At 47.8% G+C, this 72,089-nt stretch overlaps 1 protein-coding gene and 2 long non-coding RNA genes across 19 annotated transcripts; 2 read left to right on the forward strand and 1 right to left on the reverse strand.

The window, feature by feature from the left end:
• The first annotated feature begins 27,573 nt into the window (after positions 1–27,573).
• LOC109767636 (uncharacterized) lies at positions 27,574–31,817 on the forward strand. 13 transcript variants are annotated; one of them, XR_012201727.1, is made up of 6 exons: positions 27,574–28,880; positions 29,082–29,184; positions 29,557–29,629; positions 30,320–30,413; positions 30,919–31,114; positions 31,244–31,817. It is a non-coding gene; the product is annotated as an uncharacterized lncRNA (long non-coding RNA). The 13 variants fall into 13 exon arrangements; XR_012201728.1 differs by having other exon boundaries at positions 27,574–28,853; XR_012201725.1 differs by having other exon boundaries at positions 29,557–30,413.
• A 2,896-nt stretch (positions 31,818–34,713) lies between these two features.
• On the reverse strand, positions 34,714–36,831 carry LOC109767635 (uncharacterized). Its single transcript, XM_020326373.4, has one exon. It carries the CDS (start codon positions 36,482–36,484, stop codon positions 35,009–35,011), a length of 1,476 nt encoding a protein of 491 aa, XP_020181962.1. The 5' UTR covers positions 36,485–36,831; the 3' UTR covers positions 34,714–35,008.
• Positions 36,832–66,959: 30,128 nt separating this feature from the next.
• On the forward strand, positions 66,960–70,000 carry LOC109767633 (uncharacterized). 5 transcript variants are annotated; one of them, XR_012201723.1, is made up of 6 exons: positions 66,960–67,601; positions 67,697–68,092; positions 68,183–68,271; positions 68,365–68,605; positions 69,067–69,191; positions 69,299–70,000. It is a non-coding gene; the product is annotated as an uncharacterized lncRNA (long non-coding RNA). The 5 variants fall into 5 exon arrangements; XR_002233874.4 differs by having other exon boundaries at positions 67,694–68,271; XR_002233875.4 differs by having other exon boundaries at positions 67,697–68,271.
• Positions 70,001–72,089: the final 2,089 nt, after the last annotated feature.

The raw sequence follows: 72,089 nt of genomic DNA on the forward strand, positions 1-72,089 counted from the left end.
CGCCTCCAACCACCGCGCCAACCGCGTGAAGCTGTTCGGCGCAACGGAGCCAGGCCAGAGGGCTGCCATCATCGCCGCGCGAGCCTCGGAGAGTCGCCCCATTTGCTCGCTCAAGACTCGCAGACGAGCTTTGCAGGCAGTCACGATCTCCGAGAAGTTTCAAGCAACCTGCGGATCGGTCCCGGAGCCAACGACTCCCTGCGGGCCTCACTGAAAGCGGACGGCCTCCTCCGCCAGCTGGCGCGTCTCCGGGAAGTGCCCTATCAAAAAGAAGAGCAAGACAAATCAATAACCAAGAGAAGGAAAGCTGGCTTCCCAACCCGGCAAAACCCAAAGGAAGCACTTACTAGAGAAGGACTCTTCCAGGTGCTGCGCTTCAAGCAACATACCACGCCGCTCCCTGACAATGGTACGGTCATGCTCCTGAAGCGTCTTCTCCAAGTCAGCAACCTTGGCAAGAGCCGCCTTCAGCTCGGCGTCCTTGGCCTCGGCCGCCTTCTCGTACTCCTGGCAGCGCTGGAGTTTCGCTTGGTGGGCCTTCCCCATCGTGGTCCCCAACGCCTTCAGGCGTTCCACCTCGGCCTGAAGCTGGCCCTTGTCGTCGGCCAGCTTGTCACGTTGCTGGCCGACCTCGGCAAGGGCCCGCTGGGCCTCCTCGACCTTGGCCGCCTCCTCCTTGAGGCGGTCCACCTCGGCCTCGAGCCGGCTCTTGTCGCCCGCCAGCTGCTCCTGCAGCCGGCCGGCTTCGTCAAGCGCCCACCGGGTCCCTGCCGCTTCTTCCTTCGCCCCCGCCACCTCGGCCCGAAGCCGGCCTACGTCAGCAACGACCCAGTCATACTGATAACCGGCTCGTATCAGCCGGGTTCGCCAGGACGACACCTCGGCTGCAGCAGCGGCACAACGAAGATTCAGAAACAAAGGATTACTTTAAGATTCGACCCAACTACTATGTAGTTGGCCCGAACCTCGGGGGCTACACTCAGTGGGTGCGCTAGCGCACCCCCACTAAAAATAGCACGCAAGAAAGATACCTGTGGCGTCGCGGAGGGCCTCGTCCTTGGCGGCGAGCTGCTCCTTGGGCTGCCGGTGCTTCCCCAAGAGCCGGTTGAAGACGCCGACCCGGTAGGAGTCTAGTTGCTACAAGGAGCAATGATCAGCACAAGACAGCGGTTTAAGATTCGACCCAACTGCTACGCAGTCGGCCTGAATCTCGGGGGCTACACCCAGTGGGTGCGCTAGCGCGCCCCCACTAAAAGATAGAAGACGAAGGAAGCACTTACGAACACGACACGCTCCAGCTCCCGCGTCCGCTCCAACACGGCCTAGGCGAAGGCCTGGATCCCGTCCGCGCGCCCTCGAAGGCGCTGGCTCACGGCGCCCATCACCGCCTCCTCCTGGGTCATAGGCCCGAAGAAGACCTCGCTGGGCCTAGCTCGAGCCGGCTGCGACCCAACGGCTCCCCGCCCTGGGCACCAGGGCGTACTCGCCGCTGACCGCCTCCTCCATGACCGGCGCCCTCTCCGGCGCCCGCTCCAGCGTTCTCTTCGGCACGGCGACCGGAGTCGCCTACGGCGCCCCACCCGTCGGCACCCGAGGCACTTCCTCCGGCGCCGCCTGCGGCGCCTCCTCCAAGACGGCGTCGCCGCCGCCTCCCTCGACCCCCGCTCGCTCGACCGCGTCGGCCCACGGCGGGGTGTCGTCCTCAACCACCACGGCCTCCCGGTCGAGGTCCACCACGTCCGCACGGCCGCTCTGGTCGCGCTCTCCCTCTGATGATGGCATGTAGACCGTCGCCGCCGACTTCATCCCTGCCGGCATCTCGGGCCATGCCGCCTCCGTGCCGGCCAGTGCCCACGCCGCCGCGCACTGACCCAAGCCTGGGCCGACGCTGCCTCCAGCTCCTCCTCCGCCCTGTTCTGGTCCCGCCAGGCCAGGCCCTCGGTGTCGGCCGGGTCCAGGCCGAGGTCCGGATCGACCATCTCCTCGTCCCGGTTGATGGGGCTGGTCCGGGTCTTCCGGAACATGGCGCCCCCGCTGGGCACGGCATCCGCCGCTGCCAGCGCCAATGAGATCGGCGACCTGAAGCCCAACGGAGTAAACAAGAAAGAACTAAAGGAAGCCACTCGGCAACTCGAATCCAACAGAAAGAGAACTCATCCAGGCACCACCGGGACGGCGGGTCTCGCCGGCGTCGACTGCGGAGCACGTCGCCTCCTCTTGGCGGGCGGTTTCGCCCCAGCCGCCGGGTCCGCCGCGCGCTTCGCGGCCGGGCCTCGGGGTGCCACGTTGTCCTTCTCGTGCGGACCGCTCGCCGCCGCCGTCCCCCAAGACGACCCGGCTCCAACCGCGTCGCCACCTCCTCCACTCGGCGCCACTGCACCAGCGACTCGCGTCAAAAATTCCCGCGCCGCCTCGCGACCGGCACCTCAAGAAATGTAAAACACCGAAAATTACCTGCGCGGCGCCCTGCGCCGGCATCGGCGTCCGCCTCCTCCGCCTCCTCTCCATGGGCCACGGGCTCCTCTGAGCCGGCCCGCACCACCTGCGTCGGCACCCGGTCATATGGGTGCCGAATGGCATTCAGAAGCACCTGCCGTGTCGCATCGGGACGAACAAGAAGATGGGCGGCGGCAAAATACAGAGAGCAAGGACTCACCGCCGGTGCCGGGTTCGCCTGGCTGTATGGGGGTTTCCCGAACCCCCAATCCTTCTTCAGTTGGCCTTGGAGATGTCGTTGACCCGACGGGTGACCTGGTCCGCTCCCAGGCGCAGGTTCAACATCCGGTTGGGGTCCTGGAGACCAGTCATCAGGTCGATGATGTGGGTACGCTGCTGAAGCAGTAGCATCCGGCGCGTGACGAAGGTGGCGATAAGGTCGGTGCCGGTGATCCCCTCCCGCTCCTTCATCTCCATCACACGCTGGCACAAGTTGAGCACCTTCTGCGATGGATTCCGAGGGATGTAGCTCCAGTTCTGTTTTCCCTGCGGCGTCGCATCGACGAAGGGCGGCAAGTTGATGCGGTCCACGCCAAGGTTGCAGACGTAGAAGAAGGAGTTCTGCCACTTCTTGGTAGAATCCTCCAGCGGCATCTTGGGGCATCCCCCGCTCGTTCGCTTGTAGAAGACGGCGGCCCCGCAGGAGGACATCTCCCCGGCCTTCGGGCCCTGCTGCTTCAAGGCGAAGAAGCGCACCCAAAGGTCGATTGAGGGCTCGACCCCCAGGTACCCCTCGCACAGGGTGACGAAGCCGGAGAGCTGCAAGATGGCGTTCGCACCGAGATGATGGGGCTGGAGCCCGAAAAACTCCAGGGAGGTGCGGTAGAAGTGGCTCGCAGGGAGGCTAAACCCGCGCTTGAAGTGCGAGTAGAAGACCAGGCGCTCCGTCCCCTCCGGCCGCGGCTCCTACTCGTCCCCCGGCGGGCGCACAGCGACCTCCGTCTCCCTCGGCAAGCGCCTGGTGCCGCGGAGGTATGCGATGTCCTCCACAGTGATGGAAGAGCCCATCCACGAGCCCGAGGGGAGCGCCATCGGCAAGACGAAGCGAAGAAAGAGAAGAGAAGAGTGGCGGTGAAGCCCTGCTCGAAGCGGCGGGCGTCGCAGCATGCGGCGTTCGCAAGAAGCAGAGGGAGGACGAAGAGACAAGGGAGTGTGAGCGAGAATGATTTCCGCCCCTCCTCCCAATTTATAAGCCCCAGTTCAAAACATGGGGAAGTGGGATCGGTTGCGCTCGCCCCTCCCACTTCCCCGCAATAAGTGCGCACGTACGCACGCAATAACTGCCTCGAGAATGGCAACCGACTCGCGGACGCCACAATAAATCCGCGCGCGTGGGCCGAGGGCATGCAGTGGCAGGCCCCAGCCGATCACCCTGTCCCATCGCGCGCGTGGCCTGTTAGGCCCCTTCGGCTCCCGAGCGCCATGTGGCGCCCGCGCAAAGCCCAAAAGATTGCCTCAAGATTCGACGGACTCCTCGGTTTCCCGCCCGCGTCGGGATGCCGCGATCCGGCTTCCGGAAGCCGGCACACGGTGGGTGTTGCCAGACTCGGCGGTCGCAAACTTCGCCTCCTCACGGGGGGAACTGCGAAGGCCCTCCTACTCGAAGACGGCGGACCTTCACAGCTTAGGGGACTACTGTCGGGGGGATGAACCCCGGGCAGGCAACGGAACCCAGGTCCTTATCAAACACATCGGGGCCAGCAACGCCCCTCAATCCAGCTCGCGCTTGGCCAGGTTGCTCAACCCGGCCAAGTCCCTCGACCCGGCCAAACTCCTCAACCCGGCCCCAATGGATGGCACGAGACGGCCGAACCCGACACGACCAAAACTTCTCCAACAAGCTAGTTCTCCCTTGGCGTGTTCCTCAACCCAGCCACGAGTCAGCTCCCGTCCCATCCCAACCGTACGATGGGACGAGTCTCCACCAAGGGTGAGCATGGCAACAGTGCCCCACCAACTCCTCTGGTCAGCCGAGGCGTGGCAACAGTGCCCCACCTACCCTGCTGACCAGGGCCGGCGTGGCTACAGTGCACCCGACGTCACTGCTAACGCCGGCAAGCGGCGACCTAACGGTGCGCCACTCTAGCGGACTCGACCTGGCCACTCTGTGACGATCGACAAGACGGCTAACAGTGCCCCCTGGCACATGGTGTAGGAGATATGCCCTAGAGGCAATAATAAATGATATTATTTATCTCCGAGTTCATATTATGTTTATGTTCCATGCTATAACTGCAATGATTCTCGAGTCTGCAATATCCACGAGGCTCGGAGGAAGACTCATATGCACGTGTGGAATAATAAACGGTAAGAAGTATTCCTAGTCTGGCCTCTAAGACTAGCTCAAGTGTTGCATGATGGTTCTGTTTTCCTGATCATGGGCATGTCTATGCCAGCAACTTTGAGGGCACAATGTTAAGAGAACATTTGTGTTGAATCGACCCGGATTGATGTTATGCTATGAGATACATTCGTCACAAGTTAATGGTTTATAACACAAAGATAGTTAATGTTTGCATAATTCCTTAGACCATGAGAGTATCGAGTTTCTTCATGCTTGCTTCATGAACTTTGGGGTTTGTTAAACGTCATCCGTAACTGGATGGCTATTATGGCGGCTTACGGGTTCATGGGAAGGTATGTTAAGTAACTTGATAGCTCGAGATTGGGATTTGCTCCTCCGACGATGGAGAGATATACTCGGGCCCTCTCAGTGTTACGGTGTCCATCATCGTCTAGCCAGACACTTTGTGATTTGATCACGGGGATGCCGGAACACGAAACGAGAAAAGAGAACAAAACCGGTAACGAGGTAACTTGCATAGTGGACAAGCCCACGGGGATGCAATAAATCTCACCTCAGGTATTTGTGATATATTGTGAAGCAACAGGAATAGCTCACCTCAACTAGAGGTTCACTCGAATATTCATTCGTGTGGGTATAGGGGTCAATATGGGTGTCCATGGCTCCGATGTTGATCATTGATCGGAAGGGGTTCCAGGTCATGTCTATACTTCACCGAACCTATAGGGTCAGATGCTTAAGGGTCATCTATCTACTGAATACTAGACAGGGAGTCTGAGAGAAAATCACCGAAAAAGTTTCGCACACCGAAAAGTTTCGGACAGCGGAATCATACCGCAGAGAGAGGTCACCGGATGAGTTTCGGTGAAACCGAAAAAGTTGTTTCGGGGTATGCCATTAAGTCAAGATGGTTTCGGCACATGCCTGATAATTCTTGGAGAGTGCCAGAATCATTCTGGAAACTTTTTGGAATTTTCAGAAATAAAAACCGAAAATGTTTCGGAGCTGCCGGTACCGCTTTGGCTGTTTTTCGCAGATGAAATTCACTAATCTGAAATTGTTTCAGAACGAATCCAAAATCATTTTAGTGGGTACTGGAATTATTCTAAAACCCACAGAAATATTTTCGGATTTAGTGGACGCGAAAAATTGTCTTCATGAATAGTGAAAACGCATTCTTGTTTGCTTTTCGTAGATGAAAATCACTAAACCGAAATTGTTTCAGAACGCGTTGAAAATTATTTTAGTGGGTACTGGAAATGTTCTGAGCCCACATAAATATTTTCAGTTCGAACGGACGCTGAAAAATGTCATCATGAATAGTGAAAGTGCTTTTTGCTTGGCTTCTTGGAGAAGCCACCTTGAGGGCCTTTTTGGTATTTCCCCCCTTGGCTTCTTGGAGAAGCCACCCTTGGGTTTGGCCTATAAATAGGGGTGGAGGGGGCTGCCTAAAGGATCATCCCTTCTCACATACAAGTGCCATGCATGATCTGGCTTCTCTCTCCCTCCCAGCGAAATAGTTTCGTAGAGCCGAAAGGCTGTCTGGGTTCCGGTGGGAACTAGTTCTGGACGGCGAAGCCCTGCCGGATAGATGACACCGTATGTGTGCAACTCTGTAGAGAGATCGTAGTTTCGGTCTTAGTTCGTGAGTGCCTCCCGAAGGGCTGTCCGTGTGACCGTCCGAGTTTCGAAGGTCCTCCCGAAGGGCTGTCCGAGTGACCGTTCGAGTTTCGAAGGTCCTCCCGAAGGGCTGTCCGCGACACCGTCCGGGGGGCTGTTCGACCGCCTCCCGGAGGGCTGTCTGAGGAGCAGATGAGGGTATACATCCTCGCGGTTGGGAGGTTGTAAATCCTAGCTGCGGGGATCTGCACCGCCGATCGTCATCGACTCTACTTCCCGCTATGCTACGAGTCGGTAATGAAAAAGATGAAACCTTGTATGCAGTCTCCATAGTGGTCCTGGGCTGGTGCGTAGGTCGGAATATTTTTGTTTTCTGCTGCGTTACCCTACAGTGGCATCAAGAGCCGTGCTATGCATAGATGCAGGTTTCGATCTAGAATACATGGAGATGTATGGGTATTGCATAATATAATTAGGTAGTAGATGAGATCTATTGCTGAAAATTATTTATGCGGGTGACAGATGAAATCTGTTACCCGACGTTCTTGTTGCTTCCCTAGAATTTGCGTTTGCTCAATCTCGAGACAGCATGGTGGAATTTGACAAAGTTCTGGCAATCCGTGATCCTGATTGATCATGGAAGTGCTATCAGTTCTTTGGGTTCTGCCGTAGTCAAAGAAAGATGAAATTCGTAGATGAAAGGGCATTGCAGATATTATCTGCATGGGGGTCATGCGTATGACGAAGTTTAGTATGGGGCTCGAGATTTAATTATCTCGTGTTTCATACACCCCGAGATGTTAATGTAGCAACTTGAATAATCATACTTGATGATAAAACGTTGGTAGCTGCGGTTTAAGTCAAAACCTTAGAAGCCACGTAAAATAAAATTTTGCATAAACCTATTAGAGGCGTCTAACTTGGTTTTGCAGGATGTGCATGTGATGTGGTATAGCAGTGCTCATACTAATTCGATTATGTATGAGATGACTATATGATGTAATTTGATTAACATGACCTGCGTGTCATGATTCGGCATGATGGCTGGAGCCATATGATTGCACTTTAATGACCTGCGTGTCAACCTTGTTGTAATGCATTATTTTGTTAGCTATAGAGATAGCAATATTATCTGGTGCATCAACAAGGTGGTGGCAATCTTCGCGAAGGTGAACACCGACGCGAATGCCGAAGACGAAGAAATGAAATACTTCTCCGTCAGAAAGGGCTATACCATATCATGCTATTATGAATTGCCTGAGATGTTTATCCCTTATGATGCACCCTTCTTGATTGCGCGGTAGTCGCTTTTATTAGGGTGATCTCTCACTTAAAATATCAAGTAGTTAGTGTTCTCCCAAGTGTAGCACCGTCACGGCACCTATCTTTTCGGGGTGCGCCATGGATGCATGGGTACGAACGATTAGAGAAGTGTGAGGCGGGTGAGGTCAGACCTCGCAGCAAGATCACTTGGTTGTCTTGACGTTCATGGCAGGATCGTCCTGAGCTCGGAACACACGCATCAAAAGATGAGCAAGAGTCACATAGAGATGTGATCGGCAAGTTGGCCTACCGATTAAAATTCCCGTTATGAGATGATGATTCTATGGCGATGAATTGAAGTCTGGATCTTGTATCACTCAAATTAATTGTGAGAGATATTGATTTGAGTGGGAGCGCACTGTTGAATTAACATGTTTAATTCTCAGTGCAATTAATTATGAACACTGTCTAAGTGTTTCTTGCATAATAGTTGTAGAATAATGGCTCGCATTTCCACCTTCCCTATTAAAATTGAATAGCTGTTAAATATCTGGTTAAAACTTTATGATTGGTAACGTAATATGAGGATTGTCCTCAAAAGTGCCGAGAAGGACTTTGTCCTATCGCATGCTTTCCGTATCCTCCCGCTAATGCTATGGATCATGTGACTCTCGTCCTTCGATCCAAAAGCTAGAATTCTGTTATGGTCAAGTGGAATATGTTTGCTTCCATGAAACCCAAACTTCGAAAGTTGGGATAGTTATATGATATTCATGGAACTGAAAATTATTTTCAGATACAAACAAAGCAATGTTTGTTTGCAAGTATTAGTAAAAGTGTTTACTACGCATTTGACTATTGGGAAAGGGATCCAGAAGAACGCCTGTCATATAATGAAAGGTGAATAAAACAACAACTTAAAGAGAAAGGAAGTGTCCAAAGGGTGTTAGTATGACTTACACGCCTAGGAAGTCCGGGGCTAATGCCACTCTTAAGTTGGGTCCTTCTTTTGCGAGTAGGAGAAATACTAAAAGTTAAACTGTTAGAAGTATAAAGGCAGAAAGAAACATGACTGGAATATCCAGCTCATGTATGAATGTCATACAAGTTTTTGATGTATAGTAGGCTGGTCAAAGATATAGTTCTTGGGAATTATGGTTAAACATGTTAATCACTAATTCTTGGGTATTGTGAGTTAATCACAAAGATACCCGCTCGATTGCATTCTGTTGCGAATCAATGTAAGAGCTACTATGGCCTAAAAAGACTAGCCAGAAATGAGGTTAAGGTATACACAGGGAACATAGTAAATGTTACTATACCTTCCATCGGTGTATTGACGTTTGTATCTATTTTCATAATTCATTTAGAGTTTTACAAACTCTAGCCCATTGCATAAGGTATCTTGCAAGAAGGTTGTTCATAAGAGAACTTTTTATGTTTGATGTTATGAATAACACAAGGGCCATACTTTCATTATGAATGAGATGTATGTTATGAATATTGATAATAATACAATACCTCTTGGTTTACTTTCATAATTCATTTTAGAGTTTCATACACTCTAGCCCATTGCACAATGTTTGTTGCAAAAGAGTTGTTCATAAAAACAACAATTGTTGTTAAGTATTATGAATAACATAAGGGCCATACTTCCATCATCGATGGGACGTATGTTATGAATATTGAGGGTAATATGATACCTCCATAACACTGACGCTAAATGTCGCAAGACTAAAAGAATACCACACAAGTGTGGCACTACATTTGGTCACATTGGAGAAACCCGCATGGAAAATTCCATTATGATGGATTTTGAAGTCTTTTTGATTTTGAATCATCTGACACTTGCAACTTTCCTCCAAAAAGTGAAGTGACTAAAATACCATTCACAGGCCATAAGGAACGAACAACAAACTTATTAGTGATCATACATTTGATGTGTGTAGTCCGATAAGTGTTGTTAGTGGTGGATTTATTTATCTTCAGAAATGACTGAAGTAGATATATGGATATTTACTTGATGAGACGTAAGTCTGGATCTTTTGAAATCATTCGAAAGGTTCTCAAAAATGAAGTAGAAGTTATTGTAACAAGAAAATTATGTTTCTGCAATTTGATTGCACAAAGGAATATTTGAGTTACATGTTTAGCGAATGTCTGATGAGTTGTGAAAGGGGTTTCATAACTTGCACCTCCCGGAACACCACTGCAAGTGGAAAGTCCGTGGAGATGTAATCAAACCATTTATGACATGGTAAGGTCAAAGATGACATAAATAAATTTGCCATTATCCCTTTTAAAGTGATGCTTTAGAGACTGCGGCTTTTACACTGAAAAGAGTTACATCGGGTCTGTTGAAATGAAGCCATGGTATGGTACGCCCAACCATGTTATATCTTTTCTTAACATTTGGAATATGGGGCTTGTGTAAAAGGTTACAAACCTATTCCAAATCAGACAAGTGCTACTTTGTAGGTTATACCAAAATGTTGGGTATTCCTCCCTCACTATACCAAGGCAAATAGTTTTGCCGCGAAACTGTGTGCTTTTAAAGAGAATGGTTCTTTCAAAAAGGTGAGTGGGAGAATAGTGCAACTCGACGAGATAAACAGTATCTACGTCATCAGATCAAGGAAAGAGACCTTGGAAGTAATTCCAGAGTTTCCTACTGCGACTGATATGGAAGTCTCTACAATAAAATGTATGAACTTCGGTCGAACTTGCAGCTGAACCACGTAGGCAAGGCTCGTGCAAACCTCTCAGGTGCGCAAATGAGATATTGTTGTTAGACAACATTATACCTACGATACACAAGGAAGCGTTGATGGGCCCTGACTCCGGAATTGGCTAAATGCCAATACAACCCGAGTTAGTTTCCATATAAGTGATTCAAGATTAAAACCTTGATACACCTTTCGGAAGACTTAGAGTCTAATGAATATTTATGGAACATAAAACTGATACGGATAAAAATGTTTTATCCATAAAGCTTGACTTGTTGAAATAACAAGTTCAAGAGTTGACTACGATGAGGTTGTTTTCATCGTAGCGATGCTTAAAGTCAGTTCGGGTTGAACTAGCAATTAATACATATTTCAATCATGAGATATGAAACATGGATGACAATAGGATTTCCATCTGATGGAAATGAAAGCTAGGACTTGTATATGATACAGTCCAAAGTAATTTGTCGATCCAGAGGATGCTAGTAGGTATGCAAACTTCAGAGTTCCAGCAATGGACAGAAGAGAGCAAAATGGAGTTGGAATCATCGTGTTTTGATGAAATGGTCAAAGGGGTTTTGACTTCATCAATGGGTAACGAAGATGCTTGTAATTCAAGAAAGTAAGTGGGAGCATAATAATATTTCTAAAAACTTTGTGTGCTTGACACATTGTTAATTGGAAATAAATTTCTTGACACGAATTAGGACTTCATTTGAAAATAGTTTTTTGATGAAGTGCTTAGGCTAAATAGCCTCAATATTAGGCATAATGATCTATGGAGATAGATTTACCTAATAGGGCTAAGCAATGAATACATATTGACAAGGTGCTAAAACCTTTTAGCATTTAAAACCGCCAGGGAGTGATTCTTGCCGGAGTAACATGGAAGAGTTTTTTGCAAGACTCGGTGTCCCAAAACACTGATGAGCAAAATACATGATGCAGATTCCACACACTTTTGTGTTTGGATTAATCATGTATTCCATGGTATGTAAAACAACCAGATACGTCTGATACTCCCAAGGTGTTGCGAGTATGGATACTAATGTGATCAAAGTACTGATCATGGGACGACAGTGAAAGATGTCATTGAGTACTAGAGTAAGTACTGATGATATATTTTCTCGCAAGCGGAGATCATGAAGAGTTCATTGTAAAATGTTACATCGATATAGTCTTCATCTTTTCTCCATGCGATTTTCGATTTAAGTTAAGGGTTTTGTGTAATACACAATATGGTGGCACGTTAGTTGGAAATTGTTCCAAACAAGTTACTGTGGCGAATTCTATAACAGAGGCGAAGTATGTGGCCGCTTTAGAAGGGACAAAGACAAAGATGTTGAATCATATAGTTCATTCATGAACTTAGTATGGTTCCAAGAAGGCTTTGGTCAATGGGACACTATTGCAGATAGTTGCTCCATAACTCAGTCTGAGGAATCAGGTTTCGACCAATGATTCACATATATACAAAGCCAAGTCCACACAAAATATGAATTTTGTGAAAGCATGAAAATGTGAGGATATGCAGAGATACACATGGAGCTGAAGTTGTCAGATCCGATGGACATCAGGCTATACCACATGCGAAGCATTTTTTACACCAGTATGCCATAGGTGTAAAGTGCATTAGCATTAACTAGATTATTGACTCTAGTGCAAGTGGGAGTCTGTAGGAGATATTCCCTAGAGGCAATAATAAATGATATTATTTATCTCCGAGTTCATATTATGTTTATGTTCCATGCTATAACTGCAATGATTCTCGAGTCTGCAATATCCACGAGGCTCGGAGGAAGACTCATATGCACGTGTGGAATAATAAACGGTAAGAAGTATTCCTAGTCTGGCCTCTAAGACTAGCTCAAGTGTTGCATGATGGTTCTGTTTTCCTGATCATGGGCATGTCTATGCCAGCAACTTTGAGGGCACAATGTTAAGAGAACATTTGTGTTGAATCGACCCGGATTGATGTTATGCTATGAGATACATTCGTCACAAGTTAATGGTTTATAACACAGAGATAGTTAATGTTTGCATAATTCCTTAGACCATGAGAGTATCGAGTTTCTTCATGCTTGCTTCATGAACTTTGGGGTTTGTTAAACGTCATCCGTAACTGGATGGCTATTACGGCGGCTTACGGGTTCATGGGAAAGTATGTTAAGTAACTTGATAGCTCGAGATTGGGATTTGCTCCTCCGATGATGGAGAGATATACTCGGGCCCTCTTGGTGTTACGGTGTCCATCATCGTCTGGCCAGACACTTTGTGATTTGATCACGGGGATGCCGGAACACGAAACGAGAAAAGAGAACAAAACCGGTAACGAGGTAACTTGCATAGTGGACAAAGTGTTGGCCCACGGGGATGCAATAAATCTCACCTCAGGTGTTTGTGATATATCGTGAAGCAACAGGAATAGCTCACCTCAACTAGAGGTTCACTCAAATATTCATTCGTGTGGGTATAGGGGTCAATATGGGTGTCCACGGCTCCGATGTTGATCATTGATCGGAAGGGGTTCCAGGTCATGTCTATACTTCACCGAACCTATAGGGTCACACGCTTAAGGGTCATCTATCTGCTGAATACTAGACAGGGAGTCTGAGAGAAAATCACCGAAAAAGTTTCGGACAGCGGAATCGTACCGCAGAGAGAGGTCACCGGATGAGTTTCGGTGAAACCGAAAAAGTTGTTTCGGGGTATGCCATTAAGTCAAGATGGTTTCGGCACATGCCTGATAATTCTTGGAGAGTGCCAGAATCATTCTGGAAACTTTTTGGAATTTTCAGAAATAAAAACCGAAAATGTTTCGGAGCTGCCGGTACCGCTTTGGCTGTTTTTCGCAGATGAAATTCACTAATCTGAAATTGTTTCAGAACGAATCCAAAATCATTTTAGTGGGTATTGGAATTATTCTAAAACCCACAGAAATATTTTCGGATTTAGTGGACGCGAAAAATTGTCTTCATGAATAGTGAAAACGCATTCTTGTTTGCTTTTCGCAGATGAAAATCACTAAACCGAAACTGTTTCGGAACGCGTTGAAAATTATTTTAGTGGGTACTGGAAATGTTTTGAGCCCACATAAATATTTTCAGTTCGAACAGACGCTGAAAAATGTCGTCATGAATAGTGAAAGTGCTTTTTGCTTGGCTTCTTGGAGAAGCCACCTTGAGGGCCTTTTTGGTATTTCCCCCCTTGGCTTCTTGGAGAAGCCACCCTTGGGCTTGGCCTATAAATAGGGGTGGAGGGGGCTGCCTAAAGGATCATCCCTTCTCACATACAAGTGCCATGCATGATCTGGCTTCTCTCTCCCTCCCAGTGAAATAGTTTCGTAGAGCCGAAAGGCTGTCTGGGTTCCGGTGGGAACTAGTTCTGGACAGCGAAGCCCTGCCGGATAGATGACACCGTATGTGTGCAACTCTGTAGAGAGATCGTAGTTTTGGTCTTAGTTCGTGAGTGCCTCCCGAAGGGCTTTCCGTGTGACCGTCCGAGTTTCGAAGGTCCTCCCGAAGGGCTGTCCGATGATCGTTCGAGTTTCGAAGGTCCTCCCGAAGGGCTGTCCGCGACACCGTCCGGGGGGCTGTTCGACCGCCTCCCGGAGGGCTGTCTGAGGAGCAGATGAGGGTATACATCCTCGCAGTTGGGAGGTTGTAAATCCTAGCTGCGGGGATCTGCACCGCCGATCGTCATCGACTCTACTTCCCGCTGCGCTACGAGTCGGTAACGAAAAAGATCAAACCTTGTATGCAGTCTCCATAGTGGTCCTGGGCTGGTGCGTAGGTCGGATTTTTTTTTGTTTTATGCTGCGTTACCCTACACATGGGGCCCATGCCCGGAGAACCCGGCGAGCCCTGACACCCGACAGGTCCTAGCACCGGCTTCCCGGACAATGACAACCCGGCCCCACGGCCTTGAAACATTACCATTGTATTCCTAGGGGGTTGACCTATAAAACCCCCCAGGTGCCCTCATGCATACGGGCGGACAAGAGATCAACTAGACTAGCCACACACTAGGAGAGGGAGCGGCCTAAGCCTTGGCCTGCCTTCCTTCTTCCTCCTTACAGCTCTAGGAGCAACTGTGTACCGTTACATATAAACCACACTCGGCAGGACTAGGGGTGTTATCTCTCCGGAGAGCCCCGAACCTGGGTGAAAGTGCAACTATCCCTGGGTGGTTTTGGTAATTCCTAACAACATATAGCTCATTGAGCTAATGCTATTTCAAGATAAATATTTCAGGAAAGCTCAATGTTTGGCATGCATGGATGAGAAACGTGGACCCCTCAAAATGCTAAGGACAAAAGGATTGGCTCAAGCTCAAAGCACAAGACTCTACATTTTTTCATTCTAGTGATCCAAGATCACATTGAGTCCATAGGAAAAGCCAATACTATCAAGAGGGGGTGAGGTGTTGCTTAATGAGTTTCTTGCTCAAAGTGCTTAGTGATATGCTCCAAAAACCCTCAACTACTTTCTCACATCCACATATGTCCCAAACCAAAAATCAAACTCGGCCCCACCGAGTTCATTTGACATAGCCACTGCCAGAAACCCTAGTCTTTTCGGTCTTACCGATAGGGATCTCGGTCTCACCGAGATGGGATTGTAATCTCTCTCTTTCCCTTCGTAAAGTTTCGGTCAAACCGAGATGAGCGATAGGTCCCACTGAGATTGCAATGCAAACTCTCTGTTTCCCTTTCGTAACGTTTCGGTCCAACCGAGATGAGCGAATCGGTCCCATCGAGCTTGCCTGACCAACTCTCTGTTTGTCTATTACCAAAATCGGTCTCACCAAGTTTGTGTAATCGGTCTCACCGAGATTACATTATGCCCTATCCCAAACGATATCGGTCCCACCAAGTTGACATGTCGGTCCCACCGAAATGCCTAACGGTCACATTATGAACTAAATCGGTCTGACCGAGTTTTCTGATTCGGTCCCACCGAGTTTGGTAAATTGTGGGTAACGGTTAGATTTTGTGTGGAGGCTATATACCCTCCACCCACTCTTCATTCGTGGTGAGAGAGCCATCAGAACATGCCTACACTTCCAACATACATTTTCTGAGAGAGAACCACCAACACTTGTGTTGAGGTCAAGATATTCCATTCCAACCACATAAATCTTGATCTCTAGCCTTCCCCAAGTTGCTTTCCACTCAAATCTTCTTTCCGCCAAATCCAAATCCTGTGAGAGAGAGTTGAGTGTTGGGGAGACTATCATTTGAAGCACAAGAGCAAGGAGTTCATCATCAACACACCATTTATTACCTTTTGGAGAGTGGTGTCTCCTAGATTGGTTAGGTGTCACTTGGGAGCCTCCGTCAAGATTGTGGAGTTGAACCAAGGAGTTTGTAAGGGCAAGGAGATCGCCTACTTCGTGAAGATCTACCCGAGTGAGGAAAGTCCTTCATGGGCGACGGCCATGGTGGGATAGACAAGGTTGCTTCTTCGTGGACCCTTCGTGGGTGGAGCTCTCCGTGGACTCATGCAACCGTTACCCTTCGTGGGTTGAAGTCTCTATCAACGTGGATGTACGATAGCACCACCTATCGGAACCACGGATAAAAAATCTTTGTGTCAACATTGCGTTTACTTCCTCAAACTCCTCCCTTTACCTTCATATGCAATTGTTTTACATTCCGCTGCTATACTCTTAGAATTGCATGTGTAGGTTGATTGCTTGACTTGTGCTAAGTTGCTAAAATCTGCCAAGAACTAAAATTGGGAAAAGGCTAGATTTTATTTGGTCAAGTAGTCTAATCACCCCCCCCCCTCTAGACATACTTTCGATCCTACAAGTGGTATCAGAGCTTTGATCTCCATTTGCTTTGATTTCCATAGATTTTGGTGGTCATAGCCTTGGTTTCACAACCTAGGAGAGTATGGCGTCTAGCAAGGGAAATTACCACCGTAGAGGTCCTTACTTTGATGGTACAAATTTTGCTAGTTGGAAGCATAAGATGTAAATGCATATTCTTGGACATAACCCCGCCGTTTGGGCTATTGTGTGTATTGGCTTGCAAGGTGAATTCTTTGATGGGAGAGAACCGAACCGTGAAGCTACCACGGAAGAGTTGAAGATGCTGCAATACAATGCTCAAGCTTGTGATATTCTCTTCAACGGATTGTGCCCCGAAGAATTCAACAAAATCAGCCGTCTTGAGAATGCGAAGGAAATTTGGGATACTTTGATTGATATGCACGAAGGTACCGACTCCGTCAAGGAATCCAAATTGGATGTGCTTCAAAGTCAACTTGACAAGTTCAAAATGAAGGATGGTGAAGGCATCGCTAAAATGTACTCTAGGCTTGCTCTCATCACAAATGAGATTGCCGGCTTAGGAAGTGAAGAGATGACCAATAAATTCATCAGAAGATCCTAAGAGCCTTGGATGGAAAATATGATACCGTGTGCACATTGATCCAAATGATGCCCAATTACAAAGATCTCAAGCCAACGGAAGTCATTGGAAGAATTGTTGCTCATGAGATGTCACTCAAGGATAAGGAAGAGCTCCACAACAAGTCAAGTGGTGCTTATGAAGCCTCATGTGAAGCTCCCACATCATCAAGTGAGAAACAAACCTTCAATGAAGAATTGAGCCTAATGGTGAAGAACTTCAACAAGTTCTACAAGAGTAGAAGCAAGGAAAGAAGTTCTAGTCAAGGTCCTACAATGACAAAAGATCTTCTAGTCGTGAGCGTAATTGCTACAATTGTGGAAGACCCGGACACTATTCCAACGAGTGTACGGCTCCCTACAAAAGAAGAGAAGATTCTCCAAAAAGAAGGAGTAGAAGAGAAGAATCACCATCAAGAGAAACAAGGAGTAGAGATGATCGTTATGAACGAAGACCCTCTCGGAGAAGAAAGGATTCGGAAAGAAATGATAAGTCATCAAGGAGCTACACAAAAAGAATACATCAAGCTCATGTTGGTGAATGGGTATCCGGCTCCGACTCCGATAATCACTCCGAAAGAAGTTATCACTCGGACTCCGAATATACTCAAGATGAAGGTGTTGCCGGACTAGCACTTGTGACAACCAACTCCTACGACATATTTGACTCACCAAATGAAGGAATAGGGAGATGCCTCATGGCTAAAGGTCCAAAGGTAACACACCCCGAGTATGTTGATTTTAATAGTGATGAAGATGATTTGCTAGGAGATGATGATTTACTTGTTGACAACTCTAGTTATGAAAACTATGATGAATTTGCTATTAGTCATGCTAATCAAGATAAAACGAATGACGATGATAAGAAGGAGATTGAGCGTTTAACTAAAGAACTAAACACTCTTAAGTTAGCTCATGAAACTACCTTGGAAGATCATCAAGAACTTTTAAAGACACATGAGAAGCTACGCTTTGAAAAGCTCAACCTTGAGCAAGAGCATGAGTTTTTAAAGGCAATCAATGATGATCTTCGCAAAAAAAGTTCTTCTTATATTGCCAAGCGTTTACTCTTGTCTACTTACATGCCACAAGTTAAATCTAACAACAAGAACAAGAAAGATTCTTCATCTAGTAGTAACAACAATCATGCAAAATCCAATGTTGTTGCTTCTAGTAGTTCTCTTGATTCCACTAATGATTCTCTTAGCCAAGTTACACTTGAGCAAGAAAGTAGCTTATTGAAGGGAATTATAGAGAAAGGTGTTTACAAGAGCCTTGCCGGAAGTAAGCAATTCGAGGAGATTGTACGCAAGCAAGGAAGGCACCGGAAGAATCAAGGTGTTGGTTTTGAACGAAAGTTCAATGCCAATGGAGTTGAGTGGGAAGAAGATCAATACCCCAAGACGAAGTTTGTTCCTCAACAAGAGAAGTACGATCCTACTTCTTTCAAAGGAACACAAGCTCAAGATGATCTTCCACCACAAGACCACAAGCAAAAAGGCAAGAACAAGCTTCAAGAGGAGATTGATGCATTTGAAGAAGCTCCTAAGGCCTTGGTCAAGTGGGTTCCCAAGACTACATCAAGTTCTACTTCATCAAGTACGACTACAACTCCAAGGATTCCCATCAAGATGGTGTGGATCCCTAAGAAGAAGAACTAGAGAGTTCTTGAGGGTGACTCCGCCAACATACTTCACTCTTATCATTTTGGCAAGGACAAGTGCAAACAACTTCCACATCTTGCACTAGTTCAAGGAGTCACAAACCCTCTTATTGGTAAGACAAGGGACAAGGTAACCTAATGCTTTCATGGACATCATCTTGTGTATGCATCACTCTATGTCTATGGATATCTTTGCTTGTTCCTTGTGGGACTAACCCGTGTAGGTATTGAAAGTGCAACTCACTCCAATGGATTGCTCCGAATGATCTACATCAACATTGAGCATCCACATCTTCAACACCTACATGAAGTCATTTTCGACAAAACCCAAGGTTAGTTCATCCCTCTTAGGGGGGATATCACATCTAGGGGGAGCTTTACTCTAAGAATTGAGCTAAAGCAACTCTAATGGTGTGAGCACAACAATGCTTTATGTAAAAGTGGTAACCCCACTTGTGCTTAAATGATGAGTATGACCTATGATCAAATGTTATCATTTGACTCCTAAGTCAATATACTCATATATAGATGACCTAGTCATCGCCAATTGCTTGATAGATGCTAGAGTGTTTATGCATGCTTTGTCACATATTTCATTTGTCATTTTATTGTGTGAGCATGTTGGATGCATATTTTACTCATCCGAAGACATCCATTTGTTGCTTTGATTGTTTGGCTTTTTCTCTTTTGCCAAATGGATGGACAAGAATGCCTAAGAACTCCCTCTAGCTATCTATGCTTTCCTCGTCTCAAACTCTATTCATGCTACATCACAAAGTTTGATAAGGTCAGATTCGAACCACTCTGTGTGAGGAGCACTCGGAGTCCCCGATTCGTCATAGACTTAAACTTCCAAAACCTCTTTGTGTATTTCGGTTTGACCGATTCATCCTTTTCGGTCACACCGAGATCACTAAGTTGATCTAGGTTTTCAATCTCGGTGCAACCGATTAGAACCTTTCGGTCACACCGAGTTGCAGTAATTGCCTGCAGTTTTGCATCTCGGTGCCACCGAGTTGTTTCACTCGGTCACACCGACACGGTCAGGTTATACTGACGGGTCAAAATTTTGGAAATTTTTCCGAAACCCTTCACCCGCGCGTAACCTGCTCTGCCTCTTCGGGTCTCCGGATCATCTTCTCGTCGCCAGCGACCTCCCGCCGCTGGTCTCCGCCGCCGTCAACGGCAATTTGCTCCGACGTTGCCGCCGTAGCGAACACTCGCCGCTCTAGGGTAAGTGTTCGACCCCTTGTGCTGTCTTTTTCACTCCGATTCCTAGCACAAGGAAAATGCCATGTTTGTTGCCACGATTGAGATTGATCAATCCTGTTAAAACTTCCTTAGGTCTAGATTGATTCGAAAATTTTAGGGTTAGCTCTCCGCAGAACTCATCTCGGACCGACCGAACTATAGAAATCGGTCTCACCGATTCAGCCTTGGCCATTGCACATGCGCTTTTCGGTCTGACCAAAACGTGCAAATCGGTGTGACGGAGTTCAGGATTCTCTGAAACCCTAGCAATCTCGGTGCCACCGAACTGTGACTCGGCCCAACCGAGTTCACTAGCTTAGGTTCCAAGTGTTGCTTCGGTATCACCGAGTTTGTCAATTCGGTAGCTCCTAGATCACTTCTGTAGAGAACTAAAACTAAGCTTTTTGACTCAATTGTTTTGCAAAACCTCTGCACTTTGTGATGCTCATCTACTCTACCTCATCTACAACCTATTCACAGGGTCTGCTGACAGTTTTCCTGAAGATGTCTGATCAAAGTGACAATCAGAACAAGTCAGAGGAACAGGTTCAGTTGAGTGAGGGCACTAGTCCCTCCAGCAGCTATGATGAGGGCAGCAGGAGCACATCTAGTAACTTGCCAAAAGCAGCCACCAGTACAAGGAAGAAGAGAACCTCAGATTCTGAGCATGAGGATTATGTGACTGTTGAGGATGAGGCCACTTCAAGGAAAAAGGTGATGAAAAAGGAGTATGGCACAACTGCTGCAAGTAAGCCTGGACTGAAAACAAAGGCTCCAGCAAGAAGAGTTCCAATGTCAAAAGTCAGAGCCTCAACTATTGAAGCCTCAAAGTCAACAATGGAGTTCACCCTTGAACCCAAGGAAACTGGAGATGGCAAGGAAAGAAAGGAAAGGGTCAAGAAGACCATTGCCAGAGGAACACCAGAAGTATTCCAGCTGAGGAGAAGAACAAGGCCCCAGTGCCTGAAGCTGAAGAAAAAGAAGATGATTCACTTGTTTTGAGAAAGTTGAAGCCCAAGATCCCTGACCACAATGATGCAGATCCTGTTGCAGAAAATATGAAGATCAGGATGGATTCAGGACTGAGATTGTGGAGACAGTCTGATCCATATGCTGTCAGGAGGAGAACTGCTGTTGAATATAGGTTTCACACTAAGGAACAACAAGACTTTTATGAGACAATTTTGCTTGACAAGAAGCCTATTGTCTGTGACATGAGATGGGTTGACTGGGAGTACATCAAGGAGAATGAAGATCACTATCCAGGTGTATATGACAGCTTCAAAGCATGTGGAGTTGATACATTTGTTGCCCAGAAGCTCCACAAGTGGAATGATGAGCTGATCATGCAGTTTTACTCCACTGCCCACTTCTACCCAGATGGGAAGATCATCTAGATTTAGAAGGTACTAGGTACCAATCCTCTGTGGATGAATGGGCTCAGTTGATCAATGCCCCAGAAGAAAATGAAGATGACTTGGATGTTTATGCTGAGAAGAAGAAAGATCATAACACTATGGCACACATGTACAGAGAGATCCCAGATGATGCTTTGGAGACTCATAAGTTTGGATCTATCCACTTCTTGTTGTCTGGTTTACCTACCATCAACTGGATCCTAAGGCAAACATTGCTACCCAAGTCAGGTGATCACAAGATGATCAAAGGACATGCTATCAATTTGCTACATTTGTTTGATCTGCCTCGAAAGTTTAAAGTCATGAGTCTGATTGTGGAGACAATCAAAAGGACAGCAGCTGATCAGAAAAGATCTTGTGGGTATGCCCCACAAATTTAGGAGCTCATCAACTCCAAGATGGGCCCAGGCAAATATCTATTGGATAAGGAGCACCTGCCCATCTACCCTAAATTTGAAGACAACACTGTTGTCATGAATGAGAATGAACCATCATCAGCTCAAGCACATGAGAAGAGAGAGAAGGCAAGGGCAGAGAAACCTGCAAAGATGCCAACTGCTGAAGAGGCATCCCAAGTGTTCTTGAAGAGTAAGCAAGACCAGCTTGCATATCTGATCCAATCCACTTTGAGGATTGAGAAGGACTTGGCCACCCTGACTCAAAACCAAGAGAGCTTGGAGAGGATTATTGAGCAGAAATTCTATGATCTTGATGTCAAGGTAACTGAGATCCAAACTGCAGTTGAGCAGCTTCAGGAGGAACTGGAGGAGAAGAAGGGCAAGTCTTCTACAGATGCTTTCACTAGAGTGCCCAGGAGTCAGAGATCTGCTGCAGTGCCTGTCCCAGACACAAGAGCTACTACATCTGCACCAGCAGCCACTCCACCAACTCTAGCTACATCAACAGATGCCTTCGTCCTTGGAGTTCTCTCTACACCACCTCCCGAAGACCAAGCCTGAGAGTCGTTTAGCACTATGCTTTTTTGAACTTTTTGGTAACTTGTTGACAAAGGGGGAGAAAATGTATAGATCATAGGCTTCGAGAGAGAGTGTTGCTTTTTATCTCTCTTGTTTTTGGTTGAACTTCTTGATTGTGTGCTTGTGTGAGATACTTTATGTCCTTGTGAGATAATTGTTCGATCATGTGTTTGATCATATGCTACCCTTAATGCTTGTTGGATGATATTATCTCTTATATCCTTATATGATCATTCACTTGCTTGGTGATGAGTGCAATCTTTTAACTTCTATCATTTTGAGCGCTCCACCAAGATGTATGTGACATGAAAGAGTAACCCATGATCCTAATCGATTGTGCATTTGCATTCAAAAGCGAATTTTAAATAATGCACAAATTTAGGGGGAGCTCTTGCTTATCACATACTTCTCAAAACGACGATGTTTTTCAATCTTATTATCATTTGTCGAAGCTTTGATCTATATGTTGTCATCAGTTACCAAAAAGGGGGAGATTGAAAGTGCAACTATCCCTGGGTGGTTTTGGTAATTCCTAACAACATATAGCTCATTGAGCTAATGCTATTTCAAGATAAATATTTCAGGAAAGCTCAATGTTTGGCATGGCATGGATGAGAAACGTGGACCCCTCAAAATGCTAAGGACAAAAGGATTGGCTCAAGCTCAAAGCACAAGACTCTACATTTTTTCATTCTAGTGATCCAAGATCACATTGAGTCCATAGGAAAAGCCAATACTATCAAGAGGGGGTGAGGTGTTGCTTAATGAGTTTCTTGCTCAAAGTGCTTATGATATGCTCCAAAAACCCTCAACTACTTTCTCACATCCACATATGTCCCAAACCAAAAATCAAACTCGGCCCCACCGGAACTTTCTATCCGGCGCCACCGAGTTCATTTGACATAGCCACTACCAGAAACCCTAGTCTTTTCGGTCTTACCGATAGGGATCTCGGTCTCACCGAGATGGGATTGTAATCTCTCTGTTTCCCTTCGTAACGTTTCGGTCAAACCGAGATGAGCGATTGGTCCCACCGAGATTGCAATGCAAACTCTCTGTTTCCCTTTCGTAACGTTTCGGTCCAACCGAGATGAGCGAATCGGTCCCACCGAGCTTGCCTGACCAACTCTTTGTTTGTCTATTACCAAAATCGGTCTCACCGAGTTTGTGTAATCGGTCTCACCGAGATTACGTTATGCCCTAACCCTAACGATATCGGTCCCACCGAGTTGACATGTCGGTCCCACCGAAATGCCTAACGGTCACATTATGAACTAAATCGGTCTGACCGAGTTTTCTGATTCGGTCCCACCGAGTTTGGTAAATTGTGTGTAACGGTTAGATTTTGTGTGGAGGCTATATATACCCCTCCACCCACTCTTCATTCGTGGTGAGAGAGCCATCAGAACATGCCTACACTTCCAACATACATTTTCTAAGAGAGAACCACCTACACTTGTGTTGAGGTCAAGATATTCCATTCCAACCACATAAATCTTGATCTCTAGCCTTCGCCAAGTTGCTTTCCACTCAAATCTTCTTTCCGCCAAATCCAAATCCCGTGAGAGAGAGTTGAGTGTTGGGGAGACTATTGTTTGAAGCACAAGAGCAAGGAGTTCATCATCAACACACCATTTATTACCTTTTGGAGAGTGGTGTCTCCTAGATTGGTTAGGTGTCACTTGGGAGCCTCCGTCAAGATTGTGGGGTTGAACCAAGGAGTTTGTAAGGGCAAGGAGATCGCCTACTTTGTGAAGATCTACCCGAGTGAGGCAAGTCCTTCGTGGGTGACGGCCATGGTGGGATAGACAATGTTGCTTCTTCGTGGACCCTTCGTGGGTGGAGCCCTCCGTGGACTCGCGCAACCGTTACCCTTCGTGGGTTGAAGTCTCTATCAACGTGGATGTACGATAGCACCACCTATCGGAACCACGGATAAAAAAATCTCCGTGTCAACATTGCGTTTGCTTCCTCAAACTCCTCCCTTTACCTTCATATGCAATTGTTTTACATTCCGCTGCTATACTCTTAGAATTGCATGTGTAGGTTGATTGCTTGACTTGTGCTAAGTTGCTAAAATCTGCCAAGAACTAAAATTAGGAAAAGGCTAGATTTTATTTGGTCAAGTAGTCTAATCACTCCCCCTCTAGACATACTTTCGATCTTACACTGGGCATGTCTGCTTATGCCGACCTCGCCTCTAGAGCCCACCGGTGCCCTCGAGCCTCCTCCTCTCTTTAGTCATCCCTTGGCATCTGCCATGCGCCCACCACGACATCTCTTTCTCTGTGCTTGGTCGAACAACAAGTTTTCGTATATCTATCCGACGCTACTACATATATACAATATAACATCTATGACATCATCAAGCGCCAAACTCCCATTGAACGTCCGTATGGTATTCTCCGTGTTCAGGTATGACGTGATCAAGAAAGAATCCCGCCAATTCCTCTTGAATTGCTCGTATGCGATCATGGGGTAGGAGTTCTTCCCGCTTCTCCCACATCTAATTTAAAGAAGGGGGTCAATACATATATATGAATGAAACTCAACACAATTGATGGTAATAAAATAAAATTGTGAATATTGTTTACGTACTTCGAATTGTTTGTCAGACAAGAAGCCCCGCTCAGAGGTCGAGTGGCGAATGAACTTGCAAACATAGTATCCACATAAATTATTCCCGGGTGCCTGGTACAAGCACTTTACGAGAATAGAGTCCAATCAAACTGATAAGCAAGCATGATAATGGTATTGATGAAACTAGAATAAATGAGAGATGCGCGGAACTAGCTAGTACTACTTACTTTGGGGTGTGTAAATCGCAGCTCCTTCTTCAGACCCGGAACCATTCCAGTGAACTTTTTCCAAACCCTGCCATGCAAAGAAAATGATTACTTGATATCAGGAAATGAATGAAAGTTGTCGATATGGTGCGATAATGATTGAACTTACTTCTGGAGCATTGCAGTCATGTCCGCATAATCCTTGGGATCTTTACGTCTTGAGTCTAAGACAGTTACAACTCCCCCATCAAGCACAATGGATAGCAGAATAAAGTGGAAGTTGCGCACGCATAACTCATCAATTACATTACTTAACCTCGAGTAAGCGAAACCGAATATGCACAAGATAGTAACACTCACTTGAAGTTGTAAGGAAAGAGTATTTCCCTTTTGTTTTGATGTTGAAGGAATGCTTGTAGCAAGTTTTCCTTAGTATCTTTGACTCTTTTTTTTACCGTACATTCATTTACGGTATTTGGGCTAATGAACCCAATGTCATAGATTTGTCCTATTTTGCATTCGACGATCTTTAATCTGCATAATATAGAGAGGATAACTATATATACATGCAATGAACAAGCTGAGTTAGAGACTTAATTACAGAAATAATACTTACAAACATTAGCAAGTCATGAGTTGTTTGTCGAGGGCCTCTTGATTGAATAACTGAAATAACTCCACAAATTCAACAGGCATCAGGTCGACTCCAATGAGGTCGTGCTCTTCTTTAGTTCTGACCATCAAACTATCGGCCCCATTCTTCCAGCATCTTTCCAAGTACCAGTCATGCAATCTTCGCATCATCGTTGTTAGAGGAGGATGATCAGGTTTGACGAGAGGCTTCCCGTGCTCGTATTTGAAGATCTCTACTACCTCAGCCGTTTCAAACTGTACATCATCGCTCATGTAATCACCAAGATTGGTACCGGGCAGTAGCCCCGGATGATTAGCGACAATATCGCTAGACACCTTGAGCGGGGGGCACGATTGCTTCTCCTGTTCGCCGAGCTGGGGAATTGTTTTCCCACTTCTTCATTTTGCTTCTCTTGCAGCACTGGAAGTACTTCCCGACCGTCGCGCTTCATCATACGTCTTTGTAATACAGCGGTCATAGTTGGATTGCGGCGGAGGCGGTAGTGGCCGCTTAAGGGCATCCAGAGTGCGCTTCACTTTCACCGGATCTACCGTTTCCTTCGGAGGTGGAGGTTTCCGTTCAAAATGGGCATTCACTTCGGCTTCCACGATGTCATCGGTTTCCTTGTCGGTCCTCTCATATTGTAACTTTGGAAGAGGCTTGAGGCTTGGACCAAATTTTAATTTCTTCCTGCCTCTTGTACTGCTAGCCGCCGGAGCGGCGGCGTCTCTCTTCCGCCGTTGCCGAGGCGACAGAGTCTGCTGACGTGCCAGAGGAGGCGGAGGAGGAGGCGGAGTGCGCTGACGCGCCGGAGGAGGCGGAGGAGGAGGAGGCGGAGTCCGCTGACGCGCCGGAGACAGCTGAGGCGAAAGAGGACTCTGCTAAGGGGCCTCATCCGGCTGAGTCTGCTGAGGGGCCTCAACCAGCTGAGCTGGACTGTGAGGAGTCTGCTGCAGGGCCTCAACCGGCTAAGTCTGCTGAGGGGCCTCAACCGGCTGAGTCTGCTGAGGCGTCCAGTTTAGAAGCTTGATGTACTCCTTTCTCCATAGACAGACACTCCCTAAAGCATTTTTCAGATGAATCTCCCCTTCACCTGTAGGGTAGTCAAGCTCCAGCTCCTCAAATCCCTCCATTATTTCATCTACCATCACAATAGCATAGCCATGTGGAATCGGACGGCAATGGAAAGTTCCCTTAGCTCGAGGAGGTACAACAAAGCCGAGCGCCGCCATCAAGGTCAGGTTCTGGCAGTTCGTCATTAGCACGCAATGTTCAGCCTCTGTGATACTATCCACGGGGTGGCGAGGAGCCGTGAAATCAGGCTGAACGAGCTCCATGGAAGCCACGCTGCTTCTCCGTTGAGATGGTGGGGTAGCTTCTAGGGCAGTGTCGAAGGAAGGATCTTCGTGCGGCTGAGATTAGGGGTGGGCATTTTAACCGAAGACCGAATTACCGAACCGAGAAAACCGGGACCGAAGGCGAATGAGCCGAAACCGAAAAAAAGGTACTAAATTCGGTCAGCAACTCTGTAAAACCGAAATTACATCGGTCGCTTCAGTTTTAACCATCGAGTACCCGAAGTAACCGAGAAAAATTAGTAACAGGCCAACTCCATGCATTAGGCCCATAGCCCACTCTCGTACATGTGTCCGTTTAAGCCTTCACGAGGGTGCCTTCAGCTTCAGCGTGCCCTCACCACTAAAAATGGGCTGCCCTCACCGCACCTTATCCACATCTAAGACACCGCAAGATCTGAGCCGCCAACCAGCCGATGCTCCACCGCTCCTGTTGATCTCGCTGGCTGGCGCCGGGCTGCCGGCGCCGCAGCATCTCTTCCCTCCTCCTCGTATTTCTCTCCAACAGCGACCACACCTCCCAAGTCCCAACTCAAATTCCACAAGCGCTCCTACAGGCTAACTGAACATGTCTGCCGAGCTGCTCCTACAGGCTACAGCTGCATCTCCTCTCCCGTTTCTTGTCATAATGTATTTTTTGATTATTTTTTTGGTTCATTCCATTGACGACCACTGCTTGAGTTCTTCCCTATGGTGTTTGACTTTTTCTTTGGTCTCTTCGGTCTGAAACTGACGACCGAACCGAAGTATCGGTCCACCGAATTCTCGGTTAGCAGAATTTTATAAGACCGATCGGTCATCAATTTCCCAAAACCGAAATCTCTCCCTAATAACGTGGCCTTTTCTAGAAAACCCCTTTTGCTTTTCAGTATTTGAACCCGCAATCCCTCTTTTACTGGATGTCAAAAAACGTTTCGTGTTTTACAAAAAGACCCCTGCCTCTTATCCACATCCGCTTCCTTTTTCCAGCTGCGGCGGAGCGGCAGAAGAGGGGCGGGCCGAGCAGGAGAAGTTGAGGGGTGGCGCCCTTGCCGGCGGACGGCTACAGTCGCGGCGGGGAGGCGGGGCCGTATGCTTCAGATGCGCGCGCGCGGACGCAGCGGCCGTCCATGGCGGCTCGTCTCGATCAGGAGGACGAGGGGAAGGGCTCGCGAGGGCCGGCACCGGGAATGGAGCGGAGGCGGGTGGATCTGGCGATTCCGAAGGAGCTGCGGCGGCGAGCGGCTCCGTGGGCGGCGACCTGCGAGGTTCAAGCGGCGGCTGCCATGAAGGTTGAGCGGCACCTCTGCCTCACCACGGTTCCTGCCCAGCCGAGCCCACATAGCACGCGGCGGAGGAGAAGTTGAGGGGCGGGCGGAGCAGGAGAAGTTGAGGGGCGGCGCGTTGACGGCGGCGACAGCTTCGGGTGGGCTCGTGGGCGAGCGTGCTGCAGGAAAAATCAGGTCCCCGCCGGCGACGAGCTTGCTGGAGCCGATGAAGGGACCCGCGCGCGTTGGCCGGCCTTGCTCTGGCGGCGGAGCTCGAGGGCGTGCCGGCTGCTGCACGTGGCGGAGCTGCTGCTCCTGCTTTTTCACTGCGTCGGCCGGCCTTCAGTGGCGGCGGCGCCGGCCTTGCTCTGGCGACGGAGCTCGAGGGCGTGCCGGCTGCTGCACGTGGCGGAGCTGCTGCTCCTGCTGTTCCGGCGCCGTCGGCCGGCCTTCAGTGGCGGCGGCTCGAGCTCCTGGGCATGGCCAGCGGCTGCTCCAGTTGCTGGGCGCGGCGGCCGGAGCAGCACGCACCAGTTCTTCCTGCAGCCGCGTCGCCCACGTTCCCGAAAACCACCGTCCGCCATGGCCGATGAACCCAGTGCTCTCGAGCCCCTCGGCTTGCTCCCGCGGCACCAACATGCTCGAAGAATTGCCGACGCGTCCAGGGTGGGACTGCTCTCCAATACGGACTCCAGGTCATTCTTGGACTGAAAGGATTCCAGGTGTTTATTTAGCTGAACTGAATCCCGAGATTTGGACATGCTGTTTTAAGTGATGCTATTAGAAACGGCTAGAAAAAGATAAATTAGTAGTAACTGGAAAAATGAATACCTGCGGAAGGTCTACAATAGCTGATTGTATTCATTGTAGAAAAAGCATTTAACCTCTTTAATTTATTAATTGACCCTGGAGCTATGGTGCAGATAGTGGCCATGGTGGATGGATGATATGAGGTGATCTGGGTGCTGCATTTGATGGCCATGATCTGTTTGCTGCAGGCCAACTCCCTGCTTGTGGCCTCTGAAGGTTGGGAAACTATAATTGAAATGTATCTGAAGACATGGTCAGCACGTTTAGGCACTTATGAATTCGAAAATGTTAATTGTTTGTTGTGCACTGAAGTTTTTGTGTTCATAGTACTTCACGCCGATAGCTGATAAGGCATTGATTTTTTGCCAATGTATACATAGAAAAGACATGTAACTGTAGATTTTTTTTTAAGAGAGCTAGCTACTTGGATTACGCATCGGCAAGTACTCCCACAGATACAATTAGAACTGGGTTTGCTCTTAATTAAGCAGCTCGCTAGATAACTTTTAAGGATTTTCCCCAAATCAAAATAATAACCTTGAAGTTCAGATCTTCTACTGAAAGTCCTTTTCTATCTATGAACATCAGGAGACAACTTCCAGTTCCAGTAGACCTATCCGATAGAATTCTCGAAGCTATTAGCTTGCAAGCTCTCAATCAGGTATTGTATTCGCAACTTAGCGTATTTTTTACTGAAGTTTGGTGCCTAACTCCCAAACATCTTTTGTCAATGGTAAGAATGTAGATGTTGACAACTTGACATGAATTTTATGCTTTCTGCAAGAAGAGTGGTATCAATATTAATAGAGAAGTAGACATTGTTCGAATTATTCCCGATTATTTGTGTTATGTTAATAGCTGCCTGCTCCTCCTTGGTCCCCTGTCAACTGTACAAAAGGTAATTTATCAGAATCTTACAGCCTTTTAGCTGCACCTGAGCCTATGAGGTTCCTTAGTTTCACCACTGAACATGAAGCTACTCAAGTCTGAAGTCTGAAACGATTGTCGGCGATCGCATTATGAATTCAGAATTGAGAAAATGATGCACTATCAATAAAATCATTACAACCAGTGTCGATTTGAACCGATGAATGTGCTTACTTCCATGGTGCTACAGTATATACAATCCCAATGATTTGTATTCCTTGTGCCATAAAAATTTCTGCCGATGCAACTGTGAGCTCAGGGGCAATTTGTTTTATATTTTTATATAGTTGCAATAAAATGCTACGGTTGCGCGTTGGCTTTGCATGTCTGATTAGCTGGCTGATGAATATTGTTACTCAATTAAAATGATCTGGGATTTTTTCATGCCAATAAATACTCTCTGAATTGTTAGTGTTTTGCACAGACTTCATGTAGCAAGAAATGTGATGTCTGAAGGGATGCACATGTCTCCTTGGCAAAAAAAGAGACCGCAATTAACACAAATCCAATGCATCAAGGTCAGCAGTTCCATATTTTTATGACCGGGAGTGTACCACTTCATGCATGCACTTTCTTTTATTGTCGATAACACGCCCGATGCTTCGCGAAATGTCTGAATGAGAAAGAAAGAAAGAAAGAAAGAAAGAAAGAAAGATAGATAGATAGATAGATAGATAGATAGGTAGATAGATAGGTAGATAGATAGATAGATAGATAGATAGATAGATAGATAGATAGATAGATAGAGATAGAGAGTATGTAAGTGATGGAGCATCATGTGGCCTTGACGCACGGGCATTCGTATCTACTCCTACTTACTTATATCTTCTATTCCCAGTTAATTAGAATTTTTTTATTTGTGGTCATCTCCTAAGTAAGCAAATTATTTTTTGTGTTAAAGAGGAGTACGTTCTGTTTTTATTTGTGACCTGAAGGTCAGCAACGTAAAGCTTGCATGCATCTGAAGGCATGTTCCATCCTTGAATATATACTAATATAAAGGCATGTTACAATTGTGGGCAGGTAGAAAATTCATCATTTTATACAAGGACTATGGAGTTAAATTTTGGTTGGTTGCTTTCGACTTTCACCATTTGGCCAGCTCTATCTCTTTCACACCTCTTCCTCTGTGACAAAGGGATGAAGCTATTGGTTTTGAAATTTGAAATAGAGGCCTGAAGTTGGCACCAATGCTCCAATGCAAATTTGATACATCAAGGTTAGCTTTTACATAGCTTTTGTTACTGAAAATATATCAGAGAAGCACTTCCGAATCAATTATCGGTGTTTAAAATATATTTTTAGATATCATGGACCATACATAATCCCGGCATCAACTTTTGTGTAGCGCTTGATATATGTTTATAATCATCTGCAAGACTGCGTTAAGAAAATGATGTGAAATATTTAGATTGGTACGCTGCGAGGAGTGGGCTGGAATGACATGTTTCCTCTCTCTATATTGTCATAGTGGTGGAGGTACATGCAGATCTGACGCCATTTTTACATATTTGCATATATCAATGGTCAATATTTTTTTTGTGTTTTCCTACTGACATTTACATACTACTTTGCGTTTTAAAAGCTACAAACAGTTTTCTCTGTGCAGACCATGAAGAGATGCATCTCAGAGGACAAGCAATGCCATGTTTTCATTGTACTGAAAATACTTAGTTTCCTGCCAATTTTGTTAGTAATCTATATATAACTATATTTCTTATTGATTTTCTCTGTGCAGACCATAAAGGGATGCCTCCCGGGACAAGCATCGTCGTATTTTCATTGTACTAAAAAACATAATTTCCTGGTCATTTTTGTTATTAATCCGTACATAACTATATTTATTATCATGAGGTGAAAATATTCTGAGGATGCTTTCAGGTACATAAATAAAGATATATAATGTATTCAGCTTCTGCTTACACTTTAGTTCAATGTGTTCATTACCTCATACCACCAGCAGTGCCAGTTTTGCTTACTTCCATTAATAGCCATGTAGGGATTAATCCTGCCCTGTTATGTCCTGTCCAATTACATATTTATGCCTTCTCTTTGGATTTAGATTAATTAGATATTGTATTATGAGATATTGTATTATGAGACTAGAGACATGTTATTGGTAATTTGAGCATTTGCTTTCATCGTTGTTAGTTACCAGTCATGCATCGAGTCTACCAGCGCCAATCAGCTACTCATGGAAAAAGGGTCCAATTATATTTCCTTTTTACAATTTCATGTAGCTAGGATGGATAAGAAAAAGCTTGAATGATGCGGTTGATTAGAATGTGGAATGCATATTTGCTTTAATTAAATATACGCCATTTTTTGTCTCCCGTTGCAACGCACGGGCATCTTTGCTAGTTCTTATTAAACCAAAGAACCGAACCGATCGGTTCGGGTTAACCGAATGCCCAGGCCTAGCTGAGATGGTTGGTCGGTAGCTCGCTGGCTCTCAAGTTCCTCTAGTTTTGCTAATCTTGCACTGAGCTTCTGCATTTCGCTTGCTTCCTGTTTCCCCTTTCTCTCTCGGCTTCTATAACCACCGTTGTCGGGAAACCCATGCACCCACGGAACGGAGCCTGATGTGCCTCGTGTTCGTCCAGGGTGTTCAGTATTCCCGAGGGCCTCTGTCAGCTCGTCCTTCTCTCTGTCGGGAATGAACGTCCCTTCCTACGCTGCCTTAAGCTTCCGGATGCGTATTGCAAGTTGCTCGTCCGTCCAAACACACTCCGCTGTTTCTGGGTCCAAAGTTCCCCCAACCCCGAAGAACAAAGTCCTTGAACGATCTGCCCAGTGCAATGTCGCTGGTTGGACCCCTTTAGCAAGCAGGTCTTGCTCAGCTTTGTCCCACAACGGCCCGGCTTTGTAATAGCCACCTGGCCCTGTGTGATGGTGATACTTCTTCTTTGCAACATTTTGTTTGTTTGTCAATGACCTTTGCTTACCCTTCTCCGAATTCTGGTAGGCCACAAATGCGGGCCAGTGATCTCTTAGCTTCTCATATTGACCGATGAATTCTGGAGTCTCGTCTTTCTCGACAAACTTTTTGTTCAAATCTTTCTTCTAGTTCCTGAATAGTTCTGCCATCTTCCCATTTATTTATGAATTGGTTACCCATATGTCTTCCAGTCTAAATCTTGAAGGAGAAACTTTTGTGGTGGCGTATCTCTTTAGCTGGGTCGTAAATGCTTTCTTTGCAAAGACCATTTTAGCTAATAGGTATTATAGGAGAATGGCGTTTTGGACCTGGAGGCCGAATTTTTGAAAAATTCAAAATTCAGAATTTTCAGTTTCAAAAACATCTAAAAAAGTTTGTACAAGTAAACAAGGATGTGAGGTGTATGTGTGTAAAATTTCAGGATGAAATACGTTGACAGGCTGTACAGAAAAGATAAATTCATGGCCTAGGAGGATGAATAGTTCATGTGTTAAAAAGCCTCAGATTTTTTTTTGCACAGTCCTCATTTCAACGTATTTCATCCTAAAAATTTACACACTTTACATTATGCCTTTTCTATATCTTATTTTTTTCAGAATTTTTTGAAATGTAAAAATATGGATTTTCATGAGTTTTGAATTTTGCATTTGGAGGCCTCCACAGAGCTCGGCCTCCAAAAGAAAATTCCGGTACTATAGCAACTAACATCTATTTTTTTTTTGTGGCTGTTTACTTCCTGTTCCCAGCACAACTTGGTATATCCTCTCGAAGTCATCTCTGCACAGAAAATTGCAAGCACCTAGATAATTCGATCATCATTGGTGTAAAAAAAACAGTTTTTTAATCAGTTTACCATTTTTCTTTCAATTTACTGTTCACCCAGGAGCAGATGAGCTCTGCCTCAGTTAAGAATTATCGCAATACAAAGCGCAAACAAATATGCATATTTTAAAGATAATGGAAACAAATCCCCCACACGCTTTTATAAACCTACAACCACAAGTAAATCCATGTGAAAAATAAAAAGAGTAAACACATCATGCATGCGTGTGTCCTGAAGCAATCCAGACAGAAAGCAACGAATCATACAGAAATAGTGTGCAGCCCCAGGCATCCAGATGCTGCGCTGGCCATGTGCACCATCCACCCAGCCACCAGGCCACCACCCACAAACAGGCACAGCACATTCCAGGGCCAAAAGGACGCGTACTATCTTTGGCAAGAAAAAGGAAATAAAACCACCCCAGTGGCAGCGACGAACAAATAAGGCCAGACATACCAGTATCTTCCACCAAGTTAGAAACATCCCCCAGAATCAAACGCACATGCGGCTGCAGCGCACAAATTTGGCATACCCTCAGTTGAAGTAAAGACCAAAACCTGGATATACGTGTGCAGTGCAGGAGAATAGATGCTTGGATGATTACAGCGCCGGCACACACGCATGTCTGCACCAACATAGCAAAACTGAAAATACTTGAACCTGATATTCTGATCAGATCAGTCAACTTGGTAAATTAGCCGATTACTGCAATTACAGTAGCCCATTCTGTAGCTAAACAGAGGTAATGCAGGCTCGAGCAAATAGATGCTTGGCTTGGAGAACAGAGCAACATGACTGAATATAGAAATTCAGGTTCCGCGGATGCCAGGCGCCAGGAGGTCATGGTTTGTTGAGAGTCATGGCAGAAAAAAGGCACCACAGAATCCACAACCGCCTTTTCGGTTTTCTTCACCCATTCAGTATACAGTCTGGCACACCATAAAATTCTGAAACAATTTGACTGCTACAGCAAAACAAATGTGATGAACATAGCGCAATGAAACAAATGGAGTTGCAAGAACTACCTGACAAAAAATCACAGGGGAAGTGAACATGGTTTCGGTAATTCGAATGAATCTAAATTGATTTAATTCCTTTGCTCAATAACAGTAACAATCGCAATCCGCAGAAATTTTACTGGGAATGCAGTTAAACGCTACCTTTCATTTCCTCAAATCTTTTTAATTACAAGATCTAACTAACAAACAGAGAATAAACCGAATCCCTTAATCCCTATCTTCACAATGAAACTAATATACTTTGGAAATCAAACATGTACTGGAAGTATGAAACCCTTTTGTCCTCTGTAGTCGAACTCTATCTGCAGCTATTCTGAATGTGTATGGCAGCAATCAAAACCACTGATGCACAAGAACGCCGCTCTCCCGGAGCGAGCTGAAGAGCTCGAGGCACTCCTCGTATGTGTTCTGATACTTAGGCGACCGCTCGCCAGGGCAGCACCTTTGCCACCGGTTGTAATGGCACTCGAGGAACACCTCGTCGACCAAGCAGATCGCGCCCGTGTCGAAGAGCCTCGGGATCAAGTCAAACTCAGTCCCCTCCACATCCATCTTCATCACCACGTAGTCCTGCTCCGACACCGTCTGCTTCAGCCACTCGGCGAAATCAAACGCCTGCACACTGCGCACCTTGCCGGACATCTTCTTACCGGCCGTGGGGCGGATGCGCCCCATGCCATGGCCACTGGCCTTGGCCTCGTCCTCCTTTCCGGGGTCGCCATTGATCTCGAAGCTGAGCGTGTCATTCTTGACCCAGGCGGCGTACGGGAGCAATGTGACCCCCTTCCTTGTGGCGTAATCAGGGTGGAACGTCGGGTCGGCCTCGATGGCGAACACCTCGAAGGTGTGGTTCTGCTTTGGGTACTGCTTCCGGAACCAGCTGCCGATGCTGGATCCGTAGCTGCGCGAGCCGAGATCAACGTACACATACCGGCGCTTGAAGCTGATGTCGGCAAGCTCTGGAAGGTACTTGATGTTCTGGATGTTTCGCTTCAGCGTCAGCCATGGCTTCAGCGGCTCTTCCTCGATCAGCGGCTCGGCGTGCGTCAGGAGCTGCATCTTGTGATCCCCAATTGTGCAGTTGCTCGCTGAATTTTCAGTGGAGGTGGACGCCGTAGTAGGCTGAAGCTTCTGGAAGACCAGTTCCCGGAGGGTGGACGCGTCGGGGCTGTTGATCTCGCGAGATCGGAGCAACCGCAGCGACGGCAAGAGCGCCTGAAGCGAGCGGAGGCTGTAGGCGTCGCCGGCGCTGGAGGTGAGCACGACGAGATGGCCCTCCGGCCTCAAGATCCGCGCGGCCTCGCCGGCGAGGTCGGCCGGGCGCCTGGACGAGTCGAGGGCGCGGCCGGCGAAGACGAAGTCCACGGAGGAGGACTCGAACGGGAGCCGGCGGTCGTCACCGGCGACGGCGAGCGGCGGGGAGCGCCTCCTCGCGACGGCGACGGCGCCGGCCACGCCGAGCTCCCGCAGCGCGAGCGCCTGCTGGGCCCCGCCGAGGCACACGGCGCGGGAGGACGGCCCGACGAGGCCGTCGGCGAGGTGCCGCCCGAGCACCCCGGCGTGGAACTCCACCGCCTCGCGCCACCCGTGGCTGCGCCACGCCTCCGGCGACCCCGAGGCCGCCGCGGCCTGCGCGTGGGTCCTCCTCCCGACCACCGCGGTGGACGGCACGGCCGGGTCGGGCGCCCACCCGCCGCCCACGGTCACGAACGCCCCGTACAGCAGGCGGAGCGCGAGCGCGGCGACGCCGAGGAGCAGCGCCCGCGTCAGGAGCCCCTTCCCGTGCCACTTCCTCGCCGCCGGCTCCATGCCGACCTCAACCAACTAGCGCCCGCGAATCTAGCAGCGGGGCCGGCCGGCCAGTCAGAATCTGACGGACGGTGTCGCGGCGAACAGGATTCCGGCGTGCGTGGGGGCTACCGGGCGCAGAAGCGGGCGGAGGTGTGGTTGGCGCCGACGAGGGGGAGGCCGGGGGGCGTGGGCTGGAAGAAGCGGGGCGCGGGGGGCGGGTAATTGGGGACGGTGGGAGGCTCCATGGTTGGTTATTCGTGGTGCGCGGCCGCCGCTCCCATCGGAAATTCCGGGGCGAGCGGCGACGGCGAAGGGAGGAGGTGGAAGGTATAGGAGTTGGATTGAGCGTGTCGCTTTTCACGGCGGGTATGGTGGGCCCGGATTTGCGCCGCGGAGTTAGGAGGGCCGGGGTTGCCCGGAATTACCTTTTTGCCATTGTGTCACGAGGTGGACGAGCGGCGCTCGACCGGTTTCTCTCGGTGCTTCCAAAAATAAAGTTGAGTCGGTAGAAAATAAAGGTCCTCAAAAAGAAGTATAGTACTACTACTATAGAAAATAAATGTGCGATGATTATATGCGTATTTCTCTCTTTTTTTACACGTTTTTGAGCAATGATCTGGTTTTCACAATTAAATGTAAGCAATTGATAGGTAATAAACGAAAAGAACCAGCAAAGAAACAACGAATACTGATGTTAAAAAAAAGTTGAATTACAGTGGCATGCTCTTCCATTTCCATTGTCATCACAAACAATATATTTTCTTGCATCGTACCGGAATAATGACATTTAAACCGACATGGTAAAAATGCATCCATGAGACGAAAAATAGAAGACACCGTTCATAGCGGGCAATCTGTTACGCAGAACGCGGCGAAGGGATGCTCACTAGGTCTCTGAAAGACTTTCGAAGTCAAAAAGGGTACACACATGTATGTATTTTTGAAACTTCTTAGTCTCTCGGGGGTGCTTATAGGGGTAAGATCATCTTCACCCCCCACCCCAACAGGGCCCCGGGGCGCCTTTTTTACCGCCGGCGCCGAAAAAATGGCCCAGTCACGCCCTAGGACACCGAATTCCGCCGGTTCGGCACATTTTTTGGCCGGCGAAACGCCTTTCCCGGGCTAGATTCGACCTGCGAGCGGCAGGACGGCATTTCCCCTTCGCCGCCATGCCGTTCCCGGCATCACCCACCTGCCCCCGGCCGTTGCTGCGCCGCTAGAAAGGCCACCCCCCTCCCGCGTCGGAAAGAGAGGGTTTTCGTAGCGACAGCCTCCATCCCGCTCCTGAGCAGCTCTCCAGGACTCCGACCACGCAGGCGGGGTTACCGGCGGCTGCCCACCCACCATGCGCCGTGAGGTGTTCGGCTATTTGCCTGATCGGCGATGGACTCCGACGACAAGGAGGCGTTTGTGGCTCTGATGGAGGAGGAAGCCGAGGCCGACACCGACGACGAAGAACACCTCATGATCCTCGCCGCTCTGGTCGGACTGTTCGCCAATAATGCAAAGCTACGGCGAGGTGGCTCGGCGCCGGGCCACCTCAAGAGCAAGCAGAGGCATTGAATGGAGGGCTACTGCTTGCTCTACGTCGGCTACTTCGTCGACGCTACACTGCACGGCGAGGAAGTGTTTCGGCGCCGTTATCAGATGAGCCGGAAGCTCTTCCTCAGGATTGTGAATGCCATCCCGAGCCCCCCACACCGAATATATCGCCGATTAGCCCCAAAGCGGCGCTATCTCGAGCCCTTGAGGGGCCGAACGGCTAGAGATGTGAGTGTATACGTGTGTGCGTGTGTGCGTTCATTGATGTGAGTGTATACGTGTATGTATGAGCGCTTGCGTCTATACTTTATTAAGAAAGGTAACTGAATTTGTATAAGACATACAGCCCGCATCATTTTCTTAAGCAAAACTAGAATTAGGTATGCGGATCCGAGGCTTAGGATCGCGCAATGCCCATGCATGTGATGTGCATTGGTGTCACGAGAATTTGACGCAGTTGAGAAGGCGAGGATCGAGGTTCACACCTGGTTTTGTGGGCGTTGCTACGAACACGCCCGCCTTGACCAGGCGTGCGCTTCGGGGACGCGCGACGGCGATCACCCGACCGTTGGCCCGTGCCAAAAGGCGAGACGGCGTGCGGTGGCAGGCCTGGTAATTTCCGGGCACTGTGCCGCCCGGTTTGGTAGTACGAGTACTATTCCTGGAAGTCGGTGGCCGGTGGGATACGCGGAAAGGAAGAAGGAAGGACGGAGGAGGATCATGGGGATGGGGGCCAGAGAAGCCCTCTGTCTCTGTCTCGTCTGGCGTGCCAGCGCCAGCGCCAGGCAGGTTGGCTTGGCTTGGCTGGGAAGCTCTGCTTCGTCACGCGGTTTCGGGTCCGCCCCCGCCCTCTGTTTTTTCTTTTTTTTAGACCCCGCCGTCTGGAGGCCAAATTTCGTGTTTTGACCCTTTTGATAAACAAAATCGAGATCTGATCCTGGTTTGAATTTTTTTTCGAGATTTGACTTTTTTCCTACCGCCAGAGGCTCTGGCGTCCTACTGCCAGGGCCCCTGGCGGTAGGCTGTGTAACCCTACCGCCGGAGCCCCTGGCGGTAGGGTCCGGGCAGTTATTTCGCCCGAGACCCCCGCGCCCCTTCCCTTCTCCCCACCCCTCCTCCTCCCCCCCCCCCCCCCCCCCCGTCGGCAGTTCCTCATTTTCTCCCCCAAGTCGCCCCTCTCTCCCTCTCTCATCTCCTCCACTCCCCCCCCTTGGATCTTCATCGATTCTTCGCCGTTTTTGCGGATCGAGATGGCCCCGAAGAGAGAAACGTAAGCTCCTCCAATCCCTCCAATTAGTTTTTGCAAACTTGCTTCCGATTCGACGCATTATTTGCTTGAAATCCCTCATATTTTTGAACTTAGATTGGATTTTTTTCACCTAAGATTGATTGTAGTTGTAGTTCTTAGTTCTTTAGTAACTAGTGGTATTGGATATGAACTCTAATCAATAGTTCATATGTTAGTGTGAAGATGAACCCTAGTTCATAATTTTTTTTGTTAAAAAAATTATGATGTAATGTTGATATGAGGATGAACCCTAGTTTGATGATGCATGTTGATATGATGATATGATCTAGTGTGAAGATGAACCCTAGTTTGATGATGCATGTTGATATGATGATATGAAGATGTTGTTTGGAAAAAATTATTTAAAAATATGATGATATGATGTATGTTGGAGGATTTTTTTTGATATGATGCATGTTGATATGATTTGATCCATCATGTGTAGTAGATGTTGTTGGAGAAATACGCTTAAGATTTTATTTTTGATATGATGCATGTTGATATGATTTGAGTTCATTTTTTGTTTATGTATGCTTTATGCTTATGGTGCTTTTGTTTATGAAATTTTATTAAGGCGGCCACCTCTTGCGGACAACATCGGCCAACGGTACTGCATGCTGGACTGGGCATTCGACAAGGGTCATCGTGCCTGTTTCATAGAGAACGGAGAGGTAAGTGATATGAATGAAATATTGATCAAATTTTTCGGATTGATGAAAATAATTTCCTAACTTTTGGCGTTCACTTTTTGACAGATGCTCCAGCCACTGCGCATGAGGGGTCACGGGGTTCATGGGCATATGGACTATGACGAGCGCTACGCGCCGTTCCTCAAGAGAGCCCGTCTGTTGGGTTTTGTGTTGCAGTTCAAGCGCCAGCCGCCGACGCTTGTCCATGCGGCTCTGACAGCGTTGATTGACCGGTGGCGACCGGAGACCCATTCTTTCCATCTGCCATGCGGGGAGATGACGGTGACCCTCGAGGACTGGGAGATGATTACTGCAATGCCGATCGAGGGTCATGCACTCATCGGTCGAGTGGAGAGGGCCAACTGGCAGCAGAGGGTTACCACCCTCATCGGCGACTACCCCGGTGCCAAGAGTAACCGTACATCCGGTGTGCCGTTGACCTGGCTCTCGGAGCACCGGAAGACATGCCCCCAAGGCGCAGATGAGGCGACTGTGGAGTGGTACGCGAGGGCCTATCTATGGTATATTCTCTCGGAGGTCGTGTTTCCAGACAGCTCCGGGAACTCTGCCAACTGGGCGTCTCTGTTCTTCCTAGCGGACTGGGATGCAGGGTACAGTTGGGGGACCGCGTCTCTCGCCTACCTATACCGTTCGGTAAGAGAGTGTCTAATTGCCTACCTACCTACGAAAGTGTGTCCATGACATTTTCTTATATCTGATCCTCATTTGATGTTTTGCAGCTTGACGACGCAACGCAAAGGACGGGAGACAAGTCCAATATGGGTGGCTTTGTCTGGGCCTTCTCCATTTGGATGTGGGAGCGGCCGCCGGTGGGGCGTCCGGAGAAGATGCCAAGACGCCCATGGGAAGACTATAGCGAAGACGGCGACGAGACTCGAAACCCCACCGTAGCTTACGAGTGGGACGTTGTCAAACTCTACACGGGCCTAAACAAGACTTCGTACAAGACCTACACCAACGAGTTGGACGCTTTGACGCATACGCAGGTATATGAACTCGCTCAACACCTTTCTCTTTGATTCCACTTTTGACCGAGAGTGGGAACTTACCAATGTATATGTAATAGGTAAACTGGTGGCCGTATCATGACCGAGAGTGGGCCTTCGATCTGAACGTGATGTGCGATGCGGACAGTGGTCTCTGGAGGTGCATCGTGCCCAATGATCTGTGTGTACGCCGTTGAGTGGCACTTGCCACACCGCGTGGCCACGCAGTTTGGGATTTATCAGCACACCCCACCGGGCCAGCCCACCGATACCGGCGGCCACGCGCTCCACCTGTGAGCGCTTTGTTCTCCGTGCCCATGATTTCATTACGCTTATCATGTTTCTTGTTGCTTATGATGATCTCATTGCGCTTATGATGATTCTTGTTGCTTATGCCTTGCAGGATGAGCCGGCAGAAGAATCAGTCAATCACAGACTGGGAAGAGGAGCATAAGACTCATGTGACGGAGTGGAACCGGCGGAGGTTCCGTAAAGACGTGGAGAGGAAAGTGACTAACTGGGATGATTACCTGGGCCGACACATGAGGTGGTACGATGATGGCCAGAAGCACCGTCTTCGTCTCAGGCCTCGGTGGACGGCGGGAGACATCGCGGAACTGGAGAGGGATGACCCCGAGGAAGCGGCCTACCAGACCGGCATCAGAGACATGCACAGTGGATTTAGGGAGTTTGCACCCCTCATCAACAGAGTGGTAAGTTTGAGCCGACGGTTGTATTTAAACTATTTCATTCGTCATCGTGACTGACTTATGCCGTTGCAGTCTGGTGAGCTGAACAGATGCATCTTTGAAGCCTCAGATGCACTAGGTGATATCCCCGGGAGCGTACAATCCGAGAACGAAATGAGGGGGACGATGAAGGTATAATTTCAGCCTCCTCGGAACAGATGCATCTTGTTCACTTGCAATCATAAACCTGATACTTATTATGCCCTTCATCGTGAGTGCGGAAGTTCGTGAAGCGTTGTCGCAAGCTGGTAGGGCTGCTTGGGTGTGCTGGAGCTGGTTCAGTTGAAGCTTATCAGCCTGTAGCCACACAGGGTCTCATCGGCTCATCGAGCCATGCTCCCTCATCGTCTAGGTTGGTTGGGGAGGAGGAGGAGGATGAGGAGGAGGAGGAGGAGGAGGCCACATATGAAGAAGGGGAGGAGGAGGATGAGAGCAACGGTGAGGAGGAGTACGATGAAGATTATGGACCTCCACCAACTCAATCATCTCAACAATCTCAGCTGCCAAAGAAGAGGAATCCGAAGAAGAAGTATTTGTTGAGTCCGGACCCTTTCCAGAGACCGGTTCCTCGCCGGCCCAAGAAGAAGACCGAAGAGACTCGTTCCAAGAGGGGAAGGAGCAAGTGATTATGCTCTTCGATACTTGGCTCTTTTAGTTTGGTTGAACTCCGTTTGGTTGAACTTGTCTAGTGCTTGTGAAACTACGTGGAACTATGTGTTTGGTATTTGTGGATCTATGTGTTTCCTACTATGTGGAACTCCGTTGAAGTTCGTTTGAAATGTTATATGCACTTCAAGTTATCTAATGTTATGTGATGCCCAAGTTTAATTGTTTAAAATCTGTGATATTGTTGTGATATTTCTGAAACTTGCTGTGATATTGCTGTCATATTGAATTCGAAAACAAGCAACCAAATGGACTAGAAACAAGAAAAGAGAGGACCCTACCGCCAGGGCTCCTGGCGGTAGGGTCAGACATCCTACCGCCAGCCCCCATGGCGGTAGGGCGCACCTTACCGCCAGGGCCCTAGCATTTTTCGTTACAGAAACTTTACAATGGAAAACACAGGACCCTACCGCCAGGGGTCCTGGCGGTAGGGTCACACAGCCTACCGCCGGCCCCCATGGCGGTAGGGTGAACCTACCGCCAGGTCCACTGCACATTTCGTTACAGAAGGATTCTGCCACCCCCTACCGCCATGGGCCCTGGCGGTAGGGTTAGACAGCCTACCGCCATGGCCCATGGCGGTAGGTACTTATCCACGTCATCGCAGTCAAACGGCCACCGTCCCCCCCCCCCTTGTCGCACTCTACCGCCATGGGCCGTGGCGGTAGGCTGTCTAACCCTACCGCCAGAACCCCTGGTGGCAGCAAAAGGGTCAAATCCCGATTTTTTTTGCAACCGGGGTCAGATCCTAAAATTCTTTGTCAAAAGGGTCAAAACACGAAATTTTGCCCCGTCTGGATGGATCAGGTCGAGCCTCCCCTGCGCCAGAGCCTTCGCGGGCCCATGGACCCGTCGCGCTTTATCCGTTTGTGGCCCGCGTGGGTTCAGCTTTCGTCCATCGTGTTTTTTAATCAATAATGAGGAATTGTATTCCTCAACAACCAGCTGATATATACAAATAATGTCTCCTGGATCATGAGGCCACACATGCGTACCCGCTTGAGTAAATAACTTCGCCAAGATATGAGCTTCATCATTGAAATCCCTCAATTCAGGACTGAATTGCACCTTCCCAAACTGGATTCTTCTCATCTCCATCTCCTTGATTGACAAACTGTATGGCCCATGGTTTGATTTGGAAATTGCTTTGATCACCTCACTACAGCATATTACATTTGCCCTGACGGAAAAACAAGAGATATTGTTGGGTAAGCCATTCAGCAACAGCCGATTGTCAGTGACACACTGTTGGCAATACTTTGTTGGGGATAGGCACATAGCTCCAACAACCTTGCTGGTGCTTGGTTTTACCGGCGGTGGTCACTATGGGCAATCTAGTGAGTACTAGACCACAAACACCCATGTTATGCTTACCAATAGCAAAAAAGGTTGTTTATATTTAAACGGGTAGCCCGACAATGCTGCTAGATTAGACAAAGAGGAACCCCTTGAAGGTTGTTCCAAAATGGTTGGCAAGTTCACCCAATAATTGTTCATCGCTACATGAAGTTACTGACAAGAAATTTTGATACTTTTTGCACATTTTTTACTACATGTTGCTTAATACATTCAATTTTGAATGTTTATCTAGATAAAAAATGCAGATGGTCTCACCAAATTATAAACACAAATACAATATTATGATCATACTGTCAATTGTTCAATGTACATATCATCTTAAAACCATATTTTATCATAAATTGTTTAGTGTCATGGGTGGCCTATATCCAAGATCGGTAGAAGCATATGCATAATTCAAAAGGAAGAACTTGCCTTTCATCGGTTTTAGGCATTTGCCGAGAACAGTTAGGAGTAGCATGCAAGGAATGATGAGGCTCCACCAAAGAGACCGAGGTCATGAAACTCCTCCTCTCAAGATAAGGAGGGAAGAGCAAGAATCCCAATTCAACCTCCAAGAGGTATGAGTGTAGGAAGGCCGAGAAGGAGAGGTTAAGGAAAGGAGCAAAAGCTCCGGTGTCTTGAGGGAGAAGTTTGATGAGATAAAAACAAAGAAGGAGATCATGGCTAAGATGCTGAGAATATAGAAGGCGTTGGCAGATGAGAGGAAGCAAGAGAAGTTAGCAAGGTGGTAGAAGGTCAATGAAAATTTGGAAAGAAAGGCTCGGGCTGGGAGCACTTTCCATGGCGGAGTAAAAGTCTCAAGCTAAGGAGTGGGGGGGGGCTTAATTATTAGGAGTCCACGATGAAGGTGAAGGCTGAGAAAAAAATGAACAAGAATTTCAAGCAAGAAAAAAGGATTAAAATGGTATGTATGAGAAGCTATGAGCGGTTTGGGAGTTTACATGTGGTTAGATGTTGTCTTGCAATACGGGTGGGACAATGGGAGGAGGTCTGGACTTTGGCGTGGGGAGTGGCAAAGAGAGTGTGTGATATTTCTTAATTTGATGGTTGGTAGTGGATGCATATTTGTATTTTCATGTGCTCTTGGGGTGATGTTTAATCATTTGTTGAGTTATGTGGTATGTCGATGAAATGCTTGAGATGATTTTAGATGTATGTTGGCTAATTTTGTGCGCAACCATCATTTGAATTTAAAGCTTACAAATTCAAATTGCAGATTTGAAACATAAACTGTTGGGCTAGAAACAATGAAGTAGGAATTGTTATGATGAGAAATTGGAGGTATAATGTGCTTGCATATCTTTGAAGTTACTCTACCAGCGTAATATATTTTTATCACTTGTGCATATAGTTTATTACTAAACTCGATGCAATTTCAATATCAAGTTCGAAGGAGACACAACTTTTCCAATACATTAGTGAACCAACAGTAGTTTGCTAAACACTTTTGACAAAAAACTGCAGGTTCTTACATAGTAAGCTCCTCGTAAAACCATTGCATACTACTCTCTTTTCTTACCATATACTAGAAATCACTATCAAGAAATTTGTAGAACCATACACTTCACATATTTCTACCAAAATATATTTAAGAATGTTGAAATGTGTATAAATAGAGATATACATGCACTGTACACCGACACAAATGTCGTAATATAATCTGGTGAGCCAAAATAATATTTACTTTATCTCAATTGCAAGTAATCCTACATAATGTTGGGGCAATATCTAGAAAAGAGAAAAGTGATGTACTAGAACATAAGTTTTAAATATGTAGCATGATGTGGTGAAATCTTTTTCAATGGTACATGCTAGAAATGTATAGGAGAAAAATATATGTTAAGTCTGAAATTTTCTAAAAATGAAATATATAGAAGTATGAAAGTTTGTTATAAATATTTTGTTTTAACACATCTCACGACTAAAAATAATTTAGAATGAGAACTTACTGTAAACTAGTAGAACGCCCGTGTGTTGCTGGGCTATAACACATATAAATGAAACAATGATTAATGTTATCTCCAAGGTCAAAACTCATAGCGAAGGAGATATAGAAGCTTAAGAGAGATGTGAGGGTGAGGGTACGACAGCTCCAGATGTATCTTTTCTTCCCTGCCTTGTGAGCCATTGTCGGCTGCATGATCTCTTCCGGATGAATCTCGCTCTGTGCATTTTAAAAACGAACCGAAAAACCATACTGAACAAATTTTACGGTTTCTGATTTCAGTATAATATGAATTTTTCATACCGTTTTGAATTCTGATTTTTATGGTATATCCCGAAAAGCAAATGGTTAATTGAATAAACATAAGTGTGTATATATTTATTTTTCTTGAGGCGAACAATCATACAAGTAGTCATTTTTTTTCTGTGGGTACCTCTGCACCATGTTAGCAGTAGGCTGAACCTCACCTCCTTTTTCAGTAGTATCTTTAGCCCGAGCTTTTTCTTCAACATCAAGAGATGCAATCAGATTTTCAACTGATATCTCCTGTCTCTTATGCTTCAGAGTTGTGGCGAAATTCCTCCATGAAGGAGGCAACTTTACAATCATGCACCCAGCCACGAATTTGTCGGGTAGAACACATTTAAGGAGTTCAAGTTCCTTCACAATGCACTGTATCTCATGAGCTTGTTCAACCACAGAACGGTTATTCACCATCTTGTAGTCATGAAAACTCTCCATGATGTACAGTTCACTGCCTGCATCTGTTGCACCAAATTTTGCATTCAGTGCATCCCACAGAATCTTTCCGTCATTTATGTGCATGTACACATCACACAGACGGTCAGCAAGAACACTCAGAATGCATCCCACAAACATAGTATTGGCTTCCTGGAATTTTCTCCGATCTTCGTCGGTCATTCCCTCTGGAGCACCAACACTAGCGTGGAAAACTTTCAGAGCAGTAAGCCAGAGCGTGGTCTTCACCTGCCACCTCTTAAAGTGCACACCGGTAAACTTATCCGGCCTCAGTGCATCAGCGAATCCAGCCATAGTTAACTCAGGAAATTGCCTATAATTAGGTTTTTGGATTGTTGGAATATTAGGCAAGTTCATGATTAATTCCAGTAAATAATGCATGACTAGAAGAGATACTAGCATGCAATAATCTAGCAAACTAGAAGAACAGCAAGACATGCATAACAGCAGCAAACACGTAACAATAGCTGTAGAAACAGACATGAACAGAGGATGTTGGACGTACTGATCGTTAGCTATTATGGGTGCGACAGTGTTGATGACGATGTTAGCGACGATCTGCTGCTGACGGCGATGAATATGACGATGAGTAGCACCGCCCGACTTGGACGGAAGACGACCCGTGATGACGAATTTGAGCAGTCGCGCACAGCGCTTCCCAAAAACCTAATTCGTCCTCTCCCGGTGCAGGATCGCAAAGACGAACGGTTCCGGAGACCTGCTCTCCCACGCGCCGATGCACGCAGCGTTTGAGATGGAGTAGACTACGATGGCGGCGCAAGTTGTGAGATGAGGCAAAACCGTAGGTGTTTTTCGGTGTGTCTCTGGCCGCAGCCGGTAGCTGTATATATATTAGGACCAGAGGCGGTATTGTGTCGCGACCACAATCCCAAACCGACTCGGTTTCTAATTCGTATACTTACCGGACAAGAAATCAAAAACTTGTCTGCCAAGACATAAAATTAAAACGGCAAAAGGAAGCTGCGCTCCTGCAAGGAGACGGACCAGATTTCGGCGGACCATTCACGCGCATGTCGCATGTACGCGCCGCCTCGCCTCGCCTCGCCTCGCCTCGCCACGGCCCGGCAAGGCGAGGCGAGCGAGCGCGCGCGTGTGGTTTTCCCTTTGTCTTCTCACACACCACTTAGAGTGGTGGAGAGAACCCACTATATAAAGAGGTCCAACTCTTCTTCAACTTCCGGGGTGGGACTAAACTTAGCACCACCACTTGCCATTTTACACATGGGCTTTGAGATTTCAGAAATTGCTATGGGCCTAGCCCATTAATTCTAACAATCCCCCACCAGATCTCAAATACCCATTTAGAGATTTGCCTTCTCTCACCACTTGTTTAATATACCAGTGTTTCAGCAGAGACTGTTAAGTTGAACTTCTGCCTAGAACTTTAAGCTACATCCATTCACAACTTGACAATGGACTATGCCTTGAATTGCTAGTTTTGTGTGAACAGGTTTCACTCAAAGTCTTAACCAGTACCTGACCGCCAGTAGGCTACCCCGCGGATTGGAGCTTATACGTCATACTCCCTGGTCTCTTCGTGAGCTTACTAGAGATCACCCAAATCTCATAGACTGCGACGTTTACAGTCAGAACTCATATAGGTGTGTTCTTTCAAGACTGCTTTGTAGGACAGCATCTTTGCTAATTATAGCCAATAGAACCACATTAAGGCATGTTGCCAACCCGCCTTACAGATCTGAGCCTTACAGCTCTGAGAGTTTTGCATCTTCACTTGGAGACGATCATAAGTTATTACTCTCCTCAGTTAACCAATAGCTTGTTCTTCCCAGATCCTAATTCACGGGATCTCCGATCACAAAGGTTGGGTTACTACTATGGTGTAACATCTATGGGTCTCATACCCATCTCCCTCGATGCAATATCTATCACATTTCGTGATAGTCCCTTTGTAAAGGGATCTGCCAGGTTTTTGTATGTTTGTATATACGTAACAGTTATTACTCCGGAGTTTCTCAACTTCCTAACAGACTTCAAACGTCTTTTCACGTGTCTTGATGACTTTGCATTATCTTTAGAATTGTTCACTTTAGCGATAACCATTTGGTTATCACAATTCATAAGAATAGCCGGTACAGGTTTTTCAACAACCGGCAAGTCCATCAAGAGCTCACGCAGCCATTCTGCCTCAACAGTAGCTGTGTCCAAAGCAGTTAATTCTGCTTCCATAGTTGACCTCGTCAATATGGTTTGCTTGCAAGACCTCCATGACACTGCGCCACCACCATGAGTAAATACATACCCACTTGTTGCGTAAAGTACATCAACATCAGAGATCCAATTTGAATCACTATATCCTTCTAGCACAGCAGGATGCCCTGAATAAGTAATTCCGTAACTCATAGTACCTCTCAGATAGCGCAAGACCCTTTCTAGTGCATGCCAATGATCATCACCCGGGTTGGACATGAACCTACTCAGTTTGCTCACAGCAAAAGAGATATCTGGTCTTGTAGCGCTAGCTAAGTACATGAGTGAACCGATAATTTGAGAGTATCTTAATTGATCTCTCGTTTCTTTCTTGTTCTTTCTGAGTGTCACGCTGGGATCATAAGGTGTTGGAGAAGGCTTGCTATCCATAAAACCGAATCGGTTCAAGACCTTCTCAACATAGTGAGATTGCGTTAATGTAATCCCACTCTCATCCTTAATAAGTTTGATGTTTAGAATTACATCGGCTTCTCCCAGATCTTTCATGTCAAAACTTTTTGATAGAAAAGACTTGACCTCATTAATTGCATTAATGTTTGTACCAAAGATCAGTATGTCGTCCACATACAAACATAATATGACACTATTGCCCCCACCATGGCGATAGTAAACACACCTATCAGCCTCGTTAATGACAAATCCTGCAGAAGTCAGAGTTCTTTCAAACTTCTCATGCCATTGCTTAGGTGCCTGTTTTAGACCATACAAAGATTTTAACAACTTGCACACCTTTCTCTCTTCACCCTTTACCACAAACCCGTCAGACTGATCCATATAGATCTCCTCTTCCAACTCTCCATTGAGAAAAGCTATCTTTACATCCATTTGATGAATGATAAGACCATAAGAGGCAGCCAAGGAAAGTAACACTCGAATGGTGGTCATTCTAGCAACGGGTGAATAGGTGTCAAAGTAATCTTCGCCTTCTTTCTGAGTGTAGCCCTTGGCCACTAGCCGCGCCTTGTACTTATCAATAGTACCATCAGGCTTTAGCTTCTTTTTGAACACCCACTTACAGCCCACAGGTTTACAACCATATGGTCTATCAGTTAGTTCCCAAGTTCCATTAGAAAGAATTGAGTCCATCTCATTATGAACAGCTTCTTTCCAATCATCTACATCCGGAGATGCATATGCTTCTGCAATCGTCTTGGGTGTGTCGTCCACAAGGTATACAATGAAATCATCACCAAAGGATTTTGCAATCCTTTGTCTCTTGTTCCTTCTAGGAACTTCATTGTTATCCTTATCAAGGACTTCCTCATGTGATTGTTCGAAATATTCATCAGTTGTACTAGATTCAGGAATTATCTCAAAAGAAAATCTAGCAATGCTATGCATATCTTTCATAGGAAATATGTTCTCAAAAAATGTCGCATCACGAGATTCCATTATAGTATCAACATGCATATCAGGTACTTCAGATTTTACCACTAAAAACCTATAAGCAATGCTCCGTTGAGCATACCCTAGAAAGACACAATCCACTGTTGTTGAGGATATAGACCTTAGAGTCACCCGCCAGGAGGGGCCGGGTTACTCTAATGGTCATTACCAGAAGCCCGGCGCCAAGCTTGAAGACGGTGGGCCAAAGATGGGCTTAAAGACCCGGATATGGCTTAAAGCCCGTAGTTACAATCATTATCATGGTAGAACTTGTAGTGCAAGGCAAGAATAGCTGAGAGTCCGAGCCGGACACTCTTATGAGCCGGCCGGGACTCTGAGAGCTGCTGGGCGTCAGCCTCCCTATATAAAGGGACAACCCGGCAGCGGTTTAGGGACAAGAACAATCTCATCGAGAGCCGGGCATAGCAGTTTAGCTCCCTGGTGATCGTAACCCTAATCAATACCACCTCAACTGGACGTAGGCTTTTACCTTCACCGTAAGGGGCCGAACCAGTATAAACCCTCGTGTTCCTTGTCCCGCATTAACCCCTTCAAGCTTCCTAGCTGCGATGGCTCCACGACTAAGTCCTAGCTCGAGGACATCTGCCGTGACAATTCCACGACAGTTGGCGCCCACCGTGGGGCCAGCGCACGGTGGATTTGAGTTCTTGAAGGGCAGCTTCGAAGGGCTCAAGGGATACGCTGTGGGCCGGATGACCAAGAGTCGTCGCGGCAAGCTCTACATCGACGATACAAACTGGGGCCCTGACGCCGGCTCGATTGAGTACGGGTACCGGGTCCCCTTCGGCGGAATTCATGTTTTCATTGGCAAGATTGGTGAGCCGGGTCTCTGTGCCGATCTCGTCGAGACGGCTCAGCGTGCACGACTCGCCCGGGCCCGGCCTGCCTTAAGGCATGCTTTTGTGGGGTGTATCCATGGAGGACTCTCTGATCGATCTGGATCTGGTGATGAGACGGCCGCCGGCTCTGACGGCGAGTCGGCCACCGATGAGTCAAACTCGTTGTATCAACTTCAAGATGGCAGGCTCATGGGTTATTCCGATGGTGACAGTATTCCGGACCCGTTTGAGCCGCCAAGTCAGGTTGGGGTCTTTATGGCCGGTGCACAGCCTGTTCAGAACCCTGCTGCTGGAGCGGGAAACCCGGTGCCCTCGCCGGCTCAGGTGCTAATGGATCTCACGGACAAGATGACGGCCCTGTTAACCGCCACGGTTGACCCGGTGGATCAAGCTCAGCATGATGCGGAGGTGGCACAGTTAAAATTGGATCTAGTGAAGGCTAAGGAGGATCTGGCAGCGGAAGGGATCAGGATGGCTACGGAGCGAGCGGCTCTCGATGCCCAAACCCAGTTGATTCAAGCGCAGTCCTTCCGGCTCACGATGGATCAAAACGCGGCCAATGAGGTCCTGAGAAGGAGGCATCAAAAGGCCCAATCTCGACTCCCTCCGGTTTACGATCCACGCAACCTCTTCAACACGCCAGGTGCAGGGTCTAGTAACCCGCCAGGGGTCATAGTGCCCGGGTCGGGGACCCCTATTCAGCCACAAGTCATGGGGCCTCCCCAGATGCCCCCTGCCCCACCTCAGTACGTGCCAATACCACCGGGTCATTATAATAACCCGCTGGAGAACATGGTTGCTGCGGCAGCACGGCTGGCGGCTCTCCCGGCCGACGGCGACTCTCCGACGGCTATTGAAACCCGCCGGGTCAGGGAACTCCTTCAGACGGCACTGGCGCAGCAGGAGGCGTACTCCTACAGCCGGGATAGGATCCACTCGACCCCTCGTCCGGGTCAGAGCCCGAGTTACAGCAGGCACATGGTCTCAACGACCGGCTCAAGTAACGTCCGACGCCATGACCCGCCCCCTGGCCATGGCCCGGCTTATAATGGAGCTTTTCACGCAGCGGACCAAGACAGAGTGCGGCAAGAGGTGGAGCAGGTGCCTCAGCTGACGGCTTACCAGACTCCCCCGGCTTATCCGACGGTGTCCGTCGATGTGGGTATCCCTACCAGGACTGGAGGTGTCCCTTGCTTAGTGCCAGCTATCCGCAATGAACGTCTACCCAAGGACTTCAAAGGCCCTAGAAAGGTGCCTAATTACACGGCTGACTTACAACCCGCAGCCTGGATCGAGAGTTACGAGATGGCCATGGAACTACTAGAGGTCAGTGAAGCGGCAATGGCCAAATACTTCACCATGATGTTGGATGGGACTGCCCGCACTTGGTTGAAAGGGCTACCACCGAATTCCATCGGGTCTTGGGCTGAGCTGAAAGCCCGGTTCATCCAAAACTTCAAAGATACCTGTAGGCAGTCTATGTCAATTGTGGATTTGACTAACTGTAAGCAGCAGGAGGGTGAATCCACGACTCATTGGGTTCGCCGGGTCAAGGAGATCATACATTCATCAGATAAGATGGATGCCGGCTCTGCAGTCTTAATGTTGGAACAGAATTGTCGCTTCGTGCCCCTGAAAATGAAACTCGGGCGGCTTAAGCGCGACTGTAGTGATATGGGTACACTAATGGCGGCTCTTGTCAAGTACGCCGATTCTGATGGTACCAAGGATCCCCCTTCAGATGATGAAAGGACAGGGAAGGGAAAGAAGAACGGCAATGGCAAGGGTCCTCAGCATAACCCGGGGAACCAAGGAGGAGGCAAGCGCAAGGCCGACGGCAGCCTAGAGTTTGTGGCCAACGCCAGCTCACAAGGGAATAACCAGCGACGTAAGGGGAGGCCCCCTCCCCGAGGCGGCGGGTCAGGTCCGACGCTGGAGCAGCTGTTGAATGAGCCTTGTCCAAGGCATGGCTCTAGAGAGAAGCCAGCGACTCATCTGTGAAAGGATTGTGCAATCATGAAGGCCTTTAAGAATTACAATGGCCCGGGCGGCGGCTCAGGCGCCGGTGGCTTTCATGGCCCGGGCGGCGGCTCAAATTATAATCCTCAGAACGGTCAAGGGGGCTTTAACCAGCAGTCTGGCCAGGGTCATCAACAACAACAGGGGGGTTATCAGACCAATCCAAAGCAGCTTAGCGGTGGACAGTATCATGTGTTTACCACTAGTTTGTGCAAGCGAGATCAGAAGCTTCACAAGAGGGCTGTGAATGCTGTTGAGCCGGCAGTTCCACGCTACTTGCGGTGGTCCGAACAGCCTATAGTATGGAGCAGGGAGATCACCCTCCACGGGTGGATAATCCGGGTCACTTGGCCCTGGTGGTGGCTCCTCAGGTGGGAGGATATAAGTTCACTAAGGTGCTCATGGATGGAGGCAGCAGCATCAACATCCTTTACTATGAGACTTTCCGTCGTATGGGGTTGATTGATAGAAACCTCAGCCAGTCCAACACTATTTTCCACGGTGTGGTACCTGGTAAGTCGGCTTATCCAGTCGACAAGATTGAGTTGGAAGTGGCCTTTGGAGATGAGAACAACTACAGGGTGGAGAAATTGACCTTTGAGGTGGTCAAGATAAGAAGTCCATACCATGCTATATTTGGACGGCCGGCTTACGCCAAATTCATGGCACGACCGTGTTATGTGTACTTACAGCTCAAGATGCCGGGTCACAATGGGACCATCACGGTTCACGGCAGCCGGAAAGTGGCTCTGGAGTGTGAGGAAGGTGATGCGGCTTATGCAGAATCTGTTTGTGCAACAGAGGAGTTGAAGTTTTACAAAGACAATGTTGACCCAACAGATATGACTTCTCTGAAAAAGCCAACTACAGAGCAAGAGCCGGCAATGAAATTTAAGTCGGCTGATGAGACTAAACTTGTTGATTTTGTTCCAGGTGACTCATCTCAGCAGTTTAGCATCAGTGCCAATCTGGATCCAAAATAGGAAAGCGCGCTCATCGAGTTCATCCGTGAGAATAGGGACATCTTCGCATGGAAACCTTCAGACATGCAAGGTGTACCTAGAGAACTTGCTGAGCACACTCTCAATGTGGATCCGAAATTTAAGCCGGTCAGGCAGTTCCTTCGGCGGTTTAATGAAGAGAGGCGGAAAGCTATTGGTGAAGAGGTGGCCCGGCTTTTGGCGGCCGGGTTTATTGTTGAAGTCTTCCACCCAGAGTGGTTGGCTAACCCGGTGCTCGTGCTCAAGAAGAACGGCACCTGGCGGATGTCTGTGGACTACACGGACTTAAATAAGGCGTGTCCGGCTGATCCTTTTGCCCTTCCCCGTATTGATCAAATTATTGATGCTACGGCTGGTTGTGCACGCTTAAGTTTCTTGGACGCTTATTCTGGATATCATCAGATTAAAATGGCGGTTAAGGACCAGGAGAAGACGGCGTTCATCACTCCCTTTGGAGCCTTCTGCTATGTGTCTATGCCCTTTGGACTCAAGTGTGCACAGGCGACTTACCAGCGTTGTGTACAGAACTATCTTCATAAACAGATTGGGCGCAATGTTCATGCTTATGTGGACGATATTGTGGTTAAGTCCATAAAGGAGGAAACCCTGATAGATGATTTAAGGGAGACCTTTGATAATCTCCGGGTCTACAAGATGATGCTTAACCCGGCCAAGTGTGTCTTTGGTGTTCCTGCAAGCAAACTCTTGGATTTCTTGGTTTCTGACAGAGGCATTGAGGCTAACCCGGAGAAGATCAAGGCCATCACCTCCCTGGCTAAGCCGGCGTGTATAAATGACGTTCAGCGCTTGGCGGGTCGCATTGCAGCCTTAAGCTGGTTTATAAGCCGTTTGGGTGAAAAGGCCATGCCCTTATATCAGTTGATGAAGAAAACTGATAACTTTGTCTAGAATGATGCGGCTAATACTGCCTTTGAGGGTTTGAAGAAGCAGCTGGCAGAGCCTCCAGTCCTTGCTGCTCCGGTTGATAAGGAGCCCTTATTACTGTACGTGGCGGCAAACGCACGAGCCGTCAGTGTGGCTATTGTGGTGGAGCGCAAGGAGGAGGGTAAGGAGCATCCGGTTCAGCGGCCGGTTTATTATGTCAGCGAAGTGCTCATTGAGTCCAAGCAGCGGTACCCGCATTGGCAGAAGCTTGTGTATGGTGTGTTCATGGCGAGCCGGAAACTTAAGCATTATTTTCAGGGTCATCCCATCACTGTGGTCAGTTCTGCCCCTCTTGGTGATATCATTCAAAACAGAGAGGCCACAGGGAGAATTGCTAAGTGGGCTATAGAACTTGGACCTCATGGTCTCAAATATGTGCCGCGCACTGCTGTTAAATCTCAGGCCTTGGTGGACTTCATCAATGATTGGACAGAGTCACAAGTGCCCGAGCAAAAGCCGGATAGCACATACTGGACTATTCACTTCGATGGGTCCAGGCAGTTGGAGGGCTCGGGGACTGGAGTTGTATTGGCTTCCCCTAAGGGTGATAAGTTCCATTATGTGCTACAGTTGATGTTTCCTTGTACTAACAACGCAGCTGAATACGAGGCCTTACTCCATGGTCTTCGGATGGCTAAGGAGATGAGCTTGAGCCGGGTAAGATGCTTCGGTGACTCAGACTTGGTGGCTCAACAGGTATCAGGAACGTGGGATTCCAAAGACCCTCTCATGGCGGCTTATCGCCGCGAGGTTGATGCCATTGCTGGGCACTTTCAGGGTTACCAAGTGGAGCACATTGATCGCAGGAAGAACGAGGCGGCTGATGCTCTAAGCCGGCTAGGCTCTCAGCGAAAGCCGGTGCCACCTAATACTTTCCTGGATGTCCTATATAATCCTTCTGTTAAGCTGCCTACAGAGGAAGACTTGGCTGTCCCTGACCCGGAGGCACGACTGGTGGCGGCTCTCCACATCATACTGGACTGGACAATGCCCTATTTGGCTTACATGACCCGGGGTGAGTTGCCTGAGGATGAAACTTTGGCCAGGCAAATAACCCGGCGGGCTAAGTCAATGATCGTTATCGATGGCGAGTTGCATCATCGCAGTGTCACAGGGGCGTTTCAGCGTTGTGTCTCCCCTGAGGAAGGTCAAGAAATCTTGCGTGAGATCCATGAAGGGGATTGTGGCCATCACGCCGGCTCAAAGTCTTTGGTAGCCAAGGCTTTTCGTCATGGTTTCTATTGGTTGACGGCTCATGCTAACGCAGAGGACTTAGTCAGTAAGTGTGATGGTTGCCAAAGGTTCTCTCGATGGGCTCACGTACCGGCTCAAGAGCTGAGGATGATCCCAATTACTTGGCCCTTTGCGGTCTGGGGGCTTGATATGGTGGGACCTTTCAAAAGGTCCAAGGATAAGAAGACCCACCTATTGGTGGCGGTTGACAAATTTACCAAGTGGGTGGAAGCTGAGCCAGTTAGCAAGTGCGATGCGGCCACGGCGGTTCAATTTATGAAAAAGGTGATTTTCCGCTTTGGCTTTCCGCACAGCATTATAACTGACAATGGCACCAACCTATCCAAAGGCGCCATGGAAGAGTTTTGTCAACGAGAGCATATCCGACTTGATGTCTCCTCAGTTGCTCATCGTCAATCCAATGGTCAAGCTGAGAGAGCTAATCAGGAGATTCTGAAGGGTATCAAGCCCCGGCTTTTGGTCCCTTTGCAACTGACGCCGGGTTGTTGGGTGGAGGAGTTGCCCTCCGTGTTATGGAGCATCAACAGTACTCCTAACAGATCTACAGGCTTCACGCCTTTCTTCATGGTTTATGGAGCAGAGGCCGTCCTCCCCAGTGACATCCGTCATGATTCACCTTGAGTGGCGGCTTATGTTGAGTCGGATAATGAACAGGCGCGCCAAGATGCTCTTGACTTGTTGGACGAACAGCGTGATGTGGCAGCAGCCCGTTCAGCGATTTACCAACAAGACCTGCGCCGTTATCATAGCCGCCGGGTTAAATCCCGGGTCTTCCAGGAAGGCGATCTCGTGCTCCGGCTCATCCAGGATCAAACAGATGCACACAAGCTATCCCCGCCTTGGGAAGGGCCCTTTGTGGTCAGCAAGAATTTGCACAACGGGTCATACTACCTCATTGACATCCGGGAGCATAAAGATTCACGTAAGTCGGAGGAAGAGACCCGTCGGCCGTGGAACATAGCTCAGCTTCGGCCTTACTACACTTGAGCCACTGGCTCTCATAATGTACATATTTCCCTCAGCCATGTATATATTATGATAAGCAATAAAGCAGGACCTCTGTCCTTTTTCCTCCAAATATGCACGTGTTGTTTTCATTGCAAGATTACATGATGACTTGAAGGAGGATCCGGCTTATGATCGCATCCGAATCTAGCCATAAGCAACAAGGTCACTTGGGGGCTTCCTGTTCAAACATGGGTCGTATTCGAACCAAAGAGAACATAGCTGTCGATACCCATTTGATTGGCAAAGTGCCGAGCTCATTGGGAGGTTTTCTCTGATCATATTTGAATCATAGTTTAACCCCTTTGAGAACCGACGTGGATCGTATTCGAATCAGCGTCGTTAAACAATTCTTAAAATCACTTGGGGGCTTCCTGTTCAAACATGGGTCGTATTCGAACCAAAGAGAACATAGCTGTCGGTACCCTCTTGATTGGCATCGCCACACCCACTGGGGGCTATATGATCGTATCCGAATCTTAGCTTAACCCCTTTGGGCCGGGTCTCTGGTCGTATTCGAACCGGAAGCCCCTAAGTTCTTCCGCTTTATCACAAGTTTTCTCTGATTATGTCAAGGTGTGTACAGCCGGGTTTCACTTTGCCGGCTTAACTTTGGTTTACAGTATTGCTGAACGCAATGGGTGTTATAAGACAGGTAAACCGGAGTTGCGGTACCAACCTTCTTATCCGGGTTATCTAAACCGGAAGTATTCTTGCAGGCCGTTAAGTATGTTCTTACGGCTGTATTCAGGATATCATTGAAGACAAGTCCTTTGATTCATATTCCGGGTTATCTAAAACTTATGATTCTCAGGGCGGTAAGCCGCCTCGAGACTTGTGATTTGTCCTTCTATGCAGGATAGTTAAAGGCACCTCTTTTGAGGTTAAGAAAAACAAAGGATTGATTATGACCCGGAGAAACATCAAAGAGACAACTTCAAAAGACTTTAGCATTCAATACGTGCACGATGGCACGGCAGAGATAAACTGTTGCACCTACTCTATTACAAGACTCGTTGAGTCCAAAAGGGTGAGGCATTGTTTGGTAAACCGCCAGCCGAGTTACGACGCTTGCTGAGTTGAAGTCTCCGGCTCGTTCCTATCTTCTCCTCCGGCTGATCCCAAGACCTGGAAAGTTGATGACTTCCAGTCGATGCCGCTGAGAGCTTCGAATTGGGCTTCCTCGTCAATTAACCCGGCCGGGTCAATCTCCGGGGCGAAAGTGTGCTGACGAGCCGGCGGGATCAAGTTGAGGGCTTCATAGCGAGGGGTTGGAATCCTCTGATTCTCCGCATTGTAACCCGACTGGTACTTGGTCAGATCTGTGTCGTTCCCGATAAGGGTGGCCACCGGGCGTACAGCCTTCACGCAAGCTGCGAAGTCCTTCTGATCAAAAGCTGAGCCGTCTTCCTTCAGGCTTGGATAGCCAAGGGCGATGTCCGCCGGGTCTAACTCCGGCAGGAATGCCTTGGCCCGGCTCAGCGCGGCGATCGCTCCGGCTCTTGCAGAGGCCCGTCGCAGTTCTTGGATCCGTTGAGGCAGTACAGCGAGCCGGCGAAGGACTTCTGCCAGGTGAGTCGGCACCTCGTTGGAGAGGGCCACCACAGCCAAGGCACGTTGTGACCCGGTGTAGAGTTGCTCCACCAGGGTGTATACGGCCTTTAGCTTGGTCACCACGCTCTGATTCAGATAGGCGCTTCTGGGACCTGTTTAATAGAGTCAGATAAGCCGCCGACAAGGATGAAGTTATGAGATATACACATTCTAAACTTGATGAAAGCCGGCGAGACGACTTACCGAAGACTGCGGCCACCATCTGGGACACTTGGCGTTTTAGGCCGGAGAGCTCGGCGGTCTTCTCGAAGAGAGCCTTCTCCTCCTGTTCAGCCCGGGTCACCAAGGCGGCCTTTTCTTCGGCCCATGCCTTCCGCTCAGCATCGAACTCTGTCTTCAGCTTTTCTTGAGCGGCGATGCTGGACACGAACTTGGCGTTTGCCTTCCGGGTCTCCATCTCTTGCATCTTCAGCCGGCTCTTGACATCAGCAAGGTCAGTCTCAAGCTTCTTGCCAGCAGCCTGTATAAATTTCCGGGTTATGGCATGAACAGTTACTATATAAAGTCCCAAGCGTTTTCCAAGCAAAGACACTTGGCACTTGGGGGCTAATGCATATTGAATGTATCTATCTACAAACTGCCGGCTCAATTGAGTAAGCCGGAACCTAAGTCTACAACATGTTCAATCATACGTCGTTGGCTTGGGGGCTAGCATGCTAAAGGTAACTATGCAGTAAGTAAGAGGACAACAGAATGATACCTCAGCCTTCTGTTGGATCTGGTTCACTATGGCAACCTCTGCGTCCCGGCTCTTGTGCACTTGGCTGATGTAGCCAGAGACGAGCTCTCCGATGCTCAGGTTGGTATAGTCGGAGAGGTCCAGGTTCACCCGGTGGGGCTGCAGCAATTCCCCCTTAGCGGAACACTTGGCCAGCACGGTGGGTCTCCCCGGCTCAACGAACTCCGTCCGGGTAATTACCACGTCCGGGTCATTTGTTGGTTGAGCTGAGCCGGAGGCCTCCGGGTCAGCAACAGCTTCTACAGGTGCTGTATCCATTGGAGTGGTGGCTTCGGGGGCGGAGGCAGCTGGCGGCTCTTGGACCGTCACCTCCGGCTCAGGCAAGTCCTGCTCAGGCAAATCCGGCACTCCGGCTGACTTGGTCTTCTTCGCGCTCTTGGTGAGCTTTGCCTGGGCACTAAAAGGACAGAAACGTTAAGCACAAAAAGGGTAAGTACAGACAAGTATAATATGAGATGGTTGTCATTACCCGGGCGCGGTCTTGAAAGCCGGAAGACTCGACTGCATAGAGTCGCCCGAAGAGGGGGAGGTCTCCTGATAATTTGAGTCAGAAGAATTGAGTGGCTGACGGATAACACCCGCCAACGGATGAAAAGGGTACAAGTGGGAAATAACCTCAGTTCGGCGCTTCCTTGATGCGTCAGGTAACCCGGTGGAGAGATCGGTGCCCTTGCTGGTCCGGGTGTGACGCCGGCTCTCATGAACCTGTCGCTTCAAAATAAATTGAGGATCTTGATGAGCTAAAGGATGTGAAAAGCTTACTTTCCGGGTTACCCTTTGGACTTTCAGCTTTGGCAAGGGCTCCGAGTCGGAGGAAAGTGACATTACCTCTTCAACCACCGGGTTACTTGCGCCGGTGTCATCCTGTCAATGAGCAAGTATTGATAAGGCGGACAGCAACAAACAGTGAATACAGCAAGGACTTAAAGACTCAGGGGTTACCTCTGACTCGGAGCTGTCGCTTAATTGCATCAGCTCTGAAGCAGTAGGCCTGCTTCCTTTCTTGCGAGGGGCGGCTTTCTTGGCGGCTTTGTTCGCCTTTCTGGCCTTCTTGGCCGCCTCATGGTCATATTTGACCCGCCAGAACTTATCATCAGCCTGAAAAATGCAATGAGGTTTTCTTAAAACAATTCAGATGAAAGTCATGTTCAGATAAGATGTTTAGATCAACGGCTTACCGCTGGGGCTGGGTTGGTCTTGCAGAAGGGGGCTAGCCCGGTCCTTCCGCAGTCTGCCAGGCTCTCGTTCAAGAGAGCCTTGGTCATCTCTTCTGCGACGTCTTCAGGAAGGTCGTTGCGGCTGTGTCTCTGAGGGTCGTCCTTTCGACCCGTGTACTCACACATTAAGCCGGGGCGGCGGCTCAATGGGATCACCCGCCATGAGATCCAGACCCGGACCAGGTCCATTCCATTCAGACCATTGCCTAGGAGGGCCTTGATCTTGTTGATAGTGGGGAGCAGAGGTTGGCGCTCCGCTTGAGTCAGCTTGTCTGACAGTGGGTGAGTCGGCTCCAGACGCGAGGGGCGAAAGCCAGGCAACGGACTTTCATCAGCCGGTGACGTGTCTTGGCAATAGAACCAAGTCATGTTCCAGTCCTTTGGGTGGCTCGGCGGCACAGCGTAAGGAAACAGGCAGTCCCTACGCCGCTGGATGGAAATACCACCTAACTCCAGACTTGGCCCATTGGCGCACTCATTCTGACGGTTCAAGTAAAAAAGCTCTCTGAAGAGCAGCAGACTAGGTTCTTCTCCAAGGTAAACCTCGCAGAAGACTTGGAAGTTGCAGATGTTGGACACTGAGTTGGGTCCAATGTCTTGAGGCCGCAAGTCGAAGAAGTTTAGCACGTCTCTAAAAAACTTTGAGCCGGGCGGTGCGAAGCCCCGGCTCATATGATCCGAAAAAATTACTACCTCCCCGTCCTTTGGCTGTGGTCTCTCTTCTGACGGGTCAGGGGCACGGTAGGACATGATGTCTTTCTTGGGCAGATATCCAGACTTGACAAAGTCTGCTAGGGTCTCATTGGTGACATTGGACCTCATCCAGTTGCAAGTAATGGGAGCTTTGGGAGGCATGGTGAAAGTCGGCAGTCTATGACAAAAAGGAAAAACGTCCGGGTTAATTATAAGCCGGAGGAGATCTACAGTTCAAAACTAAGGTGGCGGCTTATGAAGGGGACTAATGGTATATACAGTGGGTTATTTAAGCCGCAGGGGCATTCAGAATAAATTGATTATCTACGGCCTTATCACAGCTAAGCCGGAGGATTCTACGAAGCATGGTTTTCTTTAAGCCGGAAGGTTCTACGGCGCGTGGTTTCCTTAAACCGGAAATGTAAACCGCCGAGGCTCAAATGATTGCAATTTTTTTAATAAGTGTGGTAAAACAGGTTTCACACATCGCAGTAAATATTTTGGATCAAAATGGTCGGGAAAAAGAAAAGTTTCTAGACCTAGAAACAGACGCAGGGGAGTTCTTGAGCTCGAATGAGGCCTTTATGCAGTGAAAAGAGACCTACTGGCATTTGAAATGAGTACTAAACAACCGCCGCACTAGTTCTATACAAGGCTAAGATTAAACAGGGGCAGTAACTATGAGAACTACCGGAGCTTGTGGGCGACGGCGACGAACACGGACGAACACAGATGAACCCTACTGCAGATCTGTTCTACGGGGTAGTGAGGACTTACCGGTGCTGAAGAGGTGCGGGGGTCGCCGCCGTTTGTCTGGTCCGAGTCAGGGTGATGCAGCGGCCAAGGTTGACGAAGACCGGAGGCGAGGCGACGGCGGCAGAGTTCGAGCTCTGGTAGAAGGGCAGTGGCGCGAGGAGGAAGAAGGGTGGCAGAGAAGCCCGTCGGGCCGGCCTATTTATAAGGGCGGGCTCATGAGTGGGTGCGAGGATCAAGGAGTCCACGGCGTGGTTATCTCCTCACGAAACGCCTCGATTTTCGGGATGACAGTAAATGCAAAGATCCATTGCGGATCTGATGGAGTAAAAAGCGGGCTTAATGGAAGATGACGTCACGGCGGATTATCCGGAGTCCAGAGGATGACGTCACGCCGGGTTATGGCCTTCACACAAATGGTAAGCCGGAGATTTTTTCTGTCGAAAGAATTGAAGATTGACATGAGCCGGCTCAAATCAATCTGGGGCCTAATGTTGAGGATATAGACCTTAGAGTCACCCGCCAGGAGGGGCCGGGTTACTCTAATGGTCATTGCCAAAAGCCCGGCGCCAAGCTTGAAGACGGTGGGCCAAAGATGGGCTTAAAGACCCGGATATGGCTTAAAGCCCGTAGTTACAATCATTATCATGGTAGAACTTGTAGTGCAAGGCAAGAATAGCTGAGAGTCCGAGCCGGACACTCTTATGAGCCGGCCGGGACTCTGAGAGCTGCTGGGCGTCAGCCTCCCTATATAAAGGGACGACCCGGCAGCGGTTTAGGGACAAGAACAATCTCATCGAGAGCCGGGCATAGCAGTTTAGCTCCCTGGTGATCGTAACCCTAATCAATACCACCTCAACTGGACGTAGGATTTTACCTTCACCGTAAGGGGCCGAACCAGTATAAACCCTCGTGTTCCTTGTCCCGCATTAACCCCTTCAAGCTTCCTAGCTGCGATGGCTCCACGACTAAGTCCTAGCTCGAGGACATCTGCCGTGACAATTCCACGACAACTGTATTTGGTCCAAGTTTGCGTTTCTTAGGAATAGGAATATTGACCTTTGCCAAACATCCCCAAGTGCGCAAATAAGAAAGTGATGGTTTTCGGCCAACCCACTCCTCATAAGGGGTTTTCTCCTTATTATTGTTGGGAACTCTATTCAGGACATGACATGAAGTCAATAGAGCCTCCCCCACCATGCCTTAGATAAACCAGCAGTGTCTAACATGGCATTCACCAAGTCAGTCAATGTGCGGTTTTTTCTCTCGGCCACTCCATTTGATTGAGGTGAATAGGGAGGCGTCCTCTCATGAATAATACCATGTTCCTCACAAAATTCATCAAAAACTTTTGGAAAATACTCTCCACCACGATCGGACCTAAGACGCTTGATCTTTCTCTCTAGTTGATTTTCAACTTCAGCTTTATAGATTTTAAAGTAGTCTAATGCTTCATCTTTAGTTTGCAACAAATAAACATAGCAAAATCTAGTCGCATCATCAATCAAAGTCATGAAATATCTCTTTCCACCTTTTGTCAACACACCATTCATCTCACAAAGATCAGAATGTATGAGTTCTAGAGGTGCCAAGTTTCTCTCCTCGGCAGCCTTATGAGGCTTTCGAGGTTGCTTAGATTGCACACAACTATGGCACTTAGAACCTTTGGCAACTGTGAAGTTCGGAATTAAACTTATGCTGGATAGCCGAGACATTAAACCAAAATTAATATGACATAAACGAGAGTGCCAAATACTTGCATCATCATTAACACTAGCACAAATTTGGTTTATTGACTTATTGCAAAAATCTGAAAGAGAAAAGCGGAACAAGCCTCCGCACTCATAGCCTTTTCCTATAAATTGTCCAAATCTTGACACGATTACTTTATTGGACTCTAAAACTACCTTAAATCCATCTCGACATAGAAGGGAGCCGCTAACAAGATTCTTGTTCATAGTAGGGACATGCTGCATGTTCCTTAGTTGCACGATCTTTCCCGAAGTAAACTTCAGATCCACCGTGCCAATGCCACGAACAGAAGCATGTGACCCATTCCCCATTAGGACGGAAGAATCCCTTGCGACCTGATAAGAAGTAAACAGGGAGATGTCAGCACACACATGAACGTTAGCACCCGAATCAATCCACCACGAAGATGATTGAAATACTGAAAGCACAATAGGTAAATTACCATACCCATCAGTATTGCTAGCGGTCACCATGTTGACAGTCTTGGAGCTTGTTTTCCCTCTGCGGTCTGCACGTTCAGGGCATTCCTTGGAAAAGTGTCCAGGCTTCCCACAGGCGTAGCACTCTAGCTCAGCCTTGTTGAACTTGTTCTTCTTGAAGGTAGTAGTCTTGGTAGGCTTGTTGAAAACAGGTTTGTTCTTCCCTTTGTTCTTGTTCTGTGGGTACCTCTGCACTATGTTAGCAGTAGGCTGAACCTCACCTCCTTTTTCAGTAGTATCTTTAGCCCGAGCTTTTTCTTCAACATCAAGAGATGCAATCAGATTTTCAACTGATATCTCCTGTCTCTTATGCTTCAGAGTTGTGGCGAAATTCCTCCATGAAGGAGGCAACTTTACAATCATGCACCCAGCCACGAATTTGTCGGGTAGAACACATTTAAGGAGTTCAAGTTCCTTCACAATGCACTGTATCTCATGAGCTTGTTCAACCACAGAACGGTTATTCACCATCTTGTAGTCATGAAAACTCTCCATGATGTACAGTTCACTGCCTGCATCTGTTGCATCGAATTTTGCATTCAGTGCATCTCACAGAATCTTTCCGTCATTTATGTGCATGTACACATCACACAGACGGTCAGCAAGAACACTCAGAATACATCCCACAAACATAGTATTGGCTTCCTGGAATTTTCTCCGATCTTCGTCGGTCATTCCCTCTGGAGCACCAACACTAGCGTGGAAAACTTTCAGAGCAGTAAGCCAGAGCGTGGTCTTCACCTGCCACCTCTTAAAGTGCACACCGGTAAACTTATCCGGCCTCAGTGCATCAGCGAATCCAGCCATAGTTAACTCAGGAAATTGCCTATAATTAGGTTTTTGGATTGTTGGAATATTAGGCAAGTTCATGATTAATTCCAGTAAATAATGCATGACTAGAAGAGACACTAGCATGCAATAATCTAGCAAACTAGAAGAACAACAAAACATGCATAACAGCAGCAAACACGTAACAATAGCTGTAGAAACAGACATGAACAGAGGATGTTGGACGTACTGATCGTTAGCTATTATGGGTGCGACAGTGTTGATGACGATGTTAGCGACGATCTGCTGCTGACGGCGATGAATACGACGATGAGTAGCACCGCCCGACTTGGACGGAAGACGACCCGTGATGACGAATTTGAGCAGTCGCGCACAACGCTTCCCAAAAACCTAATTCGTCCTCTCCCGGTGCAGGATCGCAAAGACGAACGGTTCCGGAGACCTGCTCTCCCACGCGCCGATGCACGCCGGCATTTGAGATGGAGTAGACTACGATGGCGGCGCAAGTTGTGAGATGAGGCAAAACCGTAGGTGTTTTTCGGTGTGTCTCTGGCCGCAGCCGGTAGCTGTATATATATTAGGACCAGAGGCGGTATTGTGTCGCGACCACAATCCCAAACCGACTCGGTTTCTAATTCGTATACTTACCGGACAAGAAATCAAAAACTTGTCTGCCAAGACATAAAATTAAAACGGCAAAAGGAAGTTGCGCTCCTACAAGGAGACGGACCAGATTTCGGCGGACCATTCACGCGCATGTCGCATGTACGCGCCGCCTCGCCACGGCCCGCCCGGCCCGGCCAGGCGAGGCGAGCGAGCGCGCGCGTGTGGTTCTCCCTTTCTCTTTTCACACACCACTTAGAGTGGTGGAGAGAACCCACTATATAAAGAGGTCCAACTCTTCTTCAACTTCCGGGGTGGGACTAAACTTAGCACCACCACTTGCCATTTTACACATGGGCTTTGAGATTTCAGAAATTGCTATGGGCCTAGCCCATTAAGTCTAACAGTCGGCAGGGCCGCGTGGAGTGGTGTGTGCTCGAATGGAACCAGAACGCCATGGACTTCTACGAGGGGATGGGCGCCGAGGTGTTCAAGCCGCGGCGCATCTGCCGGCTCACCGGCGCCGCCGCGGGCTGGGCCGCATGATTTTGTCCGCCGTCGTCGGCAGGGCCGCGTGGAGTGGTGTGTGCTCGAATGGAACCAGAACGCCATGGACTTCTACGAGGGGATGTGCGCCGAGGTGTTCAAGCAGTGGCGCATCTGCCGGCTCACCGGCGCCGCCGCGGGCTGGGCCGCATGATTTCGTCCGCCGTCGTCGGCAGTGCCGCATGATTTCGTCCGCCGTCGTCGGCAGGGCCGCGTGGAGTGGTGTGTGCTCCACTGGAACCAGAACGCCACGCATTCCGAGGCCCAACATCACGCAATAGAGAGTTAGAGACCGTATGTTTAGTACTACTAGTCTCTCCTCCTAATGTCTCAGTTGGTAGTCTCCGTTCCGGGTTTATTTTCGTCCCACCTACCATGATCTTTTTGGTACCTGCTCCCACCTAACGCTCAGCCGCGATGAACCAAGAAAAACCCTCCAGCCGAGTCCCCCACCCGCCCCCACGCGCCTAACCTCCCGTCGCACCCATCTGTCACGAACGAAAATAAACCAGCGAAAACAAACCGGCGAAAATTAACCAGCGAAAAAAAACCCAAAACAATCGCACGCACGTACGAGCGAGGCCGCCCGCCCTCGAGCAAGAACCACTCGCACGCACGACTCGCTCAGCAAATCGTGCGCCGCCGCCCTCCATCCTTCGCCACCGCCGATCCATCCCTTCGCCGCCGCCGCTCCATCCCTTCGCCGCCGACCTCGCACATCAAAGCCGCCGCCGCTCCATCCCTTCGCCGCCGCCCTCGCACATCGAAGCCGCCGCCCACGATCCAGGAGACGCCGTCGATCCCGTTGAGGACCTGCTGCCCATCATGTCGAGGATCCGAAGACGATCCCCTTCAGGAGCCTTCCCGATCCTTCTCCACACGCCACCGCCTCCCTTGCGAAGACGCCTTGCCATGGATCTCAATCGGCGCTACGACGGCCGTGGCCTCCCCACCCGCCGACGTTCCAGATCCGGCCATCGTTGACCCCCTCCACATCAGTGATTGGTCAAGGTAGGGGTGTGTGGCTCTATCCATCTTCCTGCGTGTACGGCGTCCGTGTATCCCGGGCAAGGGTGCTTGTGAGATCGGGAGGCGATCAAAAGGAGGAAGAGGAAATCCATGGTTGGGGATACATTCAACGACCTAGGCATCATCCTCCCTGACGTCCTACTCGAAGCCCGCAGCCATTGCCTTCTCAATCTACGTTAGTCAGCAGCAGCAAGGTCAGGCCCCACTATATTTTCTTGAGATCTTGCATCGCCATGGTGACTCCACAAAATTTGTACATCCATTGCCGACGTTGGTATTTATTCAGCAGAGAATTAACAACAGTAGACCAAAGCAAAGGGGGGTCAGCCTGAATGGGACGTATCCCCTTCCAGAGGACTCGCCCTAGCTAGCCTGCATGGTACCTTTCATTAGCACTTCTCCCAGTAAGTTTGCAAATTTTGGATCCACCACTTTTGAATCATGCTTGGTGTGTGCTGACGGTGCACGAGGAACGTGACGGTTTTTCTCTGAATCATGCCATAGTTCTCTCAATATTGTACGTGTTGTTCTCTCAGCATTGTACGTGTTGTTCTCTGCATGATGTGTGGTGGATGGGGATGCGGAGGCGACGACTGGCGGCTGTTCTATTTACACCTGACATGGTTGAGAGGCTAGGGAGCAGGCGATTTTGCACTCGTATTTGGTCGGCAATGGAGATGAATTTGTGAGAGATGTGGCTGGGAGTTGCACCGGTCATTTTTCTGCCCTCTCTATGTTATCCCTTTGCACTAATCGGTAATTGCTTTTTGACCAGGGGATAGGGTAGCGTACACGAACAGCAAAATTGTAGAAACGAGGAGGACAATCTGAGTGACCAACATTATGTGGAGTATTGAGATGCAGGTAAGACATGTGTAATCTGAATTGAGACATATGGAGGGCATACATAGTATGTATGTGCAGTTTTTAATTGTAGGTTGAATTCTTGTTCTCTAGATCCATCTTCACCGACAGCACGCGCTTGTCTGTGACCTCCCACCAGCAGCGCCTTGAGGTCACCCACACAAGCGACAAAGCAATTCCACGCTGTCACCCTCTGCTACTTCGCCAACGACATCGAGGAGGTCGTGGGTGAGAGCTACTGTCCTCCCTGGAGAACATGCTCGTGCCCCATGCGTACGAAGAAGAGCTAAGACACTCGCATGGGTGCTCAAGGAAATAAACCAGATTGAGCGAGGTTAGATTAAAGTTTCTTCATTCTACACTAGCTTTTCTTGTGCCTTTAGGTATTTCAGATAAGTATCGTATGCTGCCTACAACATGTAAAGGAAGCCAAAAAGGATTACAAAATATTTATGCTTCTTCATAGTTGTCCATTTGGTTCTAAACTTTGTTGAGTGGCAGACATATTTTACATTAATTAATAAATAATGTTGCTGCACACGTGAGTTGGTTTGCAATGAAGTGGGCAGGTAGACATGTTTTTGTTGAATAAATATTTTTCATAAATACGGGGGCATGAAGATAATCTATTCTTTCTTTACTCCGTTGACAATGGGACAATGTTCTTTTTGTGTTTCAGAGTAAAAAAAACAGACCCTAATCTGAATCTGACGAGTAAAAAAATATGGTTGTGTTTCAGAGTGTTACGCAATTTATCAACAAGAGCAAAGACTCTAATCTGATGATGTAGGACAGCTTTAATGTGACAGAGGATCATGGTGGTCGATGGATTGTGCACCCGGTAGTAGACTAAGAAAGGAACATTATTTATGGAACACAATGATATTCAGAGCAGCCCTGCACTATGTGAGATTTAGAAGGTATTCAAATTAGTGTTTGTTGATAACTGCAAATTCCGTGTGTCCGAGTTTCATATTTTTCTTTCTATCCCTGTCAACGTACTAATCCATTGTTCTTTGATGTGCAGTTGGTACTGCCGGCAGATGCATCCATGTGCTAATCTCCTGGCACCGCGTAGACGGAGCCAAACGAGTTGGGGCCTCCAGCCGGCTGGTAGTGGACAACAACACCGGGTTTGCTAATTACTCAACAAGTCACAGATTGATCTCTTTTTTGATTGGTTTGGTGTGGATTATCAGGCCTGCCGCGCAATCATAGATTTATCTTTTGATTTATGTGGGTGGACAGAAACACCCTTTCTAAAGTTTTCTAGGGATTGTAATGAAGCACAGTAACACACTCCAGCATTCGTTCTTTGCTTGATATTAGCAAACAATGTAAAATAACCAAGCTCACAACATTCTAAAGCGGTCTATTAGCTACTTCAGCAGACAACAGACAGAAAGAAGTAAGCAGTATTTGATTTGCTCATACCCGTGGAGGGATCGAATTCTGCCCAAAGTTTGTCGCAGCACTTGTGGTCAGCGGCGAGGATGAGCACCCACACCCGCTCCTTGTTGCTGGCCTCTGCATCCTCCTCCCTCGAAGCGGGTCTATGCGGGGAGTTGATCTAGAATATCCTATTGTTAGATATAACAAATAGGTGACAAGAAATAAACAAGAACTATGTAGTACAATATATGTGTCACACAGTATACTTTGAAAATGTGTAATTTGAGATTCTGATATAGATGTAGGCCTGTAACACACCTTGAACATGCACTGAAAATTGTTGTTTACAGTCTGATTTCTAAACCTGATGAAAACCCCTATTTAAAAAAGGATTTAATAGAATTTGTAGTGATTCTTTTGTCAGATTGATAATATATTGCAAATTATGCTTGATGGTTAATTTCTTGGCATAAAAGGTGCTTATTTGAAATTTGGTTACTACTGAAATTTTGTCAAGATACTTGGACTTGTTCATTGTTCAGTCAGGTTCCAATCAAGAGTTAACCTGAGACAATAGAAAGTACTGTCTGTGTAATTATTGATGGTTCTGGAATAAGGATTAAACCAAATCAACGAAACAAATCCTCGAGGATGCCTTTTTTGGTAGCTAGCCAGGTTAAACTTTTCAATCCGTGCTCAGCCCTGTACTCATAGGTCCATTGTTTCAATATTTATGAAGCACCACATTTCCAAATACATTTATTAAGCACCCTACCAATGTCAAATTTTCAGATCTTGCGTACTTTTTTGTGGTACATGCCTACAAATTTTTGTACAGTCTATAGAAAAACGACGACTGTCCGGTCTAATCATAAACGTAGCCTAATCATCAAAAATTAAGTACACAAAAAACTTCATAAACATAGTTGTCACAGTTTTTTATTAACCTTGTTTTTACAATCTTTCAGATTATTCAGAAAACGAGTTACACAATTTTTTATTTAGAGAAAGAGTTACCACCATTTTTTTAGAAACAACTTTCATGTTCTTCTTTAGAAACATTTTTTACCACTATTATGAAAATATGTTCATATTAAAGATTACAGCTGCAAAAAATATAACAGCTGTATGATGGTTAATCAAATCAAGGATGGTCGAGAACTTGCAGATGCTACGTTTTTTATTTTGAAGTTAAGACTCAACTTGGAGCATTGGAGCATTTGAGAAATCTCACCACCAAGTCGACATCCAGCAATGGCATCTAGAGCACAAAGGTCTAAAATTGAAAAGTACACAACCTGTCGAAATGCTCTCACCATCTCATGAAATTGATGTGCTCGGTGAGGCAGAGGACGATGGTGTAGTGCTGCCGAAGCTCGGTACTTCCTTCGCTGCATTGTGCTTGCTCTTCTAGGTGTCATCCAACGTTGCCCTTGCGCGCATCCGCATCAGTCTCCAACCTTGTTACAATTAATATATTAACGCCCATTGCTTCAAAGGGATATATATGAAAAGACAACAGAATAGAAAACCATAGAAACAGGGTGGAAATGACTAAACAGAGTTACTATATGCACATCTTTGTAGAGAAGGTAAGAACAAAAGAAATTTCTTCCTCTGCTCCAAGTGTGACACCTCTGAATCTTTCAGTTGTAGAAGAAGACAGAATGGAGATTAGACTAATCTGCCTTCTCGTTTTGAAGATCACAACAACATTTACTACATCACAACGCACAAGAACCTAACGGTTACGTCAAACGGAGTTTGGAAATCAACAATCATGAGTTGTGAGATAACAAAATAATCACATCTGACTTGGTCACTCAAAAGAACTTATGCAGGTGAGAACCCTTATTGTGCTACTGCTAACGCCATAATTTATTTGATTCAAGTGGAGAGCTTTTTTATTCCTCCAAAGCCCAAGATATATAGCATTTTTCAGAGAAAGGTAACAGCCTCAACAGATTCTAGATAAGAAAAGGTCACGGAAGTGCATGAAGCTGGATTTGAGAGTGAGACTGAGAAGAAAAGAATACGGGGTAATCAAAGTACAATAGGTGATTCAAATAGAATGTTTAGGATACATATGTAATATGTTTACAGTTGAGTTTCAGTTCGTAGAAATATAAAGTTTGGTACATCTGGACTGAAACAAAACTCAAAAAAATTGTACCTTCGCTGTGTGATTTCCCTGTCAAATACCGAGCATACTATCAGTAGGCTGTGTAGCAGGCCAACAGGCAGCAAGCCAGCAACTCAGCCTGGGTTGGCCAGATCGACGGCGCGGCTCAGCTTGAGGTAGAAATCTTTAAGTCGCCCTCGGCTCCGGAAATCGCCCTGGGATGGCTAGATCCACGGCGCGGCTCGCCGACGGCCGGATCCGGCTGCTCACCGCGACACCTGGTCTCACCACTGCTCACTGGACC

This window comes from Aegilops tauschii, chromosome 2 (assembly GCF_002575655.3).
Source record: "Aegilops tauschii subsp. strangulata cultivar AL8/78 chromosome 2, Aet v6.0, whole genome shotgun sequence".
Classification (NCBI taxonomy): domain Eukaryota; kingdom Viridiplantae; phylum Streptophyta; class Magnoliopsida; order Poales; family Poaceae; genus Aegilops; species Aegilops tauschii.

Bases quoted from the DNA above. Each gene is read 5' to 3' on its own strand.
- LOC109767635 (XM_020326373.4), bottom strand. From the start codon at position 36,484: ATGGAGCCGGCGGCGAGGAAGTGGCACGGGAAGGGGCTCCTGACGCGG.